The sequence below is a fragment of the Punica granatum genome, chromosome 2 (assembly GCF_007655135.1).
Source record: "Punica granatum isolate Tunisia-2019 chromosome 2, ASM765513v2, whole genome shotgun sequence".
Classification (NCBI taxonomy): Eukaryota; Viridiplantae; Streptophyta; class Magnoliopsida; order Myrtales; family Lythraceae; genus Punica; species Punica granatum.
In genome coordinates, this window is record NC_045128.1 from 14,600,926 (window position 1) to 14,673,014 (window position 72,089).

Sequence of the window (72,089 nt, forward strand, 5' to 3'; positions counted from 1 at the left end):
CGCGAACATATTAAACGAACTGAACAACCAGCGTAAGCACTGGTCTCGTCAGCGTAGCACCACCAGTGACCTAGTATAGTTCACAGAAACCGGAGATGACCCTAGGCCCAAGCCAAAGAGCCCACCCTAGCATATGTCTCCGGAGGGATTCGAACTTGAGACCTGAGGGTTTCCAAACCACATGGGCGTGAGGTTGGAACCACTATGCCATCACCCCTGATGGTCATTCAAAGTCTCTTTAAAGGTTGCCATAAACCCTTTTTTTTTTGTAGTGAATGTAGTGTCGATGCTTGATGAAATGAGCGATTAGGCTAATGGCATATGGTATTCATTAGTGATCTCACTCTCTCGAGTCGGGGGAGGGGCAAGATGAATATCTTTGCCCGACTTACCAGGTAGTTAGTCTGATTTACTGGGATTGACTATCGCAAACAACAAACCTACAAGCGGGCAAAGGAGAAGGAGGTCAAAAAATGGTTCTGTATAACAGTTCGTTAAATCATCATCACTCCTCGTGACATGCTATTAATAAAACCCAAAAACCCAGAAATTAATCATCAATTACCAAAGTGATAATAATAACAATAATACTAAACGAGAAAAATAATAGGGACAAGGACAAATTCAAAGTTCAATGACAAACAAAAGCTCTAGAATAGTAAAATTAACTTGTAGGCTCACAAAATAAGATCAAAACGACAGAATATGAAACGGTTGTCATGCTTGATAATCCATTGCTCGAGTACTTCCACTCAAACACAAAGCCAAACCGTAGGGCTGCAAGGGAATTTCTCGGGGAAAAGCAATTGATACATGATCGAATAACTAAGAACTTGAAAATCAGCAGTGGACCGTATCAGAACAAAGCTAAATTTGAAGACAAAAAATCGAACCTTTAAGCAAGATCAAAACTCTAAAAGCATGGAGGAAAAATGTAATCAGCATAAATAAAGATGAAGAAGTAAAGACTTACAATTGTATGAGGAAGTGAGGAACAAGCCTGGGGAAGCAAATAAAGTCGCCAGAAACGATGATCGGAGAAGTGGTTGGAAGAGGAAGGTAGAGAGTAAGCTCATAAGTATTTGTTGGAAATAAGAATGCGAGGGAAGAAGAAGATGAAGAAAAGGTTATTATAGGTTTGCGAGGAACAGAGACCGGTGTGCGGGTCTTTGATACTTGTAAACTATCAATCACGGCATGAACGGCCAGTTCCCGCCTTCTCTAATTGAAAATTGAAGTCCGCTGGCCACCGCCCTTAATTCCTCAAAAAGCATAAAGGAGGATATTGAGAAGTCAGTATTCACTTGCAATTAACAAAATAGCAGTTGTTTAAGCGAATTCGATAAAAAAAAAAATGTTTAGAAGATAACCTGCCCACTGTAGACGACAATAATGTCAAGAAATGAAAATAGATGTACGATTTTTAGGCGTGTAAGAGATGTGCCTGTCGCATGGCCAAGTCGGCTCGCTGAGCTGCTCAACAAATTTACCTGCTGCACATCCAAATTGGCACGTTGAGCTTAATAAATCTGCCAGCTTCATGCTTAAATCTGCCCCTTATGTCACGTAACAAATTTTACCTGTGCACTCAAAATTTGTACGCTCAAAGATAATAAATTTCCCCGTTATATTCTTGGAGTCATTCTCGAATTGGAAGCTAACCTATTAAATTTCTCATTCTCAAGGGAGAAGTTATTCTTTGCCTGATTGAAAATCAAACGACCAAGAATAGGAGGGACAAATATAGGGAGAAATGTGTATAGCATTTGTACGTTATTCAGTCCCCCGCCGCGCTGAACTTGCAAGAAACAAAGCAAGAGCTGGCCGTTCAAGGAAACAAGTAGAACATCAATGGAGAAGGAAGTATATATAACGAGGGGCAGTATATTATGAGTAAAAAGGACACCAGATAGATCTTTCAAAGAACAAGTTTTTTTTCGAATAAGTCAATTCATTTAGGACCTTACATATAGGGGTGATCGGTTCCGAGTACCCTATTTTTTTCATGATACCCGGACCCTACCCTGTAAAGGACCGGTTCCAAGATTTTGAAACCGGACCATACCCTGTTGAATCATGGAATCAGAACCTACCCATAATCAGTAATCACGGCAAATATAATATGGGCATAGATTTAGATTAATCCACAACAATAAAAAAATAATGTCTCATTAATCCATCCACAAAACTAAATATCTATAATATGATCTTACACAATAAAATGTAATATTTGCTTACAATACGTCCATCATGGACTAATACGGTACATGAACTAAAAAGTTTATCTATCCAAAAGCAGAAAAATCACACTTTAATCTTAAGAAAAAATACAGGATTAGAAAAAGATAACTCAAAAGATCTCATATGATAGGCAAGGGAAGGGAATTGTGAAGTCCCTGACCAATTTTGTCTACCGTTGCTGCACCAATGGAGAAAATTGCCACATTTAGAATGTCTATCACAATGGAGATATGAATATGTTCAACAAAAAGTTTTACTTCCTCACAAGAGTCACAACAGAACCTTAGACTGATCTAGAACACAAGGATGGAGACTACTTCTTCGGAGCAGGAACCCAAAAAACAGAACAAATACATAAAGGCGAACAAAGTGCCTAGATTTATCCAGTCAAGAAGTAAACCATAAAATAAAGTTAAAATTACCTTGTAGCTGCTCCACACATTAATTCACCATAATCTCCGTCGTGGCGCCGTTGAGTTCTATAAAAAGAAAACTACATGAAAATAAAAAGTTAAAAGAGTAAGTGAAAATTAGATGAAAAGAATAACCATGAAATAAAGTTAAAATTACCTTCTTCATACTTTTCCGCATCCTCCAACTATTGCTCAATAGTGATCGGAGTTGGAGAAGAGCGCAACCAATCTTGTGCGCAAATCAAAGCTTCAACAAATTTTGAAATGAGAGATCTACGAAATTGATCAAGAACCCGACCAGATGTGCTGAAAGCTGACTCTGAGGTTACTGTGGACACCGGAATGGCTAAGATATCTTTTGCCATAAAACTTAATATCTTATAGATTGATTTCTTATCATTCCACCACCTCAATACATCAAATGAATCACTTTCCGACTCGGTAGGACTATCAAGATATTGCTCCAATTCAGACTTAGACCCAATTTCTTGAACATTTTCATCATCTTCACGCCAACCTTTCACTAGTTTTCTGGGATTCACAATCCTGGCACAACTACTGGACTCAAGAAGTGAATGAGTGATTGACTCAGCAGTTGAAGTACAACTTTCACTCACTGAAGAAGAATGAATATTCTTATAGAATGAAAAAAGACCCTCCAAGACATCCATTATATGCTGAACCATCTCCTCTGCTTTACCAGAATCACCACAAATTCTCCGACAACAATACTTTAGAAACCTCAATTTATACTAAGGATCCAACACCACAGCTATCAATACCATCATATTTGTTCGATCCACACTTCCATAGTATTTGTCAAATTTCTCCTTCATTTTTCTAGCCATAGATCGAAGACAGGGATTGGAATTTCTCGCACACTCAGTCAAAATAGAAAACATGCTAACAACTTCAAGAAAATAACTATTAAACGTCACATAGAGACTCTCAGACATTCTCTTGGTAGCTTCATAGAAGTTTCCTAAGAACACATCATAGATGCATTATCCCAATCTTCACTAGTTGGAACTCCACCATCAAGTTCACTGATAAAAGCACTATCATCATCTTCAAGTCTAATAAAAGCCTGTTTAAACTTAAGTGTAGTTTCCAACATTAGATAAGTAGAATTCTACCGAGTTGAGATGTCAAGGCAAACAGAGCCCTTATAAGTTATTCCCTCCTCAACAATACAACGCTGAAACAACTGAGCTCTAGCTGGAGAGCTTCTCACATATTTTATTGCAGCTCGAATTCGATTAATAGAATCATGAATCTCAGTCAACCTATCTTTCACAATCAAATTCAATATGTGAGCTGTGCACCTCATATGAAAATACTTTCCATCTAAGACAAGCACATTCTTCCACTTATCCTTCAAATAATTCACAGCAACATCATTGGAGCTAGCATTATCCATTGTAATAGACGAAATACAATCTCTAATACCCCACTCATTGATGCATTTCTCAACCATCTTACCAATCTCCTTACCCTTATGGCTAGGTATAACAATAAAATTAATAACTCTCTTGTGCAATGAACAGTGAGACACAAGTAACTCGAATTCTGAATGGAAGTCCAAATATCCGTAGTGAGAGCAATTCTTGATTTTAGAGATTTTAGTTTATCTTTTAGGCTCATTTTCTCACAAACATAGAGCTTCATGCAATCTCTAGCAACTGTAAACCTTGAAACATGCTTAAACAAAGGCTGCAATACTGTCACAAAACTTCTAAAACCTTCTTTCTCGACAACAGAAAATGGTTGCTCATCAACAATAACCATTCGAGCTAACATGTGCCTACAATATTCTTCATCATATTTTCAAGTGGTGATTGATTTGACACTTACTCCATCTACTCCAGATTGAGAAAATAATGATATCAACTTTTGCTTTTTGTCAAGATTTTAGGGATATTTTGAGCAAGTTTTCAAATGCTTCCACATTGATGAAGTACCCCAATCAACACAATAAGCAAGAAGTGAATTGCAGTAATTACAAATGGAAACATCCTTTCCATTTTTCTCATCTTGGCCCTTATGAAAATGATCCCAAACCTCGGACCTTGACTTCTTAGAGCCCACTTTGGTCGATGATACTCCACATGCAGACTCATTATCAACAGTGATCTTGTTAAGCAAATTTTCCATCTGCAATAAATAATTGAGCAAATAATCATATCAATCGCTGTCTATATATTCTAGTCAATTGATGTCTACAGTCTGCTGATATATGGTTGGAAAGTGACCAAACGATCTAAGCACAAAGAGATCGCCAGACGTGTTGGCGCAGCAACAAATAGATGCATATATACCATAAATATATTGACACATATAAATATACAATGTTATTTTCCATACACATGTTATCAACAGACTGCAATTATCTTGTACACATATAATAAAGCATGTTATCTTGTACCATACACATGTCGTGAATATCACACTGTACAGTCTCACATATGATGATAATAACAGCTTTCAATTTACGTAAACTCAAAATGTGTTGTAATCAACTGATATTGGATAGCACAGTTGACAAGATCGATGAGTAATAAATTCATGAGCGATTCAAATACTCGGTTCACTGGCATTAAAGGTGATCATACTATTAATGGATTTGTAAAATTACAAATCTCTGCTTTTGCACTTAAAGAAATTTACACAAAATTGTTCTTAACAAACTTTGAGTAGATCGCCCATAAGATGATTCTCTACAAACTTTGAGTAGCAATTCCAGTGCAAGAAAAAACAAGGAAAATTTTTATCATCAAATCTGTCAGACGTGAACAATCAAAACTGCTTTCAGCACTTTACCAAAAATGTCAAGAACAACTCATGAAGTTGTTTTCCGAAATCATAAGAAAATTCCTATGGATCACTCACCGCAGCTCGAGGATTTCCTTATCAACTGGAACCGCCCCGAGAGAAAACAGAGCAGTAAAGGTCAGCAATTCCTATGCCTAGGTGAGCAGTGGAGTCCAGACGAGAATCTCACTAGGGAAAGGGAGCTTGAAGGAGAGTCGGAGACGAGAGCGACAGAGAGGAGCCGGAGTCAAGAGTCGGAGTCGAGAGTGACGGATTTGGAGCAGAAAAGAAGCTCAGCGGGAAAGAGAGCCATAGTGGAGAGTCGGAGACGAGATGTGACCGACGGAGAGGAGCTGGAGTGGAGAGTCGGAGACGAGAGGAGTTGGAGTCGGAGACGATTTGCGATTTAGGGTTCCTCTTCGCTCTTCCTTCCTGTCTTGTGTCTTCAATCTTCCCAACTCTGTTAGTCTGTAATACAGACTAACTTTACCTTTCCTTTTTTTTATAGTAATTATCATCCGATTTCGGTTCTAAGTACCCTGTAGGTTGGAATCGAAACCGGAACCGAATTTTACCGATTCATTATTTTGATACCCGAATCTTATCCTATTTTCAATACGAGCTACCCGGACCCTACCTTAACGGGTAGCTTCCGACCGATTCCGGATATACCCGATATCTGTGCCTTAACGGATAGCTTCCGACCGATTCCGGATATACCCGATATCTGTGCACACCCCTACTTACATATACACTCTTTCCTATTGAAAGATCACCCCCCGCCTTCCCCTCCCTCGAGTCTCTGTGTCTGAGGTAGGGAAAGTAATCTGAAAAAAAAAAAGAAAAAAAGAAAGAAAGAGAAATTTGCGGAAGAAAACTGAGATTAGATTAGACGAACTATTACAGGCAGCTCTTCCTCTCGTGTTCAAGCTGGGTCTCTGTTGTGCTTTCTTTTAACAGACGTGTAAATTTGGGGAGATCATCGGTCAATATAGTTAAAAGACTAGGCAATTAAATCCGGACAATCCCGAGGGATCGAAAAATTGCATTTAACAATCAGTTAGAAAAGAATATATCAATAAATTATTGTTTCTTATTTTTATGGAGGGTTAATTGCGGAAAGAAAAAAAAGGACGACTTCACTCTCTTACTAAATATAGCGAAAATTATTTTCACACTCGAGTTCGTTTATCTTTATTGGAGTAGAAAATAATTAGTGAAGAAGCCAATATATTCAATTAGCTTTTAACATGGTATATACGTCGTCTTAACTATTATTGTCTAGAATGTATGAAAAGAAACTTAATCTCTTAATTTATATATATGCCATATATGTCCTCCATCTAGTGTGAAATTTTTCACTAATTTTACTGGTTATAATTGCATTGCATTTCTTAAGTTAATATATATATATATATATTTATTTATTTATTTATAATACTGTTTTAAAATGACACCATATATCATCCCCCCGTCCGACATATTCAACCGAGACAACAGAAAACTGCAGTCTACTGATCATATATTCCTTCCTCCAGAAAAATCTACATGAATTTTCCCTTCACTTGCAACAATAGCAAACAAGGTAGCGGAATCGGGAAATTTAAACACTCAAAAACCACAAGTTCGTATACAAGACCATAAAATTTTTCGACTACAAAAGTGCCAGACAAACCGTGTGAGAAATTGAAAATAACATCCGTCATATGCCACTGCAGTATATTCCCTGCCTTTTCTTTTCAGTTAATTTCTTTTCATACAGCACAAAAATTATATCAGTCAGGTCAGTTAGGCATTTCCCCCCTGACGACAATACAATAAGATAGAGAGTCACAGCCCTTACAGATTTGGCTTCATCCATGGGTGTAAACACAAAACAGTAAGCTCGGCAAAAATCGGCACGACGACCGCCTTAAATGGATCCCCAGGCAGCAAGAGACAGAAAGCTTCAGGCTACTGCACACCTCTTAGAGAAGTCGCCAAATAGCCCAAGGCTGCTGCAAGAACCACTCTAACCAGGGGCTTCTACATTGATATCGGAATCGCTTTAGCTAGAATCAATATCTGCCAAGTAGGACACAAGTATCTGATTTAATTTGTGCTCCCACAATCAGTATATTTTCAGAGATAAGTATAAGTTTTGGACTTTATCAACATAATCTTATTGGGAAATAGAACATTCTGGACTTTATACGAATCTTTTATCTACATGATCTGTTCAGTAAAAAGGCCAAACCCTTCCAGGGCAAATATTCAAACAATAACAAACGTCCTTTCCTCTCCCTCTCTCTCTCTCTCTCTTTTTCTTCTTTTCTAATATCTCTTTTATCAGCTTCTTATAATTTCTGATTGGATGAAATTGGGGAGAAATAACCTGAGATATTCTCATTCCGAGATGCTTCATTTTCTTCTCTCTTCTCTGGAACATGCTGCTCAAGGAACTGCTGTATCGTTCTCCAGTAGTGATCCCCACCAGCTAACCAAGTATCCATATGCATCCCGGTAGGGAAATCTACAAAGACACATTGCCTGTTGCGGGCAGCTGCTTTGGCATAAAGCATTTGCATGTGGGATGGAGGAACCATCTCGTCTTGCAATCCCGAGAGGAAGAGGATTGGCTGCTTAATCTGAAATCACATTAGTTGAATTTAAGTAAGACGAAACATTAAAATTAAAAACAGAAAGAAATAATCAGTGTCAAGCAATAAAGCACAACCAGGCATTGTCTCTGCTATGGAAGCTTAACAGTTAGATCCGCAAAATAAGGTAAGAGGCTAGGTATAATTACCACAGCCATTTTGGCTGAGGGAAAGCTGAACTTACAAACTGACTCAAATACGCCTCACTAGAAAGTAATGGTAGAATTCTCTCACTATCTCTCCCCATCTCCACACCATTGTCTCTCTTCAAGCTCAAAAGCTAGCCTTTCTTTCCTCACTTTAATGCTCTGTGCTCATAGTCTGTTCAATGACAAACGGATCAATATTTCTGTCCCTTCTCTAAACTTATTATATTTGGATTTATATGTATACCCCCATTGTGAACTGCGAAGTATTGAAAGAACAGACAGATATAGATGGGAAGATAACCAGACATTTCATGTAATCTGACAAAGGAATTCCTTCCAAAGCTCAGACATAAGGAGAGAAGAGGGTGTTGTTGGAAGGAGAGGGAGGGGCAAGGGGTAGGGAGCAGGAGATGGGGGGTGGCTATATTTGGAATTACTGGGAAAGAGGAGGAGACATATTCTCTCAGTTACTACTTGCTAAACTGAATAACAGCCAGGAGGGTATCCAACTAATATATATGTGAGGCTGTTCTTAAACTTCGTCATTCCCAGGGGAGAAAAAGAACTATGCTAAATATGGTTGAACTTAAACGTAGTTTGAAAAATGTTTTGCATGGAAACTTTAATACATCCCTTCAACTAGATATTTGCAAGTGAACATCGCCTTGTGTCCAGAATATTACACAAGTGAAGGTAATAAGAAGAAATAGACTCACCTGCCCAACAACATCAATTGTACTCCAGGGAGAGCGTACAAGGAAGTTCAGAATCCTAGGACCCTTCGAACTACTTTTGCCAATAAACCACTTCAAGAAGGGCAGTAAAACACTAGCCATGTCCAGAATAGATGTGAAAGTATTCTCCAATATCAGAGCAGCAACCTGAAGGAGAGAGAAGCAACAAGAATTGTTTAAGAACCTGTATAAACTACAAATATATTTCAAACTTATTACATACTTAAATCAAAACTATAAAAACTTCAAGAATCAAACCACGATTGTTTTCAGTGTGAGAAAGCCGAATTAAAATTCTTTTCAATGCTTTGCTATGTGAACGCTAATTTACAGCAGCAGAAAGTACATGCGTCAGAGACAAAATGTAAAAGATGCAAGTGAAACTATTAAATATGCACTTGAGGCAGGTTGAACCAAAAGCAGAAAGGGCTGTGATTGCACAATTACATCAAGAGTTTGCCAATATCCAAACAGTTGAGCTATTCCAATTGATCCACAGGCAAAAGGTTCAGTAAAGAGAGACCGTCCAACATTTACAGCTGCAGGAGCAGAGTTCTCAACTTAAATATCATGCGAGGCCCTATAATAAAACCCAACAGCTCTAAGGTGCAAACTCAATTTGAAGGTAACAGAGCTTAATGGGAAGAAAACTACTTCTAACTTCTAACTGGATCAATCTTTAACGGCTTGTAAGCTCTTCACAGGAAAGAAGGAAGTGAGATATGACATAGGGAAAAGACCAAAGCAAGTGGTACTGGAACATTAGCTACATGATACCTTGTCAGGGTTGTTCTTGGTGAGCACAGCTCCAACAGCACCCCCTAGTGATCTTCCAAATACCACTATTCGAGATGTATCAATGTCAGTCCTGGAAACAAGGTGATCCAAGGCAGCCTACACACAGCAAATAATGAACAATCACCAAACTCTCTCAAGAATTCCAAGGACAATGTTGGAAGGTAAATTCACCTGAGCATCTTTTGTAATCCCATGCTGAGAAGGATAGCCATCACTTGCTCCATATCTGCTCATAAAATAATAGAACCAATGAGTGCTCATTCATAAAATTGACAAGCACAGTAAAGTGCGAGATCATACCCTCGATAGGAAAGCATGAATACATTGCACTGCAATCTCTGTAACATTATCCGAACCATCTCAAGACGGTGGGCGATATCTGTTTATCAAAAGTTAGGGTTGCCAAAAGAAAAGGCTTGCCAGGATGCCCACAAGAAAAAGAAGTAAAGTTCAACATGTTGAATAAAATTAACAACAGAATCCCAGAATGATTAAACAAAGGATACTTCCAGCATTCTCTTGGAAAAACAAGATTGTCGGGCCTGCAGAAAAGTACAAAACCAATATCTCAGTCGCAATATATTATATGTTCAACTGATAGAAATATAACCAAAGTAAAGCTAAATCGAGAAAAGTGAAAAACAAAACTATGAAGAAGAATTCAATAACGGACTCAAGAGTAAGCAATTTCAGCTTAGGGAAACATCAGTCCAGTCACCAGACATGCACAGCAGGCCAGAACATTTTTAGGCTTGTATTTATTATTTTTACTAATTCTCACCACCACCAAATTCTCATGTCTCAAGCGAATATCAAGATAATTCTTAAACAATTCCACGGTAAAAGCTTACGAAATTTATCCACCGCATCATATCCCATGTTACAGCTCGGAATTCCAACACCACCTCAACCATTTTCCCTGTGTCGTATCTGCAGACATGAAATCCCAAGCTAGCTCTAGGTTTTTCAACAAAGAGTACATTCGGCATCCATTACCCCAATTTTTTAGCTCAAATTGGCAAACTATGGAAGATCCTCAGCTCAACTGCAGCACTTCAAGGACAAGGTAGTCAAAGGAGTAGAGACCTAGATCGAACTAAGATCTGCCACAAGGATATGAAAATCCTTCCAGTCAACAGCCAACAGCCGCATCAAGCCAGCACCAATTGCATGAATTTGCGCAACAACAGAACCCTAGCACACTCAATTCACGCCGAATCAAACATCCAACGAGAGGGGAATGCACAGGACGGAGGAAAGAACGCTAATCCAAATTCAGCTGACTTGGTCACCAACTAACACAAAATTCTACCTCAAACAGGGAGCCCTAGCGCAGTGCCTCACTCAATTTAGATCGAGCGAGCTCGAGGATGCAAAGGGAGGGGACGGGAGCTAGCGTACCACGGCACTGAGGGAGAAGCTTGATGAACCAGGCGTGGAGGCGGACGCCGTCGGAGGAGAGGAGCCAGACGTCCTCGTAGGTGAGGCGGAGGCGGGCGGGGGTGATGGGGTAGGACTTGGTGAGGCCGGGGAGCACAGGGACGTAGACCAGCCGCTCCTGGAAGGCCACTAGCAGGGCCATCCCCGCCACCACTAAGCCGCCCACTCCGTACAGCAGCGCGCTCACGTACGACACCATCTCTCTCTCTCTCTCTCTCTCTCTCTCTCTCTCTTCGTGTGAGTGAGAGCTCTCCGTCGGGAACTCCGGTATGGGAAATGGGAATTCCGTTCGGGGAAATATCGAACCGTTGAAAGACTCTGAAGCAAAAGTTGCGCTTCCTCCCCGTTCTTTCCTTTATAATAGCCCACGAAGAAGTGACTCGTCGATGAATATGAATTTGGAGTGACCAAGCAAAGAACTATTGTTTTCCTTTGTTGAAACTAGAAAATTCATAAATCCTCGTATCCCAATAAAAAATAATTATTATATTTGTGCAGTATATATCATCGTTAATGGTATATGTTTTCGGCTAGAATTAAGAGATTAAAGATTTTGACACTTTCTACGAACACTAAGATTGCAGTTGTTACTTTCATATCCCTTTGTGAACCTATCCAATTATTCGAAAAATAAGGATAAAAGTTGTTTTAACTTCTTTTTTTTTTTATCAAACTCATTATTTTTTTTGAAAAAACTCATTATTATTTACTTAAGAAGCACATTTATTTGTTATGACCAATTAGATTTCTACTTATTTGAAAATTTTATTTATCCACTTTATATAAAATTATAACTACCAAAAGTTGTGACCTATTTCTTCAGGGAAAAAAAAAATTTTGCTCATGAACTTTTTAACATTTTTCATCATTTTGATTATAAACCTTCCTTGTCTTCAACCTTTTGCATTTTTACCACTTTGGTCCAAACGTTTATGTTTCCATTAACGGACTTGACGTGACCTTTTTTAAAAAAAATAAAAAATTGGAAATTTTAAATTAAAACAAAACACACCAATTTTTTTTTTTTAAAAAGAAGAAGATTGAAATGGGGGGACAAGGGGTTGGGGCGTTCCTGCCGGCCTCTACCTTCGAGTCGGACCTCTCCCCCACCACCCCGATTTCCCTAGATTTGATAGATTAGGCAAAATATAAGTTCTCATCTATTGTGTATAATAAAATAAATTGTATGTCCTATTGCAAGCTACTAATAAATACAAAAATACACTATTTATAGAAATACAATAGATTAATTTTAAATTGATATATGAGAGTATATTTTCAATTGATATGTAAATAACTTATCATATTCATATAATTTTCATAAGAAATATATCATAAGCCAGTAATTTTATGATCTCCATGATAGTAACTTATATACTTGAAAATGATGATGTCGACAATTTATCATGTGCATACGATTTTCATTCATAAATCATCAAAAGTTAATGGTTTTATGTTATTATGTTGATATAAAAATTAAATATTTGAAAATGAAGATGTCTCAATATTAGCTTTAGAAAATTTGCAAACTAAGGTTGTGGAAGAAATTAAATAAATATGTAAGACGTAATAAAAACGCCGGTTATAGAAATATAATGGGACTGTTTAAAATTATTTGATCAATCCTATCAAAAGTTATTTTTAAAAATTAACCGTTGAGAAATTTTATTTTCAATAAAGTATTTTATAATATGATTATTATTATAATTGTATGTATATAAATATATGAATACAAACCCCGTGCAACACTCGAGATTGAATACTAATAGAGAGTATTCTTTACTCTCACAAATATTTTTGTCTTCTTCAATTTTTATTAAAAAATGGGATTAGGGGGTGAGTTCAATTTTTATTAAAAAAATGGGATTATGTGGCGGGATTTCAATGATTTAGTATGTTAAAATGGAAAGTAGATAATAAATTCTAATTTAGCACCTATTTCTTTAGTTTTTTTAATATTAGTTTCTTTTTTGTTTTTGTAAATTTCTTTCAAATAATTTACTCTTTTCTTATACAATTGTGCTCTTAATCAACAAGAAGAATTTCATTTTCAACAATAAATATGTTTAATTTTTGAGAAACCCATCCAAGTGAAAAAGAAGAACACTGATGAGATATTGAAAATTAGTTTAAGTTTTGTCACTACTTAAAAAGCATTTTATGAAATTTGAAACCATAACTCAAACAAAATGGCTTAATTTTTTTGTAAATTGTTGTTTTAGGTTTAATTTTTGAGTAATATATAAATTGAAAGTTGTATTACATGGCTTAATTATTTTTTGTTGTCATTAAAATATAAGAAACGAAATTAGTTTCCACTGTGAAGTGATTGATATCAAATTGTACTGCCATACTATATCATAAATTATGAAAATATTGCCTCGAATAACTATATAAAAGTAATTGATTATATCAACATAGGTAAATAACATTATATATGCCAACCTTTGCATTTTTTCTCAATTTTATCACAGCCTACGAAAATGACACGGGTCATCCCAACATATAGGGTGATTCAATATTCTGTCAATTTTGGATGAAAAATCTGGCTTGGCACGTAACAATGTTGATGTGGTATTGTTTGGGCCCCTCCTATGTTGGTTGACTTGAAGAGGTCATCGGGTCAACTTCGAGCTAATCATTCTCCTCTTTCGGGCCGCCAATTTGCATATGACTACAACTTAAATAAGATTTTCCATCCAAAATTGACGGAATGTTGAAGGTGATAGATTTGAGACCTCTTCCTATACGTTCGGATATCTCATGCATTTTTGTAAACTAAGATAAAATTAATAAAAATTGCAAAGGTTTGGATATATAATGTTATTTACCATATTAACAATCAATTATAAGGCACATAGACGAGAAAGCAGTACATAAGCGAAACTACAAACCTACAACCATTGTATTAATATTCGATTCCAGTTCAATGAACTTACATAATGTTCTACTTCGACCATATTCAATGCACTTTAATTTTGTGTTCATGTCATTTGTACGTGATAATATATAATTAAATTTCTTAAAAAATTATATTTTCTCAATAATTGGAAATAACTTCTCGATATACATGAAATTATTCAATTTTAATGTGCCATATATGCCTATAAATACAAAACGTTGAAACTTGATCTCCACCAATGCAGTTGCTTCCTTTAACCATCGGGCCAACCCTATTGAATTTATATTATAATATTATTGTTATTCGCGTTTCTATGAGACTAGATTATATACTTGTTCGCACTCACAATTTCTATTATTTATTAGGTATACCTAATAAAATATGTAGTTTTTAGCATACTTTTTCTTCATATTTATATTTATTTTTATGTCATATGTGTTAATTATCTACTTTCGATCTTATAAAAATTGACAAGAAACTACTCCACAAGCGCGAGTATCCACTAGTTAACAATAGTTGTGCAATATTAATTACATTGCGCAACTAATATTGTAATAAAATTATGAATTTATGTGCAAAATTATTAAACTTTTAGTTTTCATGTGAAAGTGTTACTTTTCTTTACCAAATATTAAAGTGTTATTTTTATAAAAGATTTTGTACTAATTGTGTAATTTCCCCTGATATGTGCATAAATGTGAGCATATCCTTATTCAACTTTCTTCCAAATAAAAAAAAAAACTTTGTGCAAGTACGGGTTATCCATTTGTTTATGAAATTGTTGGAAATTTATAAAATAGAAGATAGTGATGTAGTAGTACAAGAAGGTTTAGAGTTTTGATGACGTGGTAACATAATATAAGACTATTTCATTATGATGAGGTGACAACATAAAAAATACCTACTTCAAAATTTATGATTATATATTATGAGGCATGAGGACGTAGAGTGGCCGGAATGCTGAATTTCTCACCGGATTCCGGCCAGTGGATGGTGATTTCTAGAGAGAGAACAAATTCAGAGAGGGATGGACTCAAAATAGAAATGAGCTCGTTAGTTTTTCCTTTTCGTCCCTTTCCTTTTATACCCAGCTGTCTTTTTGTTATGGACCGAGCTTCAGGTCTAAAATTGGGCCTCAATCAATTCTCAACTTGATGGGTCAATGGGCCAGGTTTTACTTTTACGATTGTCATCTGGGCCCAAGTCTCAAGTCTATAATACTTGTCTATATCAATATAGATTACGGAAAGCTATATGCCGTACTTCACTGTAAGTGTTGACCTAGTCCGCACATAAAAATTATCTTCTTTGTTAATAAATTTTCTTTCTCCTAAGTTGGAGCTGGTGTGAACTTGGTGAGGCTTCGTTTAAGAATAACGTGACAGTTAAATAAGTGCTTTTTTTACCGACTTTTAAACAGAAATAGTATTTAGTGAGTTATTTCAAAACCATAATTTGATTGATTTTAGTGGTTGAAAACGAAATTTTTCTTCAACAAACTAGTAAGTGTTTATGAAAATTACTTTTTCTTATTATTCATTATAACATTAATTTTAATTTTATCAGTTTTAAATATTTACCTCCCAAACACTTTAATTGAAATCAATATTTCCTTTCATTATTTATATTTTAACATTTTAACATTAGCAACGACGCTACCAAATCAAGCCTACAAATTATTTCCCACCCTTCTCAATCAGTCTTGATATGTCAAACCAAAGGTTGCCCAGCCATTTCTACATCTCATGAAGATTGTTGAGTTACCACCAAAGGTCTGGTAGCCCGGAGTCCTAGGTTCGAGTCGTCGCTCATGCAACTACATTTATTCTAAAGCAAGAGTCATGTGTTAGAAAACAATACCAAAAACATAACGGAAGTGAAATAAATAATAAATTGAAATTTTCATTTGTTTATATATGCAGGATCGACATCCGGAATCCAATTTGGACTACAAGGTATCACTTTGCCACAATTAAATAATGCTAACTCGGCTATCCTACGAGACTTTATCGAAAATTACTTCGTTTGCAAAATCCCGCAAAATCGCCAAGTAATCGCCTTCTCAAATAATCGCTTAAAACTGTCCAAGTATTTGGCTTCTAGCTCGTCTACACAAATGTGTCTTTACCAAGGGTTGCTCCTCAACGACACGACCACCACCACACTGCCCCCACATCTAGACGATACCATGAACCGAGCGGGAACGAGCAGTGGTCTCGTAATCCAACTCGTGGCCAAAAGGAGCTTGCGTGTTTCTCCAATCGGCAGTGAGCAGAGGGCAAACACGGCTGCTCTTTTCAGCCGTGTGCCTCCTCTCCTTTCTCTCTTCTTTTTAGTGTCTTAGAATTATGCAACAAAACACATAGGTTTCAAGACAAAACATATATATAAATATATACATACATACATATATATATATATATATATATATATACTTTTTTGCATGTAAACCAATTAAGGGTTGACCAACGTGAATTGGTTCAAGTGATTCAACGCTTGTTCCTCTTAAATAACACGGTTTGTGAGTGAAGAAAATCTACGCTATGAGAGTTTTACCTCTTAATGGGCCGATATGACTTGATTGGATCAATCGAAATCCATTGGGCTTTCGAATATCATGGTTCACACCGAAAAAACCTATTAAGAACTATTTAGGAATGATAATTAATTTTCAATTAATTAATTATTGCAGACGTGTTCTAATGTCTTTAAATAATTCCAAGACCATTCTTGTCTTTTTGAAAAGACCTTAATGCACTTAAGAAATGTTTCCTCGTAGACAGACTTTCTATATATTTTAACTTTCTATTTAAGGAAACTATTATATCGAATAGTGATAGCACCTCTGTAACTACATTGCAAGTCTAATCCAATAATTGATTACTAATTAACTTCCTTAATTAGAATCAATCGGTTCTTGGTTCAAATAAATTATATTGTGTGTGACTAATTAGGTTTATCACTAAGTGGCAGTAAGACTGTAATGTTAACAAATTTAAAATTACTGAAAATTCATTCCTGCTATCAAAAGCACAATTCTCAAAATGCCATTGGCTTCCAAAGATCATGAGTAACGTTTAACGTCATATCATGACAATCCAATTAATGACGAATCTTCGATTAGGACATTCTGATGAACCAATGACCATATATGCCATGCACTCAAGTCCCTTCACTATGGATCCCGATCTAGTCAAGATCATAGTTAATGTCAAACTCTGTAGCTTATCATATAGAACCTTTGAGCGTTCATTCTTATATCAATAGAATTTAAAATAGAAACTCATTTCTATTTATGTCCAACTACCTTGGCCAAGGATTTTCTAATCAAGAACATAACTCATGTCCATAGGATCTTTCCCTATATACTCAAGTCAATGAATCCTATCTTGATTGGTAACTTGCCTCCATACATAATTAACTTGGACCACCGTCTGTCAGATACCCTTGCTTAGCACAAGTATATAAGCATGAGCAAATCCTAACTACTTATGTATGAGATAACCATATCATCTCAAGTCAAAAGACTATATGCACCACTTTGGTTTAGATAGTATTCATTGGCACTAGTAAAGTTACCACGTCATGTTCGACCTACTTATCGTATAATGTCCACTTATTAGTCTTAACAACTATCGTCAGATAGTATGAGACTTACTATTCCATCTTTATTAGTATCTCATACTAATCATGAATACAAACAGAGGGAGTGATCTTTTTGGAGAGATAATGTATAGTTAAGTCTCCTACGACCGCGAACAGTTTTAAGATGTTTGTACCAAATTACTCATTCACTTACATTCTTAACTCTTAAAAATGAAGCATTCATCAAACATCTCCCGAACTTATTCTTATAAATATAGACAATATATAAATAATAGAATAAATGTCATTGCTATAAATAGGAATTATTCAATTACATATATCGGCTCTAGGGCATACGACTAACATCCCGTGTATAGTCAGAAAAGCCTATGCATGAGCCTATACAAATATAGGGGAGTTCAAGTAAGTTGTCCCTCACTTATGACTAGCGCCTTGGTGGGAGGCTGTGCGCGTGTGAGGATAATTATGCTAATCAAACACCGGAATGCGGAGGGAGCATGATTGCCACCGCTCCAAGCCCCCTATTTTTAATTACAAAAAAGAAAATTATTGTTAAATTTTCCGTTCGCAGGTTGTCTGGGCACAAGAGCGATAGTTAGTTGCCGAAGGGGTAACGTAACCTCGTAGTAGTTGTGAACTTTGATTCGTGCCGAAGGGGTAAAATAATATTGATATAGAAAAATAAATAAATAAATAAAAATCCAATTGCATGCTCACTGCTTGTGCCGGCCGTCGCGTTGTTCCAGCAACCAGCGGGGAGAACCTCAGTTTATCGATCTTTGGAAGAGCGTCATCCGTTCGGGAGCTATACATTCAGTGGCATGCCTCCGGTTGCCACGAGACAGCGAAAATTTAGAATCAACATCCAGGAAAACAGGTAGGTGAACTCGACGTCTCCGCCAACTTCATTTACAGTCGAGGCGGCTGGCGCCAATTAGCTAGAAGAGATGGACGTTTTCTGTGGACGAGGAATTTTTGGGAAGACAGGAACTCATTTGAGGAATCACTCTCCACTGATCTTAATTCAATTCATAAGTCACGACTAGTATATACTTTAAGTAAATGAAATCGATTCATAATAAGTCACGACTAGCATGTAATTCGGGGATATGAATATTATCGCTAATCCCGTGTTATTTTGGAACGGGGATGAAATAAATACAACTGTCATGAAAATGTTGCATCATTTTATATAAAAATTCTATTCCATACCATCATATCAAACATTATCTAACATCTGAGCATCCTCGTTTTTGCACTTAGAAAACCCCATTACCCATGAAAACATGAAGCTCAAACAAAAACAGCAGAGCATCCTCGTTTTTGCACTTACAGAACCCGAAGGAGAAGACAATCAGTTTCCCATCCACGTCGACATCGATAGCAGTCTCAAGTACTTCAGATAGCTAAAGACGTTCGTCAACGTCAATAGTATAGTGTATCATGAGACAAACGACATGATAGTAAAATTTGTAACAAAGCCAAGGATGATTTGCCCTGCCAGTGACAGTGGTTTCTTTGCTTTATATCCACTTCACCGGACAGACGAAGAACGGAGCCCCGAGGCATCCAGTAAGGGGCCTCCATTCCGTCGCACCCCCACTGGGCCAGAAATTCCAGCAACAGCCCTGTCTGCATGGTGGAAGAAGGTGTTGCAGTTTGTTACGCTTGTCATCTCCGAACAGTTGGTTGTGGGGTCAAACATGTCATTCCCTCGGGCTCGATGGCTATTCTGTCCCGACGGGTCTTCCTGTGGGTTGGCCTGCTGGAGCTTCTTTGTGCTGAGGAATCGTCCGCCTGAGCCTCTGACCCGATTCAGTGCATGAAGATGCCGTGACTCATGGAGATATGGCTGGATGGAAACATAAAGAGACATGGTGATTAATCACAAAAACCAGTTTTCGCCAGATAAAGAGAAGGAAAAATTAAGGCATTGTCCCGGTACTTTTTTAAATAATTGGGAAGTTCCTTTTGTCTCAAGATGAGCTAGAACCATATCGGTGAAGTGCCAATGTCTATTGACAGCAATGCAGGATATACTGTAAGACATGACCGTTCTCCACTGATCACTTTTCTTCTTTCACTGTGTTTCAACATCCCGATTCCCATCCTGATTCTTGGAATTGACATATCACAACTCCTAAGAGACTAGCAACTCTAAAATCTACTTATTAGTGCATATAAACACACCTTTCTGGATTTCACGAGCTTATTCTGGGCCTCAAGTTTCGCCCGTGACTGCCTCCTCCTCATAATCCCATTATACTGCTTAGCATTCACATAGATTGGCCCGTCATCGGGGACGTTAAGAGGAAGAGGAACTCGTGTCGGTGGCATCCCAACTGCCTGAGATCCCATCTGGGGCTGGATCTGACAAGGATTCCATTACAGAATCAATATTAATATCCAACATAAAGAACTTTTTCATTTAAGGGTAGAGAGGTTCAAAGCAGCATAGCAGGTTCACGTTTATTCCAGTTTCCCGTTTCACTGATCGGGAACTGAGGTACTACAAATGTTACATATCGCTTTGGTCACTAACAATTCTAAATGGGGATCAGTTTAGCCCTCGTCATTTCATTCCATTAACTTCGTAAAAAGGATAATTATAATTCTGTCAATAGTTATACTTTTAGACACCTGATGATCCTTTTCTAAGTAAGACATTCCCTCATGACCAAATATCAGTTAAGAAGAAATCACAGATTCTTAACCAATCATTTCTTCAAAATAATCTAAATCTTTTTATTAATGAAGAATTCATCATAAACAATATACATATTTTAGAAGCTATAATAAAAAGTGAATGAGAAATATTCCTGGAAATATTCAAAACCTGGAGGGGGGGGGGGATAAGAACATATAGAAGAAGTTAAAGGAAATAACATTGTGCTAATACTCGTGAGTTCTTAATTAATATCGGCCATCTAGGAAGTTTCTGACAGAAATTATTAAGTTTGGGTAGTAAATAAATTTTCTACAAAGTCCACAGATTTCAGTGACGACGGCCAAATCGACACCATTCTGAAGGGCAAAACGACAATAACTAAACAATAGTGTTTAAAGTGATACTGGACATAAAAATTGGTGGCCAAAGCGTCTTTGGAGAACTACCTCTACGAAATTGGCTGCCTATATTGTGAATTCATACAAGAAGAAAAGAGATTTTGTCAAACGATTCACTTGCTACTTAATTTTGGACCAAACTACATTACATCACCAATTTCCAAGCAAAAAAACTTTATCAACTTTTTAGAGGTAGGCACAAAAGTGCCCCTCGTGGACACTTCTTTTTATGAAAAAATGTTCACTAATAGCTCTTTCTTATAAGAGTGTCAAGCTAACAAAAGAAACCTTCATCTACAATCTATTTCTAATGCAAGATCTCGGCAAACTAAAACATCTCGTTCATCGATTATCTCTTCAACTACAATCAAAATAATACATTTTGAAAAAGAACTTACAATAGCCTGTGGCCCATATGCATTCACCAATCCAGCAAGGTAGGGATCTGTAGGCGGGTAAGATACATGAACCTGAACAATTATAAAACGCATCACCACCCAAACTGCTTGATGGAATAACAGACAACCAATGCTAATAAAGATAACACGCAGTGTTCAAAAGAGATGGAACCGGGACTTTGAGAATGCAACGACGAATTTCTTAGGAAAATTTAAGTAAAACTTAGAAGACAACGGTTTACATCATCATATGTCAGATATTAGAGTCCATGCACATTAGAGCTCATTAGCCGTTCACTGGTTCCATCACTGATGTTTGACTTGAAAAAGGAGAGATGTACCATTTGATAGGTATGATCAGCATGAGAAGGATTGACTGTAACATCCGAGTTGTTGCCATATAAGAAGACTGGCTTCATCCGATCCTCAACACTTTTGCCGCAACTTTCATCTTGACCTACATGAAGGAATCACTACATGGGTCAGGGGTGACCTTAGCAAAAGCTTATACTCAAAATAACACTCAATTTATTTTGATGGAAAACCACTCTAGTTTTCTCGTCCCTAATGAAGAAACTAATGAGAAAATGTGTTATCATGCGCCTCACAAGCCATTTTTCCATCCCCATCTTCATAGGTGCAACACAACAAAGTTTTCAATCATTCTCTTCATATTTTGAAGAAGAAGATTGAAAAATGGGGAAACTTCTCCCACTTTTCCAGAACAAAACCCAGTCATCGTGCCAAATAAATCAACAATTATCGTTTTGGAAGTCGATTCTCCATTAACATAGACAAACGAGAACTACCATATCAACTCTCAAAGTGAATCAACTACCACAATGACCAGAAAACGAAGTAGAAAAAACTGACCACACTCTGACGAAACGCTTTGGTCCCGTGAACTCAGCCCTCCAGATTGAGAATGGCTAAGTGACTGGGTTGAAGAAGATTCGTGATCTGCTAGTTGAAGACCCAAATTCTTGGTTTCATGATTTTCCTTCTGGGTCGGAGATCCTGATTTGGAGCTGAGATTACTTGATAAAGATAATGGAATCTGGTGTTCATTCGAAACCCACCATGATGGATAATTCACACTCAAATTGGGCATCGAGAAGACAGGACCACCTTCATTGAAGTTTTTCTCGGGCAAGTTTTGAATTCTGATTGCCATATAGTCCCACTCTGCTCAAAGTTCGAGCATGTTCCAGGTATATTTGACCAAAAGAGGCTTTTCTGATCAGAGTATAGCTAATCAAGGAGGGGGAAAAAAAAAGAATTTAATGAGATAAAGTAAGATGTAACCAGACAAATCAGTGTATAGGGATTACAAATCTTCTAGTGAAATGAACGAGTCGTGATCTAAATGAGAGTAGAGTAGATGGTATGAAAAATTAAGTTGAACAAAGAGTCCACTTCAATGAGTAAACTGGAGTGAGAAACAAATAGTAAATCTTTCTACTGTAGAAATACCAAAATAAGGGATCAAGGGATGTTTAATACATGTCAGAACTATTGTTGAGTTTCCATTTTCTTCCGTAAAATTACCATAAGCCAAATACATCTGTACTCGGTTCTTGAATTAATTAGGTTAGCTAGATATCACAATTAGTATGCTGCATGCATAAAAGTCCGGTCACAATCACAAGTACTGGAGAAAGCACAGGAGACTCAGCGAATTCACAAGAATTAACAAATTAATAGCGAAAATTAAATCGCAACCAAACCCCGCATATCAGCAGTTCAAGAGCCTGTAGAAACTGCCCTAAGCCAATTTTGAGTATATCTCTCATAAGTTAGAGGCAAGTAAACAACCTCAAAATCAAATGCCTTCAAGTAAATAAAACAAGAAAATATGCTGAAGAAAATGGTAAGTCCCAATGGAAGCACATTAAATCTCATTTCATTCTATGCATGCAACCAAAGTTCCGCGTATACAGAATTAACCATGAATGTGATCATTAAAACCCACGATTCAAGTTCCAATTTCACTATATCACAACTATATCACGCTAAGCATGTACCAAGGTCCACAGAAATTTTAACAAGTTGATCGATAAAAGCAGAAACTGTTCCAAGATAATCAGGATTTTGAGATACTGAACAAATAGAAATCCAATTAGCACGGACAATATCATCCGATAACAACCGAGACCCACTTACGAAATACAGAAAGACACCAGGAATGTAAATACTGAAACCCTATGAATTAGAATTCTCAAATTCCGAACTTAGACCAAAATACCGGGTTCAACATAGGTCTAGAAAGAACTTATCATAAGCTAATAATTAGAACTGATAGAATGCAGAGAACACAACATATAGAAACGAGGAATGGAAGTACTTAAAACCTATGAATTCAAACTCCACATCCCGAACTAAGGCCCAGGAAAGCGGTTTAGCAGGAACATTGACAGCAGAGTCAAGAAAGAAAGACGCCATTTTCAAGTGTCCAAGGTGCAGAAAGAAACCCTAAAATCCAAGAACACAACTCAGGAAGAGGAAATCGACAAACTTGCAGGGTCGTCCGCTAGTCAGCACAAGAAGACAAGTGTGAATTTCTTCCAGTACAAGTGGACCGCATGCAATAGATGGATACAATAAAACCAAATGCAACAGAAAGCCCTCAGAGGAGGGTTAAATGCCTTCAAGACAAGACACACCAAACAACCATAAATCAGACACAGTTGAATCAGCAGAGGAAGAGCCCAACCCCTCTCTGAACACAGGATTCAGACAGATAGTCAATTTGGTCCCCCCCCACCAAAAAAAAAATCCCCACCAACAATCATAGTCTGAAGCAATAAATTCAAGAAAAGGAAGGAAATCGAACCAAAAAAAACAAAGGAAAAACAAAATTATAGGGAAGATCCAGTCATCATCCATCATAAAGTAGCAGCAAAATTGGCTCTTTGATCTACCACAACCCGAATTGATTCGGGTAACAACACGAATTCATACATAAATGTCGTGTTTCTGTTCCAGTATAGGATTTCATGTCCACACTCACTGATCTCACTTTGTTACCTCAGATAATGCAAGAAATTTCCACGGACTTTTGTGTCTTGTCCGTAGAATCCGTACACAAAGATAGTCAAAAGCAGAGAACACCGAAAACAAGAGGAGAAGGGCAAAGATATTGAAAACCCAAGAATCCATTAGAAGACCCAAAACCCATCAAACACCGGAAAACTCGATAAAGCACGACAACGTTGGCATCTGCAGAAACTCAGCAAATATGAGACCGACCGCGGAGATCACCATTACCTCAGGGGCTCAACTTCAAGACATCAACATGCATTAAAGAGGAACAGACCCATAAATTAAGAACACGGATGCATAGTATTCAGCACCGGTAAATGCACAAACCAAGACAAGGAGAGGGCAAGTAGCAGGGAAGGAAAGGAAGGAAGAAAGAGACGGGATTGGATAGGGCCCTATAACGTAAGTAAGAAGAAAAGCAGAAGAAGGAGAGGAGTTGAAAGGGGACAGGATAACAAGCAAGAATAAAAGATAGACCACAGTGAGAGGAGGGGAGAAGGGAACCTTGGGGATGATGATTTTGATTTTGGTTTATGAGAGAAGAAGCAAAGCAGGGTGCTGTTGGGATCAGCTCGGGCATGTCTCCCCTCTTCAACTCACCTCTCCTCTCTCTCTCTCCATCACCAACGACATAGTCACACATGCCCTCTTCCCACCCCTCTCTCTCTCTTCCCTCGCTGTCTTCTTGTTGGCTTCTGAACGTGAATAAAAAACTTTTAAAAAAGAGAAGATATGGGGGAGAGGGGGAGAAGAAGGGGAGCGTCAAATGCAATTTGCACCCTGAAGTTTTCCTTGCATCTCAACTTACCCCCTGGCACGGGTACGTAGATTCGGATCTCTTGCTATGCTTGGTTTTCATTGACTTTAATCTAGGCCCTCCTTGCAAGGTCAACAGGATCTTAGAATTACAACCAGGTCGAAAATCTGCAAGACAACCCGGTCAACTATGCTCGGCTTCGTCCCATCAAAATTGTACTTCTAAAATCTTATATCAATCAGGATTCCAAAGTTATCTTATGTAGTTATTAATTTTTTTTTCAAATGCTGGTTTCCTAAGGCCAACATGATGCATTTGGGCAGCATTAGTCCTCTGGAAGCGAGTCGAGATCTGAGTTTTCTCTTTCGATGAGAATGGCAGTGAGATAGACCCCAGCCAAAAGTTAGGGTGAAGTCAACAATGTTTTGCAGGGTTGAAGTTGAGACAAGATTCCAGATTGCAAAGCCCACATATGGAAACGTAGGGGCAAAATGAGAAATGGGGAAAGTTCAGGGAGGAGAATGAAGACAACGGAAATAAGGTGGAGGGGAAATCCAATAGGGACAAAGGGGGAAACAACAGTAAAGACAACATCCCAGACAACGCCACCCACCTCCACTCAGTTTCTCTCTACCCTTTGCTTTGTCTTTTATTTTTCCTGTTTTTGTTTTTTTATTCGAATTTATTTCTGCTTTTTTTTTTAATGAGTTATCTCAATCGGTGGGTCCCACACACCAAAAACACGCCCTTGGTGTCACTGTCTCTCTCTCTCTCTCTCTCCCCCCCTCTCGTTGTCACAGCCGCCGTTCACTGTTTCGACTTCCGCAGAGCCTCCACGCGCCTGCTTCTGTTCATATACACTCTTTCGACCCCGCACTGTTTTTATGTCTGTTTATTTATTATAATATAATTTATTGTAAATTACACTCGTGATCCAAAAAATTTTAATAATGTATCATGTTGATTCAAAAAGTTTTTTTTATTACTTGATGGTACAAAATGTTTTAAAGTTGTAATATGATAGTACAAACCGTCATCTCATTATTGACGTCGTCAAGCCGACGCTGATAGTGCAAAATCAGTTTTTGTGAGACGTTACATAATGGTGCAAAATCTTTTGAAGTTGTAATTTAATAGTACAAAATGTTTTACGTAAGTTACATGATGGTGTAAAATTTACAGTCTTGTAAATGACGACTTGACGGCGTCAATGGCGAGATGACGGTTTGTACTATCATGTTATACATTTAAAACATTTTGTACCGTCAAGTCATAAAAATTTTTTTTAGAACAATCTGATACATTATTAAACTTTTTGAATTATCAGTGTAATTAACTCTATAATTTAACGAGTTTTGCCCTATCCCCGCGATTAAAAAATAATATCAGTTTGTAAAAGTATTACTGGAACGTGATGTTACATTATACAAATAATTGTTAGTCTTTTTAACTATACCATATTAGAGGTACATCCATGTTACGGACAAGACATTAATCCACAAAGCTATTAACACCTTTCTCAAGTTCAAAATAACTTTGATGATAAGATTCAATGAAACCTTTCACCCCATTCGTGGGTAGTTTGCTTTTTCATTGTAAGAGACTGTTTTATTTTTTCCCCCCCAAGGGAAGAAAGAGACAGTTATCCATGTTTCTAGATGAATATGATGGTTTTCCGTAAAAATTGGATAGAGATAAGAGTGGGTAAGTGGATAGAAAGTTATTAAAATAAAATTACTGATTTGTCCTAAACTTAGTGGCTATAATTAGTTAGATGTAAGGAGTCATGGGTAATGTGAGATCGAAAAACTCATATCTGCTTTTATATATTAGTCTAGATATATAGTACGAAGGCAATCCACTAATTAGTTTACTTAACGTAAAGTGGACTACCACTGTCGCTCTTCATTTATTTATTAGCAATCGTTTTTGTCCATGATATATTTTTGTCACCAATTAGCCTTAAACGTTGGCATTTCATCTAACATTTATACCATTTCGTTAATTTCCGTGACGGAAAATTCATGGACGGCGTTATGTTCTCCGTCACTTTTCTATCATAGAAAGATATAAATGTTAGACGGAATATCAACGTTTGGAGCTAATTGATAGCAAAAATATGTTAGGGGTAAACACAATTAATAAATGGACTACGGTGATAGTCTACTCTTTAATGTAATATAAAAAATAGATAGAATCACCAAATCTTAGGGCTCAAATATTTATGAAATGTATAAATTTTTTTCTTTTTTATTATATAAGAAAGTGGAAAGTGATAGGAGATAGGGTGAATAAGAAAATGTCTAATTAATTGAAGCATAGTTTATAAGGGCAATTTGGAAAGGTAAAAGTGAGATTGAAGTCAAGTCTTTCCTTCTATGTACCTCTATAAAATAAAAGTCAGGACGAGACAAAGGGAAATGCTACGTAAGACGAAGAAAACATTTCGTCGCGTGATCTTTTATGTAAAATGTGCTAAGTGGCCGAATATTGTATTGATACATTACTTCTAAAATTGAAAAGACATGAACTCATAAAAGAAAATGAGATTAAAACATAATAAATTAATTAAATTGAATAATATTATATTTTAACTACTTTTGTAACCCGTACACTGTGCGGGCCTCTAGTATTTGTATTTTTAGTTTATAATATTGAATTGAAAAATTAATAGGATGAGAATTAAGTATCGTAATGGAGCATTATTCGGAAGATGAAATGTCGAGTATATATACGCAGTACTTGATTGTTCAATAATATCACAAAAGACGGCCAAAGATAAAACAAAAGGAAAAAGAAAAGAGACAAAGACGGTGATAGATAGAAGAGAGCTCTTATTTTCAGAGAATGGAACATGATATTGCCTCCGATTCAATTTCTCACCCGAAGAAAGGGCACCAACTTTTTGCAATATCTCCTTATAAATGAACCACAATAAGTTTGGAGATTAAGTGGAAGTAATTATAACACAAAAATCATGAAAAAATATTTTGAAGAATTTCCTCACTTAATTCTCTCCGGTCTTGGTTTTTTCACTTTCTTCTGGTTACCTGTTTTCCAATTGGAATTTTGTTATCCATTCACATCATTGTTGGCAAGAGATGACTTTTATGGAGATTATTTCCCATTCCACCTATATTTTCTCTCCGACTCAATCCCAATTCAGGATCTTTAGGAGTTCCGATTCGAACATTCCTGAATCCATTCTTGGCGCAAATTCGATGTATTTGAAGATTGTAGGGCTCATTCCAATTCTAATACTTGCTCATGTCATTTCCTTCAATGAATGAGGACATTGGATTGTGCCCTATTTCACGTATATGGCTAAAAGTAATAGGGACTTTAGGATATTCATGATGAGGTACATTTTGGTTTTAATCGATCTACAGATTGCTGTTAAAAATTAAAATTTGAGTTAATAAAGATAGAACAAATTGTGACCCGCATGTATTAATAAGAAAAGCAGTCCCCACAAAGTTCTCAAGGTGCGTGCCTTCATCCCCTCCATGTTTTCCGAACCTCTCAACGATAGACTTGAAGCGGTCATTGTGGGAGGAGATCGATCATCATCAGTAGAGGGGCTGTCAAGTGGCAAGGAGTGACACGGGGACTGCAGTGAGAATGCTCTCAAAGATCTGGGTGTTAAGTTTCTTTATTTCCATTGCATTAGAACTCGAAGAATCACGGGTATCGCCTATTATTGCTAGGAAGAAAAAGGAAGTGCCTATGCAGTTGTCATCCCAATAAGAGGAGATAATCGCAGCATATTTTACATAATAATCTCAATATCCCCTCAGTCATGTTGTGGTTTCGAAGTCTTCAATGGTCTAATTGAGTGAATATATAGAGGGTTTTCAATATGAAGGAATGAATCTATTCATTCAACTAAAGCAACGTTTGGATGTTCAAGGGAACTTAAATTCATTGTATGGAGAATACATAATATAATGAGATTTTTTATGGGGAAGACAAATAGGGATAAAAACTATGAGTTAACTAGCAAATTCGTCCCTGACTTAGTTGAATTACATCAAGTGCATACTTGAAAGGAATTTTACATCATTTTGATACACAAGTTAACCAGTTACATCAATCGGGTCCTCTGTTTTATCAATGTGGTCCTTTGTAACATTAATTAGGTCTTTTATAATATCGATTTGGTCCTTGCCATTTAATAAACCGTTTGTGGTGGACGGAAGGATATTTGAGTATCCACAGGTTGTAATACCCGAGGTTAACGATTGATTCTCTTTCTTCAATTGGGCAAAGATTCAATCTTTTCGAGTCGTCGTGCTTGATATGGCATTCGAATGTTGAAGTGAGCTGTTCTTGAGTTGAGCTCTAGTTGCATCGAGCAGTTGGCGAGCTACACTCTGCCTTCTCTTTTATCTCAATACTCAGGTTACATAACCTGCGAATAGCAATAAGCACTACTGGATATTATGGTGCGTTTGGTTTTTGAGTTAAGTATAGTTGATTTTTGATTTTAATTGAGTTTTAATGATTGTATTGTTGAATTATGAGAAAAAATGTGAAAAAGTAATGAATAGTTAAGAAAAAGTAATGATTGTGTTTTTTAATTGTGGAAAAAGTAATGAATAGTTGAGAGAATTTAATATTAAAAATTGAATTGAATGGTTAAAAAAATTGAATAAAAAGGGAAAAGTAATAATTGTGTTGTTGATTTTTATTGTATAGTTAATAGAGTTAAAGTTAGAATTAAAATTTTAAAAACTTGATTGCAAAACCAAACGGGGTAGTCTTTGAGCTGATGCTTGAGTCGAGCTAAACTTATCTGTAGCCCAAGTTTGGCCTACGCTGGGGTCACCAAAGGCATTTGAGCCATGTCTAGCTCGTTAAGTATGAGTCGAGTGGGGCTTGAACCTAGAAGGAGATGACCTAATAATCGAGGCTTATAGTGCTTGGCCTCATCACTCCCCTGACAAGGACTAATGTCTGACATTTCTACGAAGTTGGTCTTACTTTTGAATTTATTCTACTTTAGGTGAAGAACTCATAGAATCTGCATTCATATTTATAATAAGGCACAAACAGATTTCTTTGATGCTTCCTTAAAGAAAGGAAAGATGTAAATGTGTTTCTTAGGTTGGCAGTCACTAATTGTCATCTGCCTGCAGGACGTGAACGAGATGTGGGCAAGTCTGGGCTACTATAGACGTGCACGCTTCCTGTTGGAGGTGAATGTTACGTTTGCCGATGTCTCATTATCTCTCTTCCATCATTTTCTCGAAAATGACTTCAAGTTGCGAGTCAATCCTCTTTCTCCTCTTTCCGGTAAGTCTCAGGCGCATAACTTTGTGGATATGTTTTCAGGGAGCAAAGATGATTTTTGCTGGAGAAGGGTTCACAACGACAGTTGCACGACTGCGTAAGGTTCCAGAAATCGGGGAATATACAGCTACCTGGTGCTATGGCCTCCATAGCATTCAAAGAGGTGCGACAACATTTTGCAACCTATCCTTATTAAATCGGATGCTGGGGCCAAAAACGAGAATTTCAATACTGTCGGTGGTACCTGCTGTCGATGCAAATGTCATTAGAGTACTTGTTCGACTAAAGGCTATATCTGCAAATCCAAAAGACTCGGCCACCATCAAGGACTTTTGGTGAGTATATAAGTCTCAATCCTGTCCAATTAGAAAATTATCCAGCCACCAGTCCATTTGGTTTTGAACTTGAAGAGCTGTGAACCGTTCTTTATCAAGGGAGAAGAATGTGGGTAGCACTATTTGGATACTTTATGATCCAACTCATCTTCTGAATCGCAGTCTGATACGATCTTCTGCTCATTCTCCATCTTCCAAGAAGAAACTAATGTAAAATGGAAAAATTTGCTCGTGTGAAATTGACATAGCCCAAGACGAGCAGATTTATGGAGATGTGCTCTTAGTATTTGTGAATTGGTCATGTGATTTTTTTTTCCTCCTCTGCGTAGAATGCTGTCTGAGAATTTACCGGATAAGTCGATGTAAATTTAGCCATGATGCCCATTTTCCTTTCCTGTCATTGGGTTATATTTTTCATTATTCACTCCCCACTAGGAAACTTCCAGGCCGACTAGATATTTAATTTTGGCTCCCTATATAATGGGAGGTCTCAATTTATGTAATGATATTTTGCTACATCAGCTGTTTCACAAGTTTAAGACTCACCATGATGGACTCTTCATATTCTTGTATTTAATTTATAGGCCCAAAAGTAATCAATAAAAAAAAATTAAGAAAGTGAAAGGAAAGCATTAATTTGTTGCTGCTATAATGGTAGAGACATGGGTAATTGTGTACATTATCTTGTGTTCGAAATTCTCCATTCAACTTTTCTCATTTTTATTATTCTTTTCCTTATTTTTATTTTATATATAGCGGTTTAGATACTCTCACGAAAGTTTGCGGTTTATTTCAAAAGGAGCTTCCACATAAACCTTCTCGATAAACCCTCAATTTGTGGTTTATTGTCCCTTCACGTTCCCTCAATACATTTTTCCAAAACTTTTAATATTTTTTAAGTTCGTTTTAGTGATAATAATTTTAATCAATACGTATTTCTAGAAAAAATATTCTTATAGGTTGAGTAAGTATTTTTCTTTTACATATTGATGGGATATCGTTTAATCAATTCGAGCTTTTAGACCAATATCCTCATTAATTTATATTTCATGTACTTTCATCTGATTATTTGGTCGAAAATCTACTATTATATTAACATATAAGAGATTCCTCATGCAAAAAGTTCAAGGAAATTAAAAAAGAAAAAACAAAAGGCAAATTGATAAATTGAAAAATAGAGTAAAGTGCCTACAAATAAATTGAGAAATATAGAAATAAGAAGATTATATCTTCTATTTTCACTTTTTTATATTATTTTCTAAGTTATTTTCAACAATTTTTCATTCATATTATTTCTTAGGTTACATCGATTTTTTTCGTATTATTTTTCAAGTTTTGATTTCAAAAAGTTCCCCAAAATTTGCATCGTTTTAACTTATGAATTAGTAAGTCAATTACACATTAATAAATTTATTATAATCAAGTTTTTTTATATATAGACGGAGAGTATTTAAAAGAGAATCACGTAATGCATTCTTTTTCTTAAATATATTGCTACAACAGAAAATTAGTATAAATCAATTCTTAGAATAATTTTAATAATTAAGTCTAGCTACGTTTTCCTACTTTTCATTTATTTTTCGATTTTGTGTTACAATTTCGTGATTTCTGAGGCCATGCCCATCGCTGAGGTTCCCCGGCACCCACGACGTCTGAGGTTGTCCCTTCTAGCTTCAGTCCTCTTTTCCTTCTTCCTGTGTATTTCCTTTTGTCATTCTTATTTTTTTTATATTCAGAAATTTTTAAAAATAGTTTCTAAATATTTCATTTTTTACTATATATGTTTAAAAAAAGAGAGCAAAATATATGCTTCTTATTTGAAATTAACCATTAAATTGATGATAAACATGTAGAAAGTTAACCACATGATTTTCTTCTGCTTCACTTGAGGGATTACGGAAGATATGTTTTGTTGCTCTAGGAATTCAGTTAATCTATACCATTCTCTATACATGTGATATACATTTATATGCCTCTGCTTGATTTGTAGCCGAATTGATATATAAACGGGGACATGAATATTGAGCAGCTAAAAGATAACCAGAAATTCATGTACAAAAAGTTATATTGTACATGTGAAAGAGAATTTCAAATTACAAATTGGGATAACATTTGCAAGTTATTTTTTCTTCTTTTCAGTATTTTCCGTTCTTGTGCGGTTAATTGATCCATGCTAAACCAAAGAAATCAAAATGCAATTAATTCCATTTCTAAATAAAATAATAATAATTTAAGCGCAATACCTTTATTCTATGACCCATTTACCTCCTATACAATTTTTGGATGTTACTTGAAGTCCAATGAGTAATGCATGTATATTGTCTGTGCCATGGATGGGATATTAAATCATGCCTGTGGCATACTGATAACAGGGAATGACAGGTATTTAGAGCATTCCTTCATTGATTTGATATGAAAATTATGGAGGTCTCGGCAGTGGCAGGGCTGAGGAAGTCCAAATCTATAACTCAAAGAACAAAAAAAAAAAAAAGGAAAAAAAAAGTTAGGTCGAATCAGTTACAAGGACTATAGTGCCATTAAATAGAACTTCAGAATTAAAAAAAAAAGAAAGAAAAAGGTTAGAACAAATCCGCCAAGATCATCTTTTTCTTTTCTTTTCTTCCTTCTCTTGATGACTTTTACTGAATTTTCAGATCTATTCATGAAAGTATAATCCCAATATGCATTTGATCAGAAAATATGCTCCATGTAGTAAAATACAGCGAACTATGGTCTGCCATTTTCAATATCACATTGGAATAGAGAAGAGGACTTGGATGCACTAGTCCGAACTTCATATATATATATATATATATATATATATAGGAGGAACGCACGTGAGCGAATGAAATATAAAATGCTAGCACTTTTATTTAATAAAACTTCCATGACATGTTGTATCCTGCTTAGTACGTGGGGACATTTTTAATCCGAGGCCAGGGTCATATTTATTTAGCTGCACCTCCCTTCTCACTCTCATGAAGGCCGGAAAATATATGATTGTGGGTTGCTCTCAAAAGCATCCCGTGAAATGTGAGCAGCTCCACCGCTTCCAGGGGCTACCATTACCATGCATGAACCTCCATGGCGGCCGCCACCGCCGCCACCCTCACCCTTTGAGGACGCACCACCGCCTCCCCTGCCTTTCCCACCAGCTCCTCCACCCTTTCCTCCACCGCTACCGCCGCCGCCGCTCTTACCGCCTATGTTTAAATTGAATAGCTAATTAAATATTTCTTTGAGAATTAGAGGAGGGATGTGGACCGTATATGGTATGAAGAGGGCCTAAGAGACCAACTGGTATTATAGATTGTTTATTTTTGTGGGAAATCCCAAAACGTAATTTCACGATGAGATAAAATTAAATTGTTGTCTCGAATATTGGAGTGTTCCTCCCGTTAAGAATTGCCGTTCTTGGAGTGACTAAAGACATTGATTTTTTCTTTTTTTCTTTTCTTTTCTTTTTTGTTCTAAGGAAGGCTATGAATGTAGTACATTAAAATATAAATCATAAATATCTAATAAATGGACACGAATAGTCCCACTGAATATCGAATCTGTGACCTTTTAGTCATCAGGCGAGATGTGCGTCATTACGTTATACCCTCACTTGATTTATTTTTTCTTTTTCGATAGGAGAAAGATATTTTCATAAATACTGTTGACTAAGCTGAGTCATTCACGCATGCATTCATTAATGTCCTTTTTTACTGAGACTTATGTCGCAATTAATTAGTTCATGGATGCCCCAGGCACGCGCGTGGGGATAACTTTCTTGTGTTTAAGAATTAAAACACATAATACAATTGGTTGCAAATAGAAAACTATGATAAAAACCGTAATTAAGGAAGAATATGATTTTTTAAGAGTTCTGTCATTCTTCTTTTTTTAATCTTTTTTTTTTGGCATAAGAGCACTCTTTTGGTTAAAGCATTCGAAAATGGAAAATGTTAATGATTAATATATTCGAGTAGCCAAGATTTTGAAATTAAAAGATTAGAGTGGTCTGAAATAGTATTAAGAAAACCATAATTATATGTAGAAGCATCAAATGAGGAATGATAAATGGAATTCTAAAGTGGTCATTTTTTTAAATCCGTGGGTAAACGGGGCTAATGCCCAATAAGAACATTAACTGGTACAATAGCAGAGTATATAGACTCCAGAAATATCGGCCAACAAAAAAAGGCCTAAACCATTAGACATCGAGGAAAGGACATGCAAGCCCAACGAGAGACATAAAGATCTTCGAGTAAGCCAATCCGCGCAACAGTTACCTTCCCTAAACGTATGATTTACCATATAACTCCCAATTTCTCCGGATAAGTTCGTTGATTTCAAACATCAAGAGATGAAGAGGAGGTGCACCAATGCCATGGCCTGCAATGAGGTCTTGGACAGTAGACGAGTCTAATTCCAAGACTAATCTACGACAACCCAAATTCCACGCCAAATCAAGATCAGAATGAACCCCTGCAATTCAGTAGCTACAGATGTTGCAAAACCAAGGTGGGGCATTAACCCTTCCGCCCAATTACCATATTGATAATGAATGATGCCACCTGCCCCAGCACGTCTCGGATTACTCCTAGCCACCCAATTAGTATTCACCTTGTACCATCCTTCCTCGGGCTTTGACCAGAAAATAAGTCTGCATTGTTTTACCGGCCCTGGACATACTGAATTATCCTTCCTTTCCAAGTCAATGAAGCTCCGGGCTACATGGAGAATGCAACCACCTTCATTGCGTGGCCTGTTAAATCCTTCCCGAAACAACTCTTTTTTCCTCCAATTCCACAACAACCAACACCCTGTACCAAAGATCGCTAGCCAATTCGTGTTAGCTCCGTAAACGGGGCATGTGATAAAATGTCAGGAGGAGGGAATTAGCCTCGTCCAAGCCTGCAGTCTCTGGGACATGCAAAACCGATTCAGGAGCTGTATTGCACTTATGGCACAACGAAGAAGACAAAATATTTCGGCGGACCAGATACTTATTAGTAAGTAAATGATCATGAGCCACGATCCATAGGAAGAAACGGATTCTCTGGAGACCGGCCACGATCAGATCAATTTCCAAATGGGATTAGGAATGACAGATTCAGGACTAGAAATGATCGCATATGCTGAAGTGATCGAGAACTCACCAGATGTCGTGTCTCTCCAAAAGAATGAGTCTGGGCCTGCCTCGGGAATAGGAGGCTGAGTGCTAGCAATGTGAAGAAGCGTTGAATTGTCCAAGAACGGGGCAAAAGAAGGCCAATTCCATGATCCATCATATCTAACAAAATCTCTCATTGCTCGCCCTTGAAGTGCAGCTGGTGAAGTGCCATTAACAATAGCAGCAAGAGGCCGACAATCAGGTATCCATTGGTCCTCCAAAAATCGAGTCCTTGTTCCATCACCAATCAGCCATCTGACCCCGCTAGAAACCGCATTCCATGCTGCAACCACATTCTTCCTAAGCCACGAATCGGTGCTAGAAGAGGATAGCGAGAAATCCACACTTACCCTCCTGGGATATTTGTGGCAGAGCACCTGGCACCCAAGATCAGTCGGTCTTGAAAAGAAGCCCCAGCCAACTTTGCCTGACAATGCTGTATTGTAATCCGCTAACCTACGAATGCCCAGCCCTCCCTGAAGTTTGAATCGGCAAATAGCTTGCCATCCAACTAAGTGAATCTTTCACTGATCCGAAGAGTGATCCCAAAGAAAATCCTGATGCATATATATAAAGGTAGCCTCATAACATGCATAGTATTTGTGGGTATTGCAAGAGGCACCGATTGCACCAAGGTGTTCTGTCCGGCCATAGATAGAGTGGCAGCATACCAATCATTTATATGTTCTCGAACTCTGTTTAGGACATCCTGGAAGTGCCATTTCTGAACCTTCCCATGGACGATAGGAATACCCAGATATTTGCCTAAGAGGCAATGGATGAGAAATCACTAACTGCCAAGATTTGGTCACGAATCAGCTGCCGAACCTTCTTGGAAAAGAACACAACAAATTTCGCCATGTTGACCTTCTGACCCGATACTCGACAAGATGTGTTCAAAACAGAACAAATTTCTCTCATTTGACCAGTTGGGGCCTCTGTGAATAATAGGAGGTCATCTGAAAACATCAAATGAGACATAGGGGGTCCATTGCTACCAACCCGAATGGAATGCCATTTCCCTTCATTAACGGATTCAGAGATTACATGGGCAAGATGTTCTATGCAAACGACAAATATATACATATGGGGAAAGAGGACAACCCTGCCTGACACCTCGTCTCATGGGAAACTCCTCGGGGAGCTCCCCATTCCGAAGCACCTGCATGGTAGATGAAGTAATACAATCCATAATAACCGATCTAAGCTTCCGGGGGAGTGATTGTCTATCGTTGGCTTCTATGCCAGAATCAGCTGGGGGCCCGGAGAGGTGGCGGTTTACCCTGTGGCGGATGTCAGCTGTTCGAGGGCGTCCATAGTCTAATGGATAGGACAGAGGTCTTCTAAACCTTTGGTATAGGTTCAAATCCCATTGGATGCAATTTTTTACATCTATTTTTTGAGATAGAAATCTCAAGAACAAAATTGATACCTTGAATAATTTAAATAAGAAAGAGACACTTATAATTATATTATGACACTTAGTTTTTAGCTTCAAAAGTTAGATTCTATTTTCTTTTCTATTAATTTAATATTAGAAATTGAATTTTTTTTAATGGAAAATAGAACGGATAGAAAAAAACATTCAAAGAATATTATTATTCGTTAAGGAATGCCTACACAGAGTAGGATATCAGCAATACATGACCAGCTAAGACGGTCATACGCAGTCTCCAAATCAATCTTAACGACCATGAAACCACGCTCCTTCTTCATCCGAGCCATGGAATGAATGAGCTCCTGGGTAATAATGATGTTATCTTGAATGTGGCGACCTGGAACAAAGCTCGACTGGTTGGGGGAAATAAGATCCAACATGAATTGTTGCAGTCTGTTCGCAATGAGCTTAGTAACAATCTTTTAGGAGACAATACAAAGACTGATGGGTCTAAAGTGTTGAATTGTCCCCAGATTCGAATTCTTCGGAATAAGGACCAGTAAAGTGGAATCAACATCATCCATGGATTTTCCATAGTCGAAAACCCCCTTAACAAACTCCCGAACAGAGGAAGAAACAACATCCCAGTTAGCTTGATAGAATACCGATTGATAAGCATCTGGTCTACGAGCCTTAAATGCATGCATAGCAAAGATAGCCCTCCGAATCTCCTCCGGAGTAACTGATTCATCAAAGGATTGCACTGCCTCTTGTGGAATCACCGAAAGCTGGTGCTCAGTATTCAAGAGGACCGATTCTGATTGCTCATCGTAATGGCCTTGGAAGTGACGTACAGCCACTTGTCGGAGACGATTCTTGTCGAAAATCCAGACCCCTCCCTCATCTTTAAGCGAATCAACATGGATCCTCTTCCTTCTAATAATCGCCTTCGTATGAAAATAGGTAAGGTTTCGGTCTCCAAACGTAATCCAATTACTCCTTCACTTTTGATACCACAAAATTTCCTCTTGGAGCAGATGGCATCTAATTCCCGAAGTAGTTCTGCCTCGAGGCTGACAAGGAAAGGATTAGGCCTGAGTTGGAGAGACTGTTGAATCCCAGCTAAGCGGGGCCATGGTGTTACTGCAAAACGTATGTAGATTACGATCTCGAACTTTAAGCTTGAAATCTTCTAACCCCTGAGCAAGTCCAAGGTGACTAGGCCATGCCGATCTAAAGAATTATGGGAAATCCTTGTGAGTAAGTGACGCTACCAAATAACGGAAAGGTCTTCTATCTGCACGTGGTAGACCAAAGCCAAGAGAGTCCAGAAGTATTGGGTGATGATCAGAGTTCACCCTAGCGAGAACCCGAACAGCAGCTTCAGGGAGCATAGTTCTCCAGCTCCCATTGCATTCTATCACCCACTATGATCAAGCCACTGCGACTACCATATCATTGCGTCTCTGTCGACCCAGTTCCCGCGTCCTCTATACCTCGTCCCGAGCTTCTTTTCAGCTCACCCATGAGCTCCGAGCCACCTCGAGCCCCTCCTCTCCGCTTCGATGAATTCAACCCGAGCTCCTCGAGCTTCCTTCGTCCGAACCCATAGCCTAAGTCTCACTTCTTCCTCTCGCTTACTCAATCTCTTTTCTGCCTACGTTTTATCTCGTATGCTCGTCTCTGTCTCCTCTTCTCCCTTGCAGCTCCAACGAAGCTCCGGCCGCCGCCATCTACCACTGATCTGAGCCCGTCCCAGTCGAACTCTCCATCTCGAGCTCAGCTAGAACACCACAGCAGCAGCCATCAGCTTGCTACCTCCCCATCCTCGAGGTAACGGAACCCCGATGAGATTCTTGCATCACGGCCTTGACAAACCCGGTACCTCCACGAGCCTACCCCTGTCCGACCACTCATGCAGAGCCAAGCCCTCTCTCCTCCTCTTTGTCTCTCGATCTATCTCCGTTTGTCCATCTCTGCTGCTATGATCATTACTCTTGAAGGTACCGAAGCCCAATGGTCGTGTCCATGGAGGCATTCCTGCCCAGCGACCTCAGCTCGAGGAGTCTTGACTCTGTCAAGTTCTCTTTGTCTTCCCATCAGCAGCAAACTCGCTGTTGCAGCCTCGACTCCTCCAATTTCCAAGTTCAGCAGCTGTGGCCTGACTCTTAAGAGGGCTTGGTGAGATTCTAAACTCCGAGACTTGTGCTTGTGCTCGATTGAGGTGTTTGGCTGATTTATATGACAGTTTTTTTTTTTAATCAATTTGAGGAAGTTCCAATAGATTACCATGTTTAGAAGTCAAGCCCAAAGGTGTGGCTGAATTAGGGGACGTTTCTTTTTTCGATTCACGATGTTTTGATGTTTTGAGCATGAGTTTCAGGATTTGCTACTGCATTTGAACGTACGGCTAAGCTATATAAAGTTTCCTTGCATGATTAGGGATCGTTTCGCGGATTTTGATGATTGAAACCAGAGGGAGTCAAGGGCTGAGATACTCCTTGTTTCCTTGATCATTTGGAGACTTAGTTTACTTGATTTTGTTCACTAAAGATTGAGTTTGAGGTAAGTGGTCAGTTTTATTGCAGCTCTTTGATTGATTCGAGCATGTTCGGCATGACATCAATGAGTTGAACTCGAGTTTGAGGCAGTGGCTGAATTGCATGATAATTCTTGTATGATTCGAGATGTTTTTAGCATATGATCTCGAAGGCTTTATGCTACGTGTAAACGAGTGGCTGAATAAATGGTCAGGATTGCTTGATGGGGTCACCCTTAATAACATGAAATGGGTCGCTTTTGAAGCAAGATGCCTTTTGGACCTCTCTCTGTTATGTTCCATGACCTATTAGTCTCTTTAAAGTCAACATGTTGGATTTCAGTACGCTGATCAGCCTTTATTAAGGTCCTTAGAGACTTGTTTTGGCCACCTTACCATCGTTGGATAAGTTGTCCTCGTGTCTAGACAATTTAGGACAGCTCCCTTGTTGCATTTCGTGCCATTTCGGTCTTTCCAATGTCAATTTAGGACACTTTCCAGTTCTGGCCAGATTTATTATTGGAGTTTTGAGGCTCAGTTTGATCACATGTGAGGAGTAGGAAAGATGTTTTGGTGCTTTTGTCTCCTTTGCTTACTCTTTCTTACGTCTTTCCTGGTTAACGATGCAATCGATAAATACTTAATTGAGTTTTTGAATGATGGATGAATGAAATGGGTTTCAATCTTGGACTTGATTGTGACATGTTAGCTCGAGTAATTTATAAAATTGCAATTTCCTACTTCCTTCCTCTTTATTCTTTCTTTTCTTTTTCTTGCATGTCAACACAAGTAAAAGAAGAGAAGATGGGAAGAGGCTCGAGAAGTTAGGGGATGGCGGCTATCCTAAGGTTAGGATATGTCGGGACTTGAAGGCTACAATGCGCCCCCGTGGTCGTGGATTGTGGAACACCTATTGAGCTAGACTCCCGAAAACCTTTCAGGAATGTTTTGATGATAACTTGGGGAATGAATGGAAAGAGAGTCTTGTAAACACAAATTTAGGGAAATGGGAGTACAACACAAATTTAGACATACCATCTAAACTTACGGGTCTTGCAGTTTTTTCACTGTTTACAGACCAGCCCAGAACTTCCTGATATGTCCCAGTTTGCCCTTGGGCGAATTTTGACATACTCCACTCAATAGCTGAACTTTTTTACTGTCCCAAATCAGCCCTTAGAGTTTTAACCGAATTTCCAAATCTGTCCCGTACTTTTGAGTTGTTATAGATCAGCCCTGGACATTTTATAAGGTTTTCAAAGCCAGGTAAAAGCTTTTCAGACCTTTCAGTCGAGTCCCTGAACGGTTTATCTCACTTTCAAATCATTCCCCAAACTTTTAAATAAGTTCTTGAAAATATAAATGATGGAATACTTTCCATTGGACCTTGATAAAAGAAAATGGATAAAATGGGAAAGCCAATTGGTTATGATTGATATTGGGTGAGTCCATGCCACGATAAGAGCTAAGTGTGAGTGTGACCACGGATCCCAGGCAAATCAACTTGGGAAAATCAATAAAAAATGGCAAGTTTAGACGGTTAAGTACCGAAAGGGGGGTTATTGGCTTACGAGCCTCTAATCCTGTACTAAAACCCCCGAATCGAGTTCTTTGGACCGTAGATCGATAAAACCTAGGTGGATAGTATATCACATTCCACGTAGGTAACGTAGGTATCTAGTCGACCTTTAACCTGTTAGTGGCAACTCCATAATTTTTCAAACCCAATTTGAAAGTTCCTCATCTGCTCGAATTTTCCTTCCGACAAAAACCTAGATCACTCCAGCAAAAAGGTCATCGATAAGCCCTGGCTCCTAGACGTGAAGAGACTAGAGCTTTCCAATTTTCTTGCATAATAAAAAATGGCAAAAAGGATTTGAAAATTTGGAATAGAGACTTCTTCGGCCACTATGATGTGAAGATCGCAGACAGCCAGGCACACTCGAGGAGCTTGATATGTTGCAGCAACTTCAGTCTGGTTAGGTTGTTATTGGTTAGTCCTGGATTGTGCTACATTGGGTCAGAAATCCTTAGAGATATGTGGGTGTGATCTGTTTATATTATGTTGGAGTATTTTTTGTTCCTTGTGTGGTTTGTTTTGCCTTTTCTTTCAATAATGGATGAATCCTCGGTCACCTATTCTTCCGTAATGGATGTCTCTTGAAGCATCCATCTATTTGTAAGGGCTACCTCTTCAGGTAGTCTTCTTGTTGTTGTTCTAGCCAACACTACAGTCGGCAATCCAACATAAATTGTGTTAAACAAAATTATGTAGCCTTACTGTTCATGGAATAATAAATTGCGTCTCTAATTGAATTTGTTAATCTCGTATAAATCTCTAAACTTTTTAAATTCATAAAATTTTAGTTTAAGTTAATCAATATGCTAATATCAAGACAAAGAATATAATATTACAAAAAGGACGAAAAATATAATATGATACGTGCAGAGTTTAAAATTTAATGGGAGCTAGATTATCGTTTAAAATGTATAAATATGAGAGATGATCGAGGATAGTTGTTGTAGTACTTATAGGCCTCTTTTAGAGATTGATCATTCGTTTGTTTTTCGAATTATGATTTTACTCAACTCAACTTTATCTTTTCCTCCAATTCAATAATACAATCATCATTTTTATTATTATTTTTATTTAATAAATATTTTTTCTAATAATTTTTATAATTAATTTTTTAATAATAAATTATCTATCTAAATTCACATTTATATATACATATCAATTTTTAATAATAAATTTCTTTTCTACTTTCACATCTATATATACATATATATATATATTATTACACAACAATATATTTATAAATATTTATAATCATTGCACAAAATCAAATTGAATTGGATCATTATCTAATTCAAAAACCAAAAGCAAGCTGAAACTCTATCCCAATAAATGGCTCTACCCAAATCTTGATCATTGCCGCTTCTTTATTGTCAATGGTATCAGTAATCGCACTTCAAGCATTGCTTCCCTATCAATATGTATTAATTTCATCACGTTCTCCTCCAATTCAAAATCCACAGAAAAATGAAGAAGATGACAGGTTGAACTTGCAAGAAACTTCCACTTTCGCATATTTTGTGCATATCCATTCAGATTGTTCCTATGATAACTTGTAATTGAATTAGAAACTCTATGCTAAGTAATTTTTAAAACTTTTCAGTTACAAATGAGACTCAAATCCTAATACAATAAAAGAGATAATTTGCAAAATTTAATTAAAAAGGATGAAATTATATAATTGAGAACTAAAGGAGTCTTTAAAAAGTAGATCATAGGACACGTGACGCACATGTGGAAAATCGGTTGCTATAGATAATATAAATATATATGTAATATTAGTTATATAATATAGGGTAAATTACAAAAAAAAAATGTAAATTTTGAAAAACGTTTTAGTTTTGTTATAAATTTTACTTTGTAATAAAAAAATCACATGTTTTGATAATCATCTCAGATTTGACCTCTGTTACTATTTCGTTAAAATTTTCGTCCATTTGTCCACGTGGATTTTATGAGACCCACAAAATTTGTACATCATTTGATCATCTTCTTTTTTTTTTTTACAAAAATAACTTAGGGTATGTTTGGCAAATGAGTTTTGTTCAACTCTGCTCTGTTTAACTCGCATAAAAACAAAATTGGCCGCAACATTTGAAGGAGCAGATGACCAGTCATTTTAACTTTGCTGCTTAGTTTGACTAGTTGTTTGATTTTTTTTTTGGCCCCTGTCGGTGTTAAGGCAGAGAGCCGTTGAAGGAGTAAAGACATAGCCGCTCCTCTCCATCTCCTCCTCCTTCCTGCATGTTCCCTTTCTTCCTTCTCTGCTTTGTCCGCATAACCTAGGCCGAAATCGGCAGCATTTCTTTGTAATCTAGGTCGGAAACTGCCCGTTTACTGATTTGAAGTTATCAATTTCACCGATTATTGACTTATGAACGCGTTATTTGCAGAGGGCTGTTCGTCCGTGAAGGCTATTCTGTGCAAATTTGGTACGAAGAACAGTGAAAAGCACGAGCTTTTCAGGAGTGATTCGCGAAGGACGTCTTGTCTGTCACCGGCTGCCAGAGATTACCGACTTTGGTCGTTGTCGGGGCCCCCCTCCAGTTCGCTGTTCTCCACCAGGGTTGGGGTTTAAGAACCGCAAAAAGTTGTTGTTTTGGAGAGACATCGATAGTGAGGTAACATCTTCTGATCGCTATCTCGATTAATGCTTTTGGATTGCAAAACTTGGTGGAATTTCGAAGCTATCTGCTTAGCGAGACCTCCCTGGTCATCTGGTGCCATTGCCCTGTTAGTGTAAAGTGGCTAACTGTGTCAATTTCATCGATATGTTTTTCATCGGAATGAATGAGCCTTGTTTGTTGTCCTTTCCGGAACAAACTGAAGTTATGAGCTTGTTCTTCCTGATCTGTTAACAGAATGTTAACATGTTGCTGTGGATTTGTGGTTCGGCCTATCTGTGCTTTTCTTCCTTGTTTACTCAGTTAATTTGACTGCTTCTAATGTGGTTGCAAAACTATGCGTTGATGCCATGGTCGTGGTTCAGAATTTTTGGCTTATGGCCGTTGCCATCTTACTGTGCATTATGTGGGATTGGTAGATGCATGTTCTTTGCATTTCAAGAAGCAAAAGACTGACTGATTTCGGTGTTTCATACTGTTGTCTATTGCTGCTGATAGATCATTGTTAGGTGCATTGTTAGATCATTGTTATTCTGGACCAACTGCATGCATCATGGCTCCTAAAGGCAAAAATATCATCGACTGGAGTGATGAAATGGAGTTCGTTTTCATAAACATAATGCTTGAGAAGCTGAGAAGAGCACACACTACAACATGGAAGCAAACTACTTGGAAGGAGATCACGGCTAAGATGGTAAATCTATTTCTCGATCAACAACTGTGTTTGCAGAAGGTAAATGACAAGCATCAGAGAATGAAGACAAATTTCACCCGATTCTCTGAAATAGTTAGGCATACAGGCGTTGGGTGGGATGCAGACACAAACACCATCACAGCCGACCAAGATGTTTGGGATATGTTTGCAAAGGTACATTCTCATAAATTGTTTGTTCGGCTTCTATGGTTGTTTTGAATGAATTGTCACTGATCTTCTTTGAGTCATGCCGTACTTCATTGTATAGAAGAACAGGGCATACAAGGCATTTCGGAGCAAGGGCTGCAACCACTACGATTTGCAGAAGCAACTCTTTAGTTCTTCAGTGGCTACCTGTGCTCTTCGCATCTCCTCGACCGATCCACCTCTAACTTTAGAAGAAGAACGCCGATTAAATGAGGAATTCTTATCTAGGGGGAAGGGGAAGGGGAAGGGGAAACAACATGTCGACCTCGAAAAAGGCTCCAATGAAAGTGACGACCTCGTCCATGTTGCAGAGCCCATGATAATCAAGTCTCGACGTCGAGTGCCGAAAAGACGTCTAAGCAAGAGTTCACAAATGTAGGCATGCATGGACCTGTTTAGGGAGAGTTACACGAAGCAGTAGCCACAGAAAACCCCACCGTCGGCAAAGAGAAGCAAGTCAGTAACGAACCCTGAGAAACCTGAGAAGAATAGCATCGAGGAAGCCCTCGAGGAGTTGGCTAAATTGAAATCAAGAATCCCTCACTCCCTATATGTGAAAGCCGCCAAAGCCCTCCTTGATCCGAGAGCGCGAAGGCTTTTCATGTGGTTCAAGGAGGACGACCAACAGGAATGGATATTGCAGCTTCCTCATACTTGAAGAATCTGTGAACCCATCTTTATTTTTAATTTTTAAAATTACTATGGTTTTTTTTTTATGACTAAACTCTTGTTTGTTTTGTGTGTTTTCTTTTGTTGATGATTTTCTATTTGCATGTTAAATGGTTATGATTAATGTGTTTCACTGTTAACGAAGTGTTCATGATCTTATGTCCACATCGACAAGCGATCATTTGTCAAACAGTATGTCTCGTAATGCGTCGTTTTCGGGCTATGACAATAACTCTATTAACGACGAGCCTGATAGTAGGCGACGGGCGTTCTTCTACATGATGATGCAATATGATCAGCTCGATGATCCCGTTCCACGTAACAGGCCTTGTAGAAATTCAGCACTTCAAGGAAGACAATACATTGTTGAACTACTAGGGAGTGACGTTCGGTGCTTCGAAAGTTTCAGAATGGAACCCTACGTGTTTAGAAATCTATGCGACACACTTCGATTGCAGTGTGGCATCACAGATAGCAGTAGAGGTACCACAGTCGAAGAGCAAGTTGGTATGTTCTTGTTAGTAATTTCACACGGTATGCGATTTTCAATGGTGGCGGAAAGGTTTCAGCATTCAAAGGAGACGGTGTCACGATTTATCAAAAAAATTGCACGCGGAATACAACAATTATCACAAGATTTTATAACACCGCGGAACGTTGCTGTCCAGCCGGAAATTGAAAATGACGAAAGGTGGCGTTTCTTTAGGGTATGTTTTCTGCTAATTTCATACTGTATAAAACCGTTTTCGGTATACTATGTTCGGTACATATAATTATGCGTTTGTCATGCAGCATTGTATTGGAGCTATCGATGGAACCCATGTCGCTGCATGCGTGCCACAGGCGAACAGAGTACCTTATCGCGATCGGAATGCCGAGATATCTCAAAATGTATTGGCTGCTTGTTCACACGACTTGATGTTTACATACGTGATGACGGATTGGGAGGGTTCCGCACACGATTCAAGAATATTTTCTGAAGCTGTGTCAGTGGAAGGTTTTCCAGCACCGCGTGGTCGTGAGTATTTGCTTATACATGCGACGGTTTTCTATGAAATTGCATCTCTAATTTAATTAACTTTAATTTTCCTTATGTTCTATGCAGAACAATATTATGTTGTTGATGCATGATTTCCAAATATACCAGGATATTTGGCTCCATACAAGGGGGAACGGTACCACCGGAGTGATTTTCCTCGGCAAAATCCGCCAACAACGAAAAAAGAGCTATTCAATCAGCGCCATGCGTCAATGCGTAATGTAATTGAACGTTGCTTTGGTATTTTGAAAAAGAGATTCGCCATACTGACTTTAATGACGAACTTCATACCTTATACACAAGGACAACTTGTCCTTGCCTGTTTTGTTTTGCATAATTTTATACGCCGTAATAATTATCATGACAGATTATTTCTGGAGTACGGCGATGCGTGGATGGATTACGATGAATTTCGCAATCCTCCACTACAAGAAAGTAATAGAGTGGATATATATATGAGTAGCGCCGAAATGAACGTTGTACGCGATCGTATCGCTAATCGGTTATGGCGTACAGAGAGATGAGTGCGATGACATACACTTACGTGTTGTATTAGGAGTTGTCTTATTTATTATTATGATGTGACAAATGAATTTGCACGCATTATATTAAATGACAAAAATGAATGTATATAATTACTTTTTGTACGTGTCTTTAACGTGGTTGCTTTACTTTGTCAAATGTGCGAAAGTTTATCCTACTCCTTTGAAAAGTTGCGACATCTTCATGTGACAAAAGGCCAAGGAAAGCTGAAAAAGGAAAAAAAATTTTTTTAACCCGAAATGAGATTAGTATCAGTTAAAATAAAGTTAAAGACAATTCGTGGTCCGAAAAAATAACACAAACCGGAGCACAAATTTGTCCATTTTTCATATTGTTACATTCCTATTCCTAAAATTAATGAAGAACAGGGCATTTGCTGAAAAAAAATTCAACCGCCCATTGTTGACCGTGCGGTTGTGCTGCATTGTTGTCTGGTAGTAAACCAGGATTGAGCAGAGTTGAACAACACTTCATTTTCCAAACAGGCTCTTAAGTTTTCATAAAAGTCTCAATTTTGTTCTAAATTTTGATTTATAATTTTAAAAAAATACATATCAACACTCCGTTTTGGTCCACCGGCTCCAATAGAGAACATCAACAACAATCATGATTACAACCAGGAAACTATTACAGAAGAAGACTCAGCAAACCCCGGGTCACTATTCACAACCGGGTTAGCCATGTCAATCGGACGGCCTCGGGAGTGATGCACTGAGGATCGCAGCACGAGAAAAATTTGAAATCGACAACCAAGCATGATCACAAGTAGGAGGGGTAAAATCGTCATTTCTATCATCCATCGGTGGGAAGTAACCCAGCTGTAAATAGTAACCTAGGGTTTGCTGGGTCTTCTTCTGTAATAGTTATCGGGTTGTAACTAGGAATGCTGTTGATGTTCTCTCCTGGAGCTGGTGGACTAAAACCGGGTACTGACATGTATTTTTTTTAAAATTACAAATCAAAATCTAGAACAAAACCAAGACTTTTATGAAAATTTATGTTATTTTTGTAAAGAAAAGAGAAGATCATCAAATGATGTACAAATTTGGTGGGTCCCATAAAGTCCATGTAGGCAAATAAACGAAAATCTTAATGGAATAGTAACGGAGGCCAAATCTGAGACAATTATCAAAACATGTGATTTTTTTGTTACAGAGTAAAATTTAGAACAAAACTAAGACATTTTACAAAATTTAGATATTTTTTTTTGTAATTTGCCCTATAATATAATATAATTAGTTAGAAACGTGAATACTTTTCCAAAAAAGTTAACCATGTGAATCATGACTAATGGGATGGGACCAATTTACATAATTATTTAGATACATGCAGAGTGATATAAAGAGGGACCTTTTCAACTGATATTTGTCTCTCGAGATCAAATGACACTAGTGTATGTGTATCCAGATATATTTCACATGTGGAAAATCGGTTGCTATAGATAATATAAATATATATGTATATTGTGAGCAATCAATGCCTTACCCAATATGGTTGGCTCTTTGTGTATTTATGACCTTAGGATTTACAAGGTAAATTTATATACATGGTATGTGTATCTCGTTAGGGGTGTGCACGGGTATCAGGTTCACCCGGAACCGGTCGGAATCTACCCGTTAGGGTAGAGTCCGAATAGCTTGTATTGAAAATGGGGTAGGGTCTGGGTATTAAAATAAGGAACAGGTGAAAATCAATTCCGATTCCGGTTCCTGTCTACAGGGTATCCAGAACTGAAACCGGATATTTAAAAAAGAAGAAGAAGAAGAGAGGAAAGAGTAAAGTTATTATCTCCTCTAATTAATCGGAACAGAGACACTTCCCTTCGTTCTCTTCTCTTCTAAACATAATCTCCATTCTCTTCTCTCGGTCTCTTCTCCAGCCGTTTCCGAGACTCCGATTTCTCTCTCTCGCTCTCTATTGCCAACCCCGACTCTTTAGAGGCTCCCCTTCCGTCTTCTACTCTCTGCTAAGGTAAAGTTTAATTCCCAATTACTACAGCCCAGGTCGCGGGATCTTCTTACCCCTACACAAAGGTTAGAATAGGGGGAAAAGCACATGCATTAGAGGCAACAGAGTTCCTTCTTATGAAATCTGTCTAGCATTGATAGTTCTACTGCTAAAATGCACGAAAAAAACCTGTTTAGTACCATTCGCAAAGGGAAAGAAAATGGGCCCTCCCGTGTTTAAAAGAGCCTTGCTCATCTTCGAGTATTTGCTCATAAATGAATCAACTGCTCTCATTAGTTCGTTTATGTTGCTACTCTATCAAGTGATTTTAAGTTTACCTTTCTAGTGGGCTAATTCCATTGTTGTGGCAATTATCGTACTTCAAATTTACAAGTTCCAACAGGGTACTTGAAATCTGTGGTATAATACAGGTTCCGAGTAAGTTTTGATTTTAGGATTCAACAAGGTAGGGTCCGGTTCCAAAATCTTAGAACATATCCCTTACAGGGTATGATCCGAGTATCGTGAAAAATACAGGATACCCGGAACCGATCGCCCCTATATCTCGTGATCAAGGTAGGAATCCCAAAATATATTCTAATATATATATATATATATATATATATGTAATATTAATTATATAATATAATGTGATTAGATAGAAACGTGAATACTTTTCCAAAAAAGTTAACCACGTGAATCATGACCCATGGAATGGGACCAATTTACATAATTATTTAGATACATGAAGAGTGGTATAAAGACGGACCCTTTTAATTAATATTTGTCTCTCGAGATCAAATTCCATTAGTGTATGTGTATCCAGATATATTAACAGCGGAAACCATATAATCATTATACCAGCAGTCAAACAACAATGGCATCATCGGAGGCACTTCACGGGAGGTTGCAGACGGATATCGACCTGAAGTCGAGTGCAGAAGAGTATTACAAGATGTGGAGGAAAGAGGCCCACAAGATCCCCACAGCGACGGGCCAAAATATTCAGGCGATCACTCTTCATGAAGGTGACTGGCACGACCATGGAGCTATCAAGATCTGGAACTACACTGTTGGTAAGCTAGAATTGCACTCTATTAATATTTAACACCTAATTACAATAAAAAGTGATCATGGTCGTAAAGCTAAGTCGAGCTACATGGACCCGTGATTTTTCCCATAGGGCTGTAAAATTGCTCAGAGAGACGAAGTTAAGGGGCATGCCCTCGATGGCTTGTTAAAGGAGTGGACGATGACCGTAGCAATAGTTTTCATGTTTGACTCCCTCGCCTAATTCATTCATACGCAGTGTGTGACCGCCTCTGTTAGTTCCACGGAGATATTTCAAGTTTACCTGATTTTCATGAACACAGGTATTTTGCCCGCACTTCATCGTGAGTGCAAAAACTCTATCAAGTTATTTGAAAACATGCAAACGATGTTTTCTTTTTCGTTAACAAAGGAGGTTCAATTGGGTCTATGCAATTACACTATGCAAATAACATTAAATAATAGAGAAGATATTCTATTTTAAGAAAATAAAAGTATTCCTATTTTGTAAATTTGTGAAAATAAAATAATGAAATCAAATTTCAGATTGGGTCTTTTTATATGGGTAAAGGGTAAAAAGTATTTTATCAAAAAAAAAAAAGAGAGAGAAAAAAGCATTACTTATAACACAAAAGATAAGCCTATAAGTATAATCCATAAAAATATACAATAGATCAAGAAGTGTTCTCCAGGAAGCCCCGTGCCTCAGTTCAGTGATTTAATCGGTTGATGCAGAGCATAACGCAGCCACAAAAGAAGGGGAGCCAGCAAGTGATATCTCGCACCCGGATCTTATACCATCATATCGGATGTTGAGAGCAATTTGTACACCCTAAAAGGAAAGAAACTTGTACAGGATGCAAGGAAAAGATGCAAGAAAGTGAAGGGCTAATTTGGGTTGCGGCTGAGATGTACCACGATAATATAAATATACCGCAGCATATATATGAGGATATCAATCTCGAGATAATGAATAACCATATATATATATATATATATATATACAGTTCCTGACTAATTATGCTTCTGAATGCGTAGATGGGAAATCGGGAGTATTCAAGGAGAAGGTGGAGTTCGATGATGCGAGCATGACTATTACCCTCCATGGCATTGAGGGAGATGTTTACAATGAGTACAAGGTATACAGGCCCATATGCAAGGTTGTGCCGAAGAACAGGGGCTCCGTGGCGAAGCTGGTCATAGAGTACGAGAGGGTGAATGAGGATGCACCGATTCCCAACAAGTTCATGGACTTGTTTGTCAGCATGACTAAGGATATCGATGCCCATGCCTATGCTGCATCGACATGAGAGGATGGTGCATGTAGCAGTGACCATGTTTCCGGGGTCAATATGTTTGCTATATATACATCCATATGGAAGTGTTCGCAGTCCTTTAAATAAATGAAAGCTCCCCATGGGAGGTTTCTACTTTTCTTGCATGAATAAAATTCGATTGGTAACGTTTGCTAGACATATATTGCTGCGGTGTAATACCGAATTTATGTTTGTTTTGGTAAATAACCCTTACTTACGCATTACAATAATGAAAGTCTATCTAAAAGATGCCATGCAGAACAAGTCAATTTTAGATTCAGTGGATCTTGAACTCCGCACTAATGACAAACTCATAAATCGCACAAGATTATCGCATGACATGATCACTTGAGAATTCAAACGTCATAACTACATCTATACACAAAATATATGCATGTATGAAACTCCTTTTAATATTTGTCGACTTGTAAGTGAATTACCTTTGAAGGGAAAAAAAAATACTTTTTTTATAGATAAAAAGGGGGAATTGAATAAATCATGTGATTTTGAGTGATAAAAATAAATAGATGGATATATTCAGAACTCAAAATCATGTGATAGAAAATAACACAACTATGGAGACCTATCTATCCAATTGAACGCCTAGAATCCATTCATCATTTTGGTCGAGATTTTTACATGCCGGTTAAAACGAATCCAATTCTCACAACTCCAAGAATGTATACCTATAGAAACCGAATATAACCTAGATACGTTGAGGGATAGATATCGTCGAGAACTCCTACGGCATCAAGCTCGATCAGACTTTGAAGTGTATGAGAGTGCTCCTGGAACTTTCAACCCATGAATATCAAAGAACCTATGTGTCTCAATTGATCAAGAACTTAGGCTCTTCTCATGGCCGAATTTCCAAAGTCTCGCGATTTCTTCAAGAATTAATTTCATTCTCCAGTGAGAGATTTTGAGTGATCCTAAATAGTTTAATCCCCTTTCAGTTGCAAAGTCTCTGGTCACTCAATTGGTTGACTTAATAAGCTGACATTGGCGTTTCCTTTTTGCTACACGATTTCGGAGATTTTCGGAGAATAATCCCTGGAAAATTGCAACCAACATGGGCTGATTTTAGTAAGGTCTTGATTTTAAGTCCTTGTGAATACAGAAAATTTACGCCGTGAGAGCTTTATATCTTGGTGTGCCGATCCAACTCGACTGGATTAATCGAGATTCAATTGAGCTTCCGAATATTATGGTTAAAAAAAAATTGGAATATTGCATCCTGAGGCCGGTCTTGGTTCCATGAATATCCCTTCGGGAAGGTAGGCTGCATGGCAAAAGGAATTGCGGGCAGGCTGATGGGCTTTGGACGTTTGTTTGATTTTCGGTTCCGAATGGACAATTCCGCGGCCAATTAAAAAAAAAAATCACATCTCTCGAACCGTCGAGAGTTTCGAGGCCATACTATGTCAAGAGAAACCTATTCAAAGGACTTTCAAATGGGTCAGGTCTTACAGCATTTGGAATCGGATCTTGTTTGTTCGGCCATATGATGCATGCAATCCAAGTAGTAGGTCTAGATCTGAAACTGCGCGCACTGAACTTACGGTCTAGTATTGAACTCGTCGGATGAGTTAGGATGCCTAAAATATGTCAAAGAAACCTTGTTCGAAAGGCTTTCAAATGGGCTAGATTTTGCAGCAACTGGATCTTTTTTGGGCAAATGCGGCACACAAGCCAAGGAGGAGGTCTGGATCCGAAACTGCATGCTCTGAACTTACGGGTTGATATCGAACTCGTCCATATGAGTTAGGACGCTCATAATATATCAAGTCGAACCTAACTCAAAGCACCGTAATGTGAACTTAGGTTTGACTCAAGTCAATGTAATTTAGGCCTCCAACATAGCTCTAGCAATGAGAAAGGGGGTGTAGTGTAGTGACTAACACCCTCACCTGGTAACCTAGAGGTTCCAGGTTCGATTCTCATCAAGACCGTTTTCAATGTAAATTCATAACCGAAGGTCCTTTTCGCGGAAACTTGACGCCGGATGGTTGACCAACCCAGTGCCGCTTATCCCAAGGCTCAGTGTGAAATCATCAGACATAATTCTACAATCCATCTAGGCCCTCAGAACAGCGCTTTTAGGGTTTGCAATTTTTCAATCCTTCGGGATCTGTTCTCAACGAACAGAGATCGCAGCGATCTCCGGTTCATCCAAGCAACTCAGAAAGCATTCTGAGAAATTCAGCTTTGGACTCCTAGGACATTTTTGGCTTCACATGGACAATACCGGCTTAAGGGTCAATTATTCGGTCTGATTGACGATGCAAGTCAAAATGACCAATGCGGAATGCAGACAAGAGATGTGCATTTAGAAATGGCTAACTTTGCTCTGATCGCTTGAAAGGAACAAAACCAGCTTCCGAGCCCAAAAACCACACGAGTATTTTTTTAGGCAAAATGGATGATTTTGGGCTCATTTGAACCGTTTTCGCGCGCACATTGACAATTCGACGTTCGTTTGAGCCACGAACCTCGAACACGCAATCAATCGAGACCCGAACTTTATCTCGAACTTCCCTAATGATCCATGGGACCCACGACTTGCCCTAGCTGCCCCATCCATTGCCCAAACCGCCCTTCCCTTTGGCCTCTTCCTCCATGCCAACTTGCCTTATCTCCTCCAAAAATATCAAGCCTACATCAATGCATTTGGCTCTTCTTTATTAATGCATTTTGAAGAAGTCTTCATCCCCATCCTCATTAGCAAATCCGGATCTCCCTAATCCTTACCTTTAATTGCACTTTTTTTTACTTAATTGCACTTAAGCTTTGCCTATATATTGCTCAAATGTTATTAACTTAATCACACACTTTCTAGCCATCTCTCTCAAGCTTTCTCACTCTTCAAATGCTCTCAAGAGTTTGAAGAAACCGCAGCAAGCATTCAACAAAGAGAAAACCAAGCAAAACCCTCAAGAACTTAAGTCGGAATCATGGTGATCACCATCCCAGCTTAAATCCAAACTTGACCAAACTTCATATCCCACATGTTTTCGACCTCCTCAGTCCATTTCCGAAGTTAGATTTTCAGTTTGAAGCCTCTAAGATATAGAACCAGCCCACAATAGAACCGAACTCAATTTGGTCCCCGTCGGGTCAGATTTTTCAACCCGGGTTTCCTAGCCTTTCGGGTCGGTTTGAGCTGCCAAAACCCATCAAACATCTCCCCACACGGTCCTAGGGTGTCAAGAAGTCGAGAAACCCCGGGCTAACCCTCTGGTTTTGGCCCAGCAAGAAGATTCATCATGACTACCCAGTCATGTCGGATTTTCTGACTGTCTTTGCGTTTTTCTTGCAGATCGGGTCGACTCGAGACTCTTTTCTTCGAACGATCACCACGGTCACCTCCGGGGGTCTCTTAGAAGTCGGAAGCCACCAACCTTGCAGCAAAATTCCATCGGGAGCCACCATGGTGACGTTCGACCGGAAAACTGCCCAATCGGGTCTATTTCCTGGACGTGCTTTGTTTTCCGTGATCTTTGCAGGGCTATACGGGTCAACCCGATAACTCTGAAACCAAACGACCACCACAGCCATCTCTTGGATTTTCTTAGGAGTCGAGAGCCACCGACCTTGCATCAAAATACCATCAGGAGCCTCCGGGAGAGTTGTTTTTTTCCGAACTGCCAGTCGGGTGTGTTTTGACCCAGTCCGGTTTGTTTCTGTTTTGCTGACCCGACTTTACTCTTGATTTTCGAAAAATCTACGCGTGCTCTCCTCCCGAAACCACCGTAGGGACGTTAAGCATCCTCTTGACTATCCGGAACAGTTGAGCGCTCTCCGAGAAGCCACCCGAGCCATCCGAATCGGCCTATTTTCTCCCCGGTGCCTAGTTGGGTAAGAAATTCCCAGTCGGGTCTATTGCTGCCATTCAGGTCTGTGCAAGCAAAAACAGCCCAAACGCGATCCACCAACGGTCCAATCCGACTTCTAACAGTCCCATCCCGCATCCCGGGACTAGGTATAACCATTCTCGACTTAGAGGAGATAGGACTTTTACATTTTTGTTGTGTTTATGAAGTTATAAGGCATATTAAAGCATGATTTACTTGCAAGATTTAATTTTTATGCAATTTTCATATTATATCATGCATGTTTATCATCGTATTACGTGTTAGCATATCAGGAAATGTTTAAATCAAAGTCGAGGAGACCGTTTTAAACCCGAACGACCAAAGAATCTCACGGGTTCCCTTTGAGGAAAGGTAACCGTGGCCCCTTTTGTTGGTTCTTTGGGTTATAAACGGATTCCTTGCCCCAATTTAAGTCGTTTCTCGAATTTTTATGTTTTCTTGCATCCATGAACTCGGTATCGTTTTATTGATTCCATAAATAACGTGTTTGTGCATGCCTGAATGTTGAAATGCGTTTTCCAAATCATGGCGATACCGGCTTTGTTAAATACGTGTCATTTATAGCGTTTAACAGCATGCGAGAAATAGTCGAAATCGGGTTAAAGAGAACGCTTGAAACTCGAAACGGGTCAAGGAAACCCACAGCTTCCTCAAAAGGGAAGAGCCGAGAGTTCTTTCACCTTATTCGGGTCAGGAACAGTTTCTTTACCTCAATGAAATCCATTTCTCGGATTTTGTGTAATCTCAGTGTCAATATCGTTGCAAATCCCGCATCAAAATGCCTTTAAAATGTTGTTTTTAAAGCAAAAATGCATGCATTCACGTATCGATGACTCTTTCGGGGCCATTTGGATTCCGAGGGTATTTTGGTCATTTTGACCAAATTATCCTCGACCTTCCCGGACTCATCTTGGTCGTCGTGTCATGAATTGTTTTCATAAAATTAAACCTTTTGGGTATTCAGACTCCATTCAGTGGATCAATTCATGATCTGTCTTATTGTTTGTAACCCGCACATTCACTGCATTCGACAGTAATTTACAAGTCATAAATTCACAAACGGGTTAATCGAGATGCTCACATGATTAAACCCACTTGACACTGACGAAACTTGCATGAATTGGTCATTAACTGATAACTCGCGTCGATAAGTTGTCAATTGACGTTAATGCCCTTTTCAAAATTTGTCTATTTCAAATCCCGAAACACGCGGTCCGATGTAGCACGGACGTTTAGAAAGGACTTATGTGTCTCAACTTGAGTTTTTACCTGATTTCAAGTAACTCAGGTCAGGATACATAAGATCTTTCTAGATCACTTCCGTTTAGATCGACCGGTTCTTTGGTTTTTTTCAGGGTTCTTGTATAACCCTGGACGATCCAGGGAATTGGTTGATACCGGCTACAGGTCGAGGTTGCCCGTACTGCGATGTTTCCCTTTTCTGAAAACAATTTTCAAGTAAAGGGCAAAATAATCTTTTTCACAATTTAGCGACACCCCTAGGGTTAACTTGACAGAAACACTACGGTATCAGGATAAGGACGGGCTACCTGTTCAGGTGCAGGTTTATCTGCAAAGCCTTTTCTTATCCAACTGATGAGTTTCTATCATCCTATCGTAGACTCGGGTAACTAGAACGGTTATCTATATCACAAAACGTGCAAAATGTTGATTAACCTTTCACTCGACCTAACCAAATACTAGATAATGGTTAGGTAGAACTCTAGGTTCCAAATCTAGAGTCAAAATACAAGTTTGGCAAATTCAGTGGAATTACAGTATCACAATACAGAACAATTTTAAAAGCAATCCACACACAAATGACTTGACTACAGACACCATGTCTGTCAGGTCCTTGAAACAAAGCCGAATGCAAAATGCTTTGCACATGTTTGCTTATTTAGCATATGGCATTTGCTTGCAAAAACACCCCTAGGTTAATAATTTGTTAATCAATGTACACTCTGCAATAACAAACACATTGTATGTAGTCTGCATGCTGTTTGTTATTTTTCTACTCTTGTTTGTCCATGCGAGTCGAGCCTGACCCATATGACGCATTACACTTAGGGTTCAACGCCCTAATCATCAGTCACAAGGTCCAATGCCCAATTCACCGAGAGCACATTTGAATTTCAGTTTTCGATTTTTCCCTGAACTCACGACGAGTCTGAGCGGAATAATAACCGAACGCGAACTGATTGGGATTCAATTATTTGTAATTTGTATTTATTATTTTTCAGAGCACATTATAAGGGATCTTACTTTGTATATTCATTATGTAAGAATCCCAGTCAGTGAACGAACAGTCCGAGTATCGAACTAATTGAATCGATCCAATGCTTGCTCAAACAAGAGTAATCCCAAGATCTCGCGGTTCCGGTTCATGCAGGAATTCAACCATCATGGTTTGATGAACTATAACGCAAGATAGTGAACTGATTCCCGGACATACGGGTTTACTTCTCTCTCGGCTACTCAACCGACATCGTTTTAGTTCACCGAATTTTCGGTGTCAAAACGTGTAAGCCGAGTGCAACTTAATTCACGCAGTAAATGAAATAAAACTGCAAGCCTAGCAAGCTAGAGTACCGAAAGGAGGTGCAGGATATAGGCCCGCACATAACGTGAACCCCCGAACTCGGACTTTCCGGTTCCGCACGGACCAATGTCTTAACAAAACTAAATGTACCATTACCCCTAAACCCGGGCAACTCACCGGCCCTCGACTTTTGGATCGTAAACAAGTAGTGGCGACTCCTTCTCACGCGTGTCCGTCATGCGTCTCTCGGGAAGGTGGACACTCCTGAGCCGTGTTATCCAAAAGCGTGTATGCGGGCCCCGACGAAAACCACATTTGTGTCCGTACAATGACACTTTTCCCTAACCATTTTTAGACTTCCATTTAATAATACTTTATCACTCATACTTTTCCCTAATCACTTTTATAATTAATTTTTTAATAATAAATTTTTCATCTATCTTCACATCTATATATATATAGATATATATATATATATATATTCTCATACATTAATATATTTATCAATACTTACAATCATAACACAAAATCAAGTTGAGTTGGATGACTTATCCAACTCGAAAACCAAACACAAGTTGAGTATCTCCAGTTTCATATGAAACTTTCGGAGATTCTACATGGGTTTATCCAGTGCTGGCAGTTGCGCTTGCAACAACATAACAAGATAATGTCAAAGAAAGAATAACGAATATATGTGTAATAGAAAACATCAACTCCCTCACTTACCTCGTTCATAATCATACTGATCTCCAATGCCTCAATATGTAGCAAGGTCATGATTCTCAGATTGCAATTACGGTAACTACTGCTAACATGTAGCCCACCCCACACAAATACCTCGTGATCCCCCCTTTCGTCGCCCACTGAGATAAAAACACAATCTTAGTTATATGGGAGCTTGTATGCTTATAACGACTATTCGCCGTCCTCCATAAGAAAATGACCTAAGCACTGGGGCTGAAATCTCCAAATAGCCCACATCATAGCACATCTCAATTACGAAATTCTTCAGATGTAAAACTACACAAATATTTATCCAGTCAAGAGATTTAACCTTGATTACTATTAAATGTTTTAAAAAAGTAGAAGCGGCAATCAGTAACTCCGTGGTCTCTCCAGGTTGTGGATGAACTCCAAATGAATTATTCTAAGCTGACCCCAGTTCCTAATGATAATTTGGTTCAGCATAATGAATAATTGGGCATGCATGCGTAAGCAAGTCATGGGGTCCTAATGCAAGTGATAGATCTTTTGCTCCCTTATGTACTATGGCCTAGATCCAGCTCTCTATCAAGCTATGTGACCCTCTGCTAAAATCAAATGTAATTTGCATGTATATAAGAGAGAGAACAAAAGAAAGACAACATGACTTTTGTTGCCAATATGGTTGTGCACATTGTGAATGTAGGAATATTATTTTGGATTGTGAATGACAGAACTGCTGTTTGGATTGTACATGACAAAAATGTCTTTTACGTAGTGAATGATAGATGTCTTTTACACAAACTAATGCCGTGGACATGTCCTAATCTAGATGGTAGGGAAGAACTGCTTCGCTATCGCCAGCAATTGCAAGTCTAAATGCAGCTTCCAAACGCCAAGAATTTCCTGAGAAACTTTAAGATTCAGGACAAGCTTTATATCGAGATCACTGGTGATTCAATTAATGTTCAAGCACTATAACAACAACACGACATGCCACTCGTATTCTTCTTTCCTTTCTTAGCTTCACAATTAGTGTTTTAACACATGCTTTCATTTAATTTGTTGTTTATATCAGGAAGGTATCACAAGTTTCTGTATAGGGTTGAATTGTAAAGGCTTTGAAAAAAGAGGGACACGAACCCGAAGACGCTTGCCTACTTTGTTTCGGCTTTATTGTACAAAATAAGGTCTTATTTGTTCCTCATCATCATTTTTATGCACTTGATCGATGACCATTAACCCGAGGAGAGAGTAGGTAACCTCTTATGCATATATTAACTTTTAAAACACTTACACTAAAATTCTTACCGTTATTAATGTTTTAGACTCAATCCTAGGGAGATGCTGTAATTGCTGGTATGGGTGATGATAATAAGCCCGTCCTTTGCAAGCTGGATCCATATGGAGCTCGGTAAGCTATCGATAGCTGTGAAACAAGATGATACTTAGTGTTTTTACTTGATTGAACAACATTATGGTCCTCCATCGTGTAAAAAGGTCTTCACTATTAAGAGGATTGAGTACTTGAAAAAAACTTTTGATAATAAGACGATGTCAAGTTCATCTCATTGGATAGTAAACTGATCTTATAAAAATCCTTGTCTATTCAGAATCATATTGACAATCAGCTATTCAATTGACTGAAAAGAGTAGTAGCCTCTCACCGTCTGAAGAGGAATGAAGCAGCCGCAGCAACTTTGCTCAAGCTCGAGGGGGGCAAGATCGAGTCATTTGGGAGGGTAAAGAGCAGCAATAGCTCGAGCTCAAATAAGAACATGTCAAATGAGCGAGCTAGGCTTGGAAAGGAGCAACAGTTACTCAACTGACTGAGAAAGTAGGGAGCAGTTGTAGCTCGAGCTCTGTGAGGAACAACAGCAGCTCGAGCTCGACGTTGACTAGCAGTAGTTGGCCAATGAACCGAGAAGATAGCGAGGTTGAGGGAAAGGGAGAGAGGTTATTGTTAACTGTAGGCACCAATTGCGCGGATCCCACTTGCTTGAAAATTATTTTAAAAAAAAGGCCAACTTGCCCCAATTTCGTGTAAAATCACAGATTACACTTTCAGTGCCAGGTAGGTGAATCTCTTACAAGATGAGGGTTGCCAGCATGCCAGGGAGTCCCAAGGATTGGTAGCGAAATCACCAGTCAACCTCACCATGCTAGAATACAGCACCATGGCCCGGAGGTCCGTAGGTCTAGTCGACAATTGAGTTTAGGAGAGATGTCGTTGGAGTGGTTGACGATGACTATCAGACAATTATGCAGCCGATGATTTGGCCGCTAGGATTCTCCTCAATACGAGTGCTAACATTAATGACGTCGTGACAGTTGGAAGCCGGTCTTGGAATCGCATTGTTCACGTCCTGAATTGGCTCGCGAAAGATTGATATGACTTCACAGCCTAGTTAGTCGGAAGTGGCATGAAGTATTGGGTTCGGCTAATGCTGCTGAAAAGGGTGAGCTCGGAACGGGACCTTAGCTCATGGAAGACCTCCTTGGTCGGGAATCAAGGTGCGTAAAAGGATAAGCTGACGGATATGCGAGATTACTTCGGAAGGCTAGTGCATTATAATGAAAGGAGTGCGGGAAAAATAGATATTGAAAGTGCGGGTGCAGGATAAGTAAAGATAGAAAAGTAATGTGCATGCTTGATTGGCTAAGGGGGGGAATCCAGTATATAGACTTAGCTTATATAGGCTAGCGCTAGAGTGTAACTGAGCAAAGAAAATGCAAGGAAAGATAATAGAATATAAAGGAAACTCCATGTCTTGAGCATCACGTCCATGTGTATTGCCTTCATTGTAATCTCCATTTCCATCATGGAGTCTTCTACGCATGGATGCTTAAAATTCTCTCAAATATAATTGATTCTTAACTCTTGGATGCCATATTTGGGACGTGGTTGCATAGGAAATTCCCTAAAATGAATAAGCCGTCCACATTCGTTCTCGCCTTCGCTTGGAAACTATCCATAATTGTCATTCATGAGCGCTAACTTGATACACGACTGTCTAGATTGGGTAGTGCTGTGGATTTTGGGCCAGGCTTGTTGTGAACTTCGATTGCAAGCTAATCTCCTTGCATATGATAGTCTCATGAGCTTCACATGTCTAGGTACATATTTACCGCGAAGTGCAAAAAATGAGTGTAAACAGCTCCAAATCTGTCAAACAATCAGCAGAAGATGAGCTTGGGTTTGCAAATATCTGACAGTGAAGTTATGTTTGTCCACTTGCTCAATTATTTAATATTTTTCCTTCCCTATAAATAGGAGGCTCGTCTTCGGCTCAAGACACATTGACACAGAGGGCACTTCAAGAAATTGAGAGAGTAAGAGTGAGGGAGTGTATGCGTGAGAGAGAGAGGGAGAAGGTGAGGAATTGTGTACTCCATAGAGAGAATACAGGTGGAGATATTTTGCGAGATGCGCGGTATATTAATCTCAGATAATTGATATTGGGTCTCTAGGTAGAGAACGTGGTAGGTCTATGAGAAGATAACAGTGTATCCAGTTCAGTTATTGCCGGTCCATGGAGAGACAAGTGCTTATGTAAGAAGTTGATTATATAGTAGAATCTTTGCCCATTAGCCCCTTCTAATTTTTTCCATCTCCACTCTTAGTGTTTTCCACGTTAAATCTCGACTTATAGTGGAGATTATAATTTGCCAAACTATAATTCGATAAACTTGTGGGAAGAGTTTCGGGTCCTAACAGCTGTATATTCGCAGGGAAAGTAAGGTGGAGCAACTTTAAAGTTCAAATTCCAATTCGATAGGGGGAAAGATGAAGCAAAGATGCGAGATTAGGGGTTCAATTGGGAAAATTGTTTGGAACCTATTTGAGCCGTAATTTTTAATTTGAATTTCACGGTTCAATTAACTATGTAGACACCCCATTTTGGCCAAAAGAGCACGAGACAGATCGGAACAAAAGAATAAACAAGGGCAAAATAGTAAAAATCAACCCGAAATGGCCCGAGAAATTCTCTACGGTCAACTTCGACATGTCGTGGTATGATGTCGCTAGGCATTTTTAGGCCTTGCCGCGACTCGTGATCGGTTGGTTCATTTACCTGGAACTTCTTTATTTGTTGGGAGTCGTCATTATACCGTTTTGGATTTGGCCGGTGAGCCTCCGAGTCACTTCCATGAGTTAAGATACTAACCTCCTAAGGATTTTAGATTTGACTCAATTTTTGATCCAAAGAACTAGATCCGAGGCTCTGTTTTGGGATTAGAGGGTCGCAAACAAATAATCCGCCCTTTCGTTATTCTTCTAGGCTCCTAATTTGCTAACACGTATTAATTTAAACCCTACTATTTTTTCCTACAGTTTAAAGTCATGTTTCACATACATCTCCACGATTTACAACACATTGTACGTTACCCACGTACCTATACATCCTTGATACATATACATCATTATCACATCCACACATATGTACATCATTTACCATCATGAGCCTTGATGAACCATACAATATCTCACGGGCCAACCGGGCCTACAACTTGGGCCTAGAGCCTGAAGGAAAAGTGGACATAGGACCCCTACCTAGGAAAATCTAGTTAATTTATATAGATTTACTTGTTTCATTCACGTTTTCATCTTGTTTACGATTTTTATTAGCTTTATCCAAATTCACATTTAGGTTATTTAATTTTTAATTCCCGAAATTCAGGAAAATTGACCTAAGTCCCTCAAGACCTCCAAGGGTCTTCATTTTATTCTTAGGACATTTAGAATAGGTTTTTTTTACCCCAAATCCACGAATTTACATATTTAGGTATATATGATGAAAAGATTTTATAGGCGCATATGCCAACAATTGATGAACCCATACAAAATCTCTGATACTTTCATATGGAATAGGAGATACTTCATACTCCCTTTCTCGACTTTATTCCTCCATTGCTAGAAGCATCTTCGATTTTGCGGAGTTTCATATTATTGGTTTATGCTTTTAATGTCACATTCGATTAGATTATGAGATACGATTTGCCTTTTTTTTCTCTTTGTAATTATTCCTTAATATGAGATGATTTAAATGGCGAAATATACTAGAAAGAGTAATGCATCAAATACTTTCATTTAACATGATTCTCAAGTGCAAATGTTTTAGTAAATATGCCAAGTTTATATTGCTGGAATTCTATCTTGGGGATCCCAATTGATCTTGATGTTGGCTTTCGTGTTTGAGATCTCTTTTTATCTCATCTAACGTATGGTAATTTCAATTATTTTCACATTTGATCACTTATTTATATTTATGATTGTGTTGTTGGCCCACTCAGCAGACTCGCTACAAAAATAAAGTTTTTTAGTGACTGATTGTGCTTGCTTTTAGTAATCTAATATTATATTTATCTTGCGTTTTAGTAGATAAGAATTTGGTGATATTTTTTTCTTAGTTTGGTTCCATGAAAGATTTCTTGATTAGGGTCCTTATAATCACCGTATTTAATGCTTGTATATATGTTTGGCTTTGAATGGGTTGTTTGGTTCCATTAAATGAGTTTCATCTAGTCGAGAGCTCTTGTTCTTGGACTGGCGCTCTTTCTTTTCCATGAAGTGGTGGGTTATTTTCATTTCCCTTGATTGAGGTTGAGATAAGTACTTTTTTTTTCATAGGTGATGTGACTTTCTCATTAATCAAAAACCAAATATGCATTTATACTTATCCAAGGATAACTATTGATAACCCTCTATGACAAAACTCAAAAAACTGTACATCAGAGAGCTCGAAAGCATGTGCTGAAAAAGAAAATTTTAACTTTGCCAATGCTCTTGGAATGGAAATAACTTTCATCCGTACCATGGCCAAAATTTGTTGAAGCAACAAAAGGACTGAATTGGACTTCTTCTAAAATACCTGGAGGTTCCTATTGCGCCAAATATGATATGAGATATATATATATAACAAGTCTAGAGCAATCAGAGAATGACAGAATAAAGCTTTCTACCTTTAAGCAAACAAACCCAATCAAACTTCGATTGCCAATCTCGAACCTCTTTGTGAATCCCCACTCTGCTTAATAAGCTTAGCCAAATAGCACGAGTATATGTGTAAGGAAAAAAAAAAGTGATTAAAGATTTCTATACAAGTTCCACAAAATTTACACTCCGAAACATTAATGGGAGTACCCCAGCAGAGTATTTTGTTCTTTGCGTTTAGCTTGTCCTTGATAGCCAACCAACAGATAAACGAAACATGAGGGATATGTCAATTAAACCAGATTGTTTTCCACCTTTGCACTTTAACCTTCTTAGGTTTGAAGTATTCCCAAGCATTCGAAGTAGAGAATTTACCATTTTCAACCGCTGATCAGATAACAACATCTTGATGATGCAATTGCAGATCAACTACAAGCTCTTTGATTTCATCAGCGAGATATGTTCTTCATGTTTGTATCTTCTTGTGTGTGTTTTGCTTAACTTAATTTTAATGTTTAAGCCTTTTGGGTTGATATTTATTGAAGTTTTGATTTGGGTATGCTGGTCCAATTTGTTATGTTGAAAGCTGTGCTATATGTGGTTTCCATCTATTCTGGATCATTGACTTTTCATGATTAAAATCTTTAGTGTGAACGAATTTCTCTTGTTCTTGTTTCGTTCTACTGGGTTTCACTAAATTGGTGTTGTTAGTGTATCTTTTAAGTTTGCATGGGATTGGATGTGTTGCTATTATTATTGTGAATGATAACTCATGGTTGATTTTATTTAATTTAAAATGTCTTCTTTGTTTGTGGTGCCTATGGGTAATGCATATGCTAAATTTTATTACATGATTTTTGCGTAATGTATAGATTATAAAGATATATTTATTATACATTTTGTCACAGCTTGATAGGCCTGATATGGATAGGAGGCTAGGGTAGAAAGGAATTTGGGGAGGTCATCCTGCACTTTTGTTTACACTCATTTTTCCCACATAATGGTAATTACGAAGCCCACAAGGTACTTGACTTAAGATCGAGCTTAATTGGTCAAAATTCGGCTTAATTAGAGGTCCGCGACATGGCATATTAGACGCACAAGGGGACCCGTGTAAAAAGGCGCCTCATAATTATGCACTTGATGACCCGACTCGAGGATCTGCAACATTACCCAATGCAGACAGCCACCGCTGGGTTAATCGAGGAGGAGGTTATGGCAACTTTTGGCTGGGCTAATTTGTTCGGATAAGCTAAGGGCTAAACAGCTCACACTAGGGAAGAATTTCATTTCTTTCCAAGATGCTATTGATGCACGAAACTGAACATACACACAGGAAAGTTGGAATTTCTGCATGGCTGTTAGACATGGGAATACCCAAGTGATTAGGGAAAGAGGCTCATGTAAGGAAATTGCGATGATTTTTTTCATATGCGAGCTTATATGCGCATGCGAAGCAAGAAGGCACATCTAGTGCATTGAATATACGATCAAGGACATTTCCTTTGTTAGATATCTCATTTTTAGGAGTTGCTTTAAGGTTTGGCAAGAGAATTAGTCATGTAGAGCAATTTCCTTATCTTTTAGCTAGTAAGATATAGCTTCCTAGTTTTAACTATTAAGCTAGGCAACTCTTAGATTGTTGCTCATTGTCTTTATTTCGTTCCAAAAAGGCTGAAACTTGCTCTATTCGAGGTCTTCTAGGTCAGTTCTATAAGAGTAGACAAAGCCATTCAATGTAAACGCTCTCCGCGACAACACAACATAACATGCTCATTTAATCTATCTTTACATTTCTCTATAATTTACTTTTCTCGTATTTTTCAATATCCACACCGCACCTTTCAATATCTATCTTTCCCATATCGCACTTTAATATCTATCCTTCACGCACTTGCACTTACTTATCTTCTTGCACGCATTATTTTTCCTGCTCTTTACCTCCAAAATGAAATAGCCTTCCAGAGCACCCCGCCGATCCCGTTGGCTTTACCTCTTCTATCTATCTCGAGGCTTTCGGGCTAAGAATGGTCTCTACCGAGTTAAGGGTTTCGGCTTAAGATTCTTTCTTTTCGACTGCCTCGTAACCGAGACCCGACAAACACAGACCTTCCCGAGACCGTGGTCCTATCCTTCCACGATCGGTTTTAGGGTCGTGACTCTACCTTTCAGCTGCCTCCTGTCGAGACCCACCTACAAGGAGGCATTCCCCGAGTTACAGCTTCCTAGCCAAAACTCATCCTTTTCGGCTACACTAGCAGAGACTCATTTCATGGACCTTCTAGGACCGCAAGCCTACCATCCGAGTCAAGGCTTTTGCGCCTAGCTCATCCCTTAGCTGGCTCAGTGGAGACATATCATTCGCGGGCCTTCCTTAGGCCGTGACCATTATCCACTACACTGGCTCTTGAGCCGTCCTAACACTACAAGAACGACTTTCGAGCCATCTCATTTAAATATTTGGTTAAACATCACGCGCATGTCTAGAAAAACTTAAATGGCTTAATCCTCGAAACCGTGAAATCGTCCACACAACTCTATCATCTCCCGACCGATAACTATCATATCGAAAATCCAAACTAATCTTATGGACCCTAGGGACTATGGTGCAACGCTTTAGCCTGATGAAGATGGCTAATGGTTTCACCCTCACTAACATCTTGGGACTGCACCCTAGCACGTCTGACAACCTAAACGCAACGCGGAAACTACAGAGTAGATCGCGAATTTCAGGCGAAACAACCTCTTAACAGGATTCTTGAGATACTAAATTCTACGAGTTCAAGGCAGATGAACGTCATGAAGAGATCTCAAGGTATCTCACAACGGCCTTGAACCTAAAGGAGATTCAGATTAGCTTTCATCATCCTCGAGAAAAATGTGAACACTACGTTGAGCCGAAGAATGATGAGGCATGCTAGACGGCTTGTCGAGGCGCGTTGAGGCCAATACCCCGGTCGGTGCAGAATTCACAATTGATATTGATGAGATCTAATGCTTCTCAATTTATGCTTATTGAGGAATAAAATGTGACAAATCTCATATTGGAAAAGAAGAGGAAAATCCAAGAGTTAATATATAGTTTTGGTACCACCACTTATCAGCTTGAGCTTTTAAGTGAAAATAAACCCGAGCCGATATGAGCCTAATGAAAATTCAATATGGTATCAAAGTACAGATTACGCATATGCTCGTCCACGCGCGTATGCAGATGCACTCACACCACGCCAGGCCTTGTATGTCCGAGTGAAGCCAAAAGAACGCCTCATGTTTGCCCCTTCCCCCTCACCGTTCACCCGAGCACAAAAGATGAGCTGAGCTCGAGGTCAATTGTTGAGGGTGGGTGTTTAAGGGCACGTGACAACGTGTAGGCAGAAATAAACCACACGTTGCACGTGAGGGCAGGTGTTCGGAATTATAATCCCACATGGAAATAATGAAAGGATAACCGTGAGTTTATATGAGACTTAGGTACCATCACTTAACAGTTTGAGCTTTTAAGTGGAAATTGACCCAAATCCATATGAGCCCAATGGAAATTCAGTAATGTTGTTTTGAGTGTTTTTCTTATGTTTTTTGTTGAGGTCTGTCAACTTCTTCGCTAGCAAGCCTTGTGTTTCATTTGGACTTTGAGCATCGTTAGTGGAATGAGACGTCGCAAGTATTCTAAACCCTTCTAAATTTTGTTGGATTACTGCAAATTGAACCGAAAACTAACGAGAGATGCTAGACGGCTCATCAAAGACGCATTGAGGCTAATGGCACTAGTTGGTAAAGAATTCACGAGTGATTTTGAAAAGAATTAAAGCTTCTAAATTACTTCTATTTTGAACCTTCTTTACTATCCAACTTTGTGTTTCATTTGGATTTTGCCTTGTTTGGTTTCACAAACCGATTTTAACTTTAGTTTTAACTCTACTCCACTTAACTCCACTTATTTTCAATTCAACAACAAAATCATTACTTTCTCTTAACTATTCATTACTTTTTTACACTTTTTTTTTCATAATTTAACAATACAAACATTATAACCCAATCAAAATCAAAACTTCACTCTACTTAACTCTAAAACCAAACACACTACTGTCCTTAATTGAAAACATCGAAGAAGTTCTGAACCTTTTTAAAAATTGCAAGATTGCCTCAATTACAATGTGAGTTAGACTAAAAACACCATGCATTACATATGTCTATATAGCATATTCCAACAATTAAAATATGCTCGCATTACATATGTCTATATGGCTTTGGTACCATCATTTATCAGCTTGCAAGTGTTTTTACCTAAATTGGCCCATGGTTTGTCCGTTTTGTCAAATCTATCCTATGCTTTTTTTTGTCAAATCTATCTCACGGTTTACTTTTTGCATCTAATCTATCCCAGAGTTATCTTTTCCGTCAACATCTAACAGCCGTGCTGACGTGGCACGTGGAGAGATAGTGGGCTACACTTGCCACGTAGGCGCCATGTCAGCACGGCCGTTAGATATCGAGAGAAAGATAACGCTGGGATAGATTTGATGCAAAAAGTAAACCATGGGATAGATTTGGCGCCATGTCAGCACGGCTGTTAGATATCGAGGGAAAGATAACACCGGGATAGATTTGATGCAAAAAGTAAACCATGGGATAGATTTGACAAAAAAAACATAGGATAGATTTGACAAAACGTGCAAACCATGAGCCATTTTAGGTGAATACCCCTTACAATTAATACATGAAATATGATTGAGAAAAAGAAAATTGCGAAAACTTAATATATAAATTTTCTAAATTCTATAATTATTAATCTTTCTTTCAAAAGCTAGGAATTTTGTACTTTTTGGATTTTATGATTATTTTTATATAAATTCTATGATTATTAATCTTTCTTTTAAAAATTACTTTTTATATAATTTTGTGCTCTTAAAAAAATCGAATTTTGAGATCAGTTTAGTAATTTTCTATCAAAGAATAAAAAGAATTGACATTATTTTTATTGTCATAATTACGAGAGCTCGCACTACGCGCCACATTTTGTAATGCACTTTGAGTATATTCATTATATCTTTCAATATATTAATCTAATAATTAATTCACAATTTTTAATTACAAAAGTTTTTCAAATATATTAATTATGAAAATATGGACATTATGTCTGAGATATATTATTTATATTATCTAAAATTGTTAAGTAAAAAACAATAGGGAAAAAGGATGGGTGGTGCCCATGGAAAAGAGAGTGGGTGATTTCCTAGGAGAAAACAAGAGTTAAAATGAATACTTATTTACGTAAAATGATAATTTATATATTATGTAATTTAGACTACATTCACGATAGTTCACAAGAGCACTCCATTCTATTGATGAGTAACTTATGTTCGTAATTCTTAACTCCTGGACAATTAACCCTTCGCAGCCCTGTACATTAATATGTACTTTGATTTTTCACATTTTTATAATTAATTTTTCTGAATATTCACAGTGTGTTTATATATTAGATATTTTTTGAAGAGATTATTTATTTTATTTTTTTATCATGAAGTCCCAAAAAATACAATAATATCAATATAAAATAAAAATAGCAAAAGAATATGCACAATGCATGGGCTAAATGACTAATTATACCTCATTGTAATGATTGCTATTAATTTAATTTATTTTGCTAAATATAGCATTATTATTATTATTATTATTATTATTATTGTCATTATCATCATTATTATTGTTATTGTTATTATTGGTATTGTTATTATTATTCCTAATCATGAATCTCGTGCGTTGCACGGAAAAATTTCACCAATTTTTTAAAAAATATAATTAAAAATAAAAAAGAAAAATTGCTTGGAGAATCAAAAGCGAAAAAAAAAATAAAACAAAGGGTAAATTACAAAAAAAAAACTCAAGTTTTGTAAAATGTCTCAATTTTGTCCTAAATTTTGTTTTGTAACAGAAAAAACCATAAGTTTTCTAAAATGTCTCAAAAATGACATCCGTTATAATTTCCGTCAATTTTTGCCTACGTGTGACCTACGTAGACTGTTAAAGGAACCCACCATCAGCAGCAAAAATTGACGGAAATTATAACGGATGTCATTTTTTAGACATTTTAGAAAACTTATGGTTTTTTTGTTACAAAACAAAATTTAGGACAAAACTGAGACTTTTTACAAAATTTGGGTTTTTTTTTTAATTTGCCCTAAAACAAACAAACAACCTTCGCGTTTAGTGGTAGGAGAAATTACATTATGAGAGCTTGCATATAGAGTAATAATACCTTTCGAGAGATGAAACTCATATCATCAATTTTGGAAAAGAATATGAAAAAAGCAAAGAATCAAAAAAAAATAAAAGAATGAAAAATTTCTATAAAAATGAGAGAAAAATCAAAGAATAAATTTAATCAAGTCACTTGCATCCAGAGAGAAACATAGTTTCAAGAGCCCGTATCTAGTTGTAAACGTATTCTTTGAGACCTATATATGTGTATGATAATTCGTATTTATAATTATCATACAATATATATATATATATATATAATCTGATTTGGTTTCTTTTTTCGGGTGAACAAATCTGATTTATTTTTTGAAAAGAAAATATCATTTATATCTATAAATATTATCTAATCTATTTTTAAAATAGATATATGCAAAAACACATAATTCATATATACCTTTTCTTACTATATATACTAAAGATTGTCCACATAACTATATATTAACGTATTTTATATTATGTGTGAATATATACTAATATATATACTTATTTTTATGTTTTATTTATGAAATATTAATTTATATATTAAAAATTGAGATTATTAAATTATATTTATACATATAATAAATCCTCTCATTTATGCAAATACATTATGTTATGCAGATTATAAAAATTAAAGGAATAAAAAAATTGAATTTTATGATGTGATATCTTTAAAAACTATTTTTATTAAAATTAATTCAGAAAATATAAATTCAAAAATCTAGAAATTTCCATATATATATATATATCTATAGAATATTATTTGATCTTTTTTAATAAATAAATATCTATAAAACAATATAATTCATATATACATTTTCTTATTATATATACTAAAAGTTGTCTACATAACCATATATTAATATGTCTCTGTTATGTATGAATATCTAATAATATATTACCTCATATATCTAATGGTTTCAAATATATCATATGCTTTTAAAATGATATAAAATATCCCATGATTTAGATTTTTTTCAAATCTATCCCGCTATTATATCTCCGTCAACATTTAACAGTCTTGCCACTATGGCATTTTTATCCGGGATAGATTTGAGAAAAAAAATTAAAACCACATGATATATTTGAGAAAAAATTAAAATCATGGAATAGATTTGGATCCTACTTACGTTTAATTAACGGAAAATGTAAACCCTGAGATATTTTAGATCATTTTAAAAGTATATGATAAATTTGAAAATTTCATTCAGAAACGAAGCATTCTGATGCTATCTAGCCGGGCCAACCTCATATCTTGCCTATATATATTATTATTATTATTATTATTATTATTAGGGCTAATAAACAAAAAATGCACAGACTTTTCACATTTTAATAATTTTAGTACGAACTTTTTTTCTTAACCTACGCACAAATTTTCGATTTGATAATAATTATAGCACGACATCAAATTTTTTGTTAATTTAGATGA

General features: G+C 37.7%; 4 protein-coding genes, 2 long non-coding RNA genes and 1 other non-coding gene across 9 annotated transcripts; 4 read left to right on the top strand and 3 right to left on the bottom strand.

Annotated features, from left to right (window-relative positions):
* Window positions 1-2,133: 2,133 nt before the first annotated feature.
* LOC116196821 lies at window positions 2,134-5,948 on the bottom strand. Its single transcript, XR_004154901.1, has 4 exons — window positions 5,544-5,948; window positions 2,812-4,808; window positions 2,664-2,734; window positions 2,134-2,419 (listed from the first exon to the last, which is right to left on the bottom strand). It is a non-coding gene; the product is annotated as an uncharacterized LOC116196821 (long non-coding RNA).
* A 1,103-nt stretch (window positions 5,949-7,051) lies between these two features.
* On the bottom strand, window positions 7,052-11,589 carry LOC116197148 (alpha/beta hydrolase domain-containing protein WAV2). Its single transcript, XM_031527194.1, has 8 exons — window positions 11,187-11,589; window positions 10,292-10,327; window positions 10,086-10,164; window positions 9,957-10,011; window positions 9,765-9,881; window positions 8,970-9,134; window positions 7,840-8,092; window positions 7,052-7,529 (listed from the first exon to the last, which is right to left on the bottom strand). Exons 1-8 carry the CDS (start codon window positions 11,422-11,424, stop codon window positions 7,513-7,515), a joined length of 960 nt encoding a protein of 319 aa, XP_031383054.1. The 5' UTR covers window positions 11,425-11,589; the 3' UTR covers window positions 7,052-7,512.
* A 7,309-nt stretch (window positions 11,590-18,898) lies between these two features.
* LOC116196617 (nuclear transcription factor Y subunit A-7-like) lies at window positions 18,899-24,921 on the bottom strand. Of its 3 annotated transcripts, none has more exons than XM_031526433.1 (6): window positions 24,744-24,921; window positions 22,071-22,448; window positions 21,539-21,654; window positions 21,198-21,269; window positions 19,924-20,103; window positions 18,899-19,585 (listed from the first exon to the last, which is right to left on the bottom strand). In XM_031526433.1, the coding sequence occupies exons 2-6, from the start codon at window positions 22,369-22,371 to the stop codon at window positions 19,268-19,270; spliced, it is 987 nt and encodes a 328-aa protein (XP_031382293.1). In that variant the 5' UTR covers window positions 22,372-22,448; window positions 24,744-24,921; the 3' UTR covers window positions 18,899-19,267. The 3 variants fall into 3 exon arrangements, with proteins under 3 accessions (XP_031382293.1, XP_031382294.1, XP_031382295.1); XM_031526434.1 differs by lacking the exon at window positions 24,744-24,921 and adding an exon at window positions 24,465-24,737; XM_031526435.1 differs by lacking the exon at window positions 24,744-24,921 and adding an exon at window positions 23,549-23,702.
* Window positions 24,922-30,072: 5,151 nt separating this feature from the next.
* LOC116197418 (adenine DNA glycosylase-like) lies at window positions 30,073-31,187 on the top strand. Its single transcript, XM_031527566.1, has 3 exons — window positions 30,073-30,194; window positions 30,331-30,623; window positions 30,786-31,187. The coding sequence occupies exons 1-3, from the start codon at window positions 30,090-30,092 to the stop codon at window positions 30,835-30,837; spliced, it is 450 nt and encodes a 149-aa protein (XP_031383426.1). The 5' UTR covers window positions 30,073-30,089; the 3' UTR covers window positions 30,838-31,187.
* A 5,906-nt stretch (window positions 31,188-37,093) lies between these two features.
* Window positions 37,094-37,165, top strand: TRNAR-UCU. The gene has a single exon. It is a non-coding gene; the product is annotated as a tRNA-Arg (tRNA).
* A 344-nt stretch (window positions 37,166-37,509) lies between these two features.
* Window positions 37,510-40,733, top strand: LOC116194784. Its single transcript, XR_004154524.1, has 2 exons — window positions 37,510-39,343; window positions 39,605-40,733. It is a non-coding gene; the product is annotated as an uncharacterized LOC116194784 (long non-coding RNA).
* A 9,036-nt stretch (window positions 40,734-49,769) lies between these two features.
* On the top strand, window positions 49,770-51,527 carry LOC116195089 (MLP-like protein 328). The gene is made up of 2 exons (XM_031524064.1): window positions 49,770-50,076; window positions 51,089-51,527. The coding sequence occupies exons 1-2, from the start codon at window positions 49,878-49,880 to the stop codon at window positions 51,358-51,360; spliced, it is 471 nt and encodes a 156-aa protein (XP_031379924.1). The 5' UTR covers window positions 49,770-49,877; the 3' UTR covers window positions 51,361-51,527.
* Window positions 51,528-72,089: the final 20,562 nt, after the last annotated feature.

Excerpts from the sequence above, each read along its gene's own strand:
- LOC116197148 (XM_031527194.1), bottom strand. The coding sequence starts at position 11,424 with ATGGTGTCGTACGTGAGCGCGCTGCTGTACGGAGTGGGCGGCTTAGTG. Across the intron at positions 10,012-10,085 it reads TTCATGCTTTCCTATCGAGG|ATATGGAGCAAGTGATGGCT; the intron begins GTATGATCTCGC and ends TTTTATGAGCAG. Across the intron at positions 9,882-9,956 it reads GGATTACAAAAGATGCTCAG|GCTGCCTTGGATCACCTTGT; the intron begins GTGAATTTACCT and ends TGCTGTGTGTAG.
- LOC116196617 (XM_031526433.1), bottom strand. The coding sequence starts at position 22,371 with ATGGCAATCAGAATTCAAAACTTGCCCGAGAAAAACTTCAATGAAGGT. Across the intron at positions 21,655-22,070 it reads AAGCGTTTCGTCAGAGTGTG|GTCAAGATGAAAGTTGCGGC; the intron begins GTCAGTTTTTTC and ends TCCTTCATGTAG. Across the intron at positions 20,104-21,197 it reads CATATGGGCCACAGGCTATT|ATCCAGCCCCAGATGGGATC; the intron begins GTAAGTTCTTTT and ends AATCCTTGTCAG.
- LOC116197418 (XM_031527566.1), top strand. The coding sequence starts at position 30,090 with ATGTGTTTCTTAGGTTGGCAGTCACTAATTGTCATCTGCCTGCAGGAC. Across the intron at positions 30,195-30,330 it reads GTGCACGCTTCCTGTTGGAG|GGAGCAAAGATGATTTTTGC; the intron begins GTGAATGTTACG and ends ATATGTTTTCAG. Across the intron at positions 30,624-30,785 it reads GCCACCATCAAGGACTTTTG|TCTGATACGATCTTCTGCTC; the intron begins GTGAGTATATAA and ends TCTGAATCGCAG.
- LOC116195089 (XM_031524064.1), top strand. The coding sequence starts at position 49,878 with ATGGCATCATCGGAGGCACTTCACGGGAGGTTGCAGACGGATATCGAC. Across the intron at positions 50,077-51,088 it reads GATCTGGAACTACACTGTTG|ATGGGAAATCGGGAGTATTC; the intron begins GTAAGCTAGAAT and ends CTGAATGCGTAG.